Source organism: Euprymna scolopes, chromosome 26 (genome assembly GCF_053919585.1).
Source record: "Euprymna scolopes isolate OS-2025 chromosome 26, ASM5391958v1, whole genome shotgun sequence".
NCBI classification, from domain to species: Eukaryota; Metazoa; Mollusca; class Cephalopoda; order Sepiida; family Sepiolidae; genus Euprymna; species Euprymna scolopes.
The window spans coordinates 55,135,261-55,207,349 of NC_136507.1; the positions used below are offsets into that span (position 1 = coordinate 55,135,261).

General features: G+C 34.0%; 1 protein-coding gene across 1 annotated transcript; it reads right to left on the minus strand.

Annotated features, from left to right (window-relative positions):
• Positions 1 to 6,524: 6,524 nt before the first annotated feature.
• On the minus strand, positions 6,525 to 11,938 carry LOC145247827 (uncharacterized). The gene is made up of 2 exons (XM_080109455.1): positions 11,852 to 11,938; positions 6,525 to 8,978 (listed from the first exon to the last, which is right to left on the minus strand). Exons 1-2 carry the CDS (start codon positions 11,936 to 11,938, stop codon positions 6,525 to 6,527), a joined length of 2,541 nt encoding a protein of 846 aa, XP_079965581.1.
• Between the last annotated feature and the right edge of the window lie 60,151 nt (positions 11,939 to 72,089).

Below are 72,089 nucleotides of genomic sequence, written 5' to 3' on the forward strand. Positions count from 1 at the left end.
CTTTCACATTTTTTCGATCGAACACTTTATTCGGTTCTTTTTTTTCACGAACTACAAACGCGTATATATATATATATATATATATATATATATATATATATATATATATATATATATATATATATATATGTATATATAAAGTGAATGTGTCTGTGTGTGTCTGTGTGTATGTCTGTGTACATTTCCCTACGTAATAACTCTGTCAATTTTTAGTCTACAGACTCGAAATTTGATATACAGGGTGCTGAGATTTGGGAAAATCGATATGACGGGATTTTGGCCAGCAAATTGGCGATTAAGGTATCAAAGTTCAACGATTTGACATTTGAGAACTCTACCAAACTCCTCCGATAATTTTGGGTCTACACACTTTACATTTTAGATATATGTTCCTTGGACAAGGATCTAACTTAATAACTCGATTTGAGCCCCAACCAATAAATTTTAAGGGGTCATAATAGGGGTAAAAAAAAATGACCATTTTTTTGTCTGTTTTTTTGTTCAGCATACACTTCCAAACAGCCGGGCAACGCCGGGCTGAAATGCTAGTATATATATATATATATATATATATATATATATATATATATATATATATGGGGTGGAACTATAAAATTGTCGCCTTAGAAAGACATGATTCCATTTCCGTTTTATGAAAACCACTTATCTACTTGTTGGCCAGTTGTATACAAATCCCAAGAGCAAACAGAGCCGTCTATCATGTTTGAAAGTGATACAATGTTCAACGAGCAAGATCAGAGATACGCCGTTGTACAACACACACTCTCTACCAATCAAAGTTATGAAATAGACCCATTGCCAGGCCCTTCAAAATTCATCGCTGGATTGCCACGAATAACAGAGACGTGCCCAGGAAGATGAAAACAAAGTTTCTGGCTAAGGTTATTATATTTGGTTTGGCTTCACGTGAGGGCCACATCATGCCTCCTCACATCTTCAAAGTGCTTGAAAGTCAACACCAAAGTGCACCTGGATGTTCTGAAGAGTGTGGTGATCCTCTGATGCAATTAGGTGGTCGCTGGCAGATCTTGGGTGCGACAGCAGGACTTGGGGCCGGTTCAGGCTTGGCTTAAGAAGTGCTACGAATTTGTACCCTTCTCTCACTGTCCCCCTCCTTCCCGACCTGACCCATTGCATTACTTCGTTTGGTTATACGTCGAGAACATCGCCGATATGATCTCCCAGAACACCAAAGCCAGCCTGATTGCCGCCATTGTTCTTCAATAACGTTCATCCAGCCTTTAACTTTTCGGTAGACAAAGAAACGAATTCTACCCTCCGTTTTTGGATGTTCTTGTGTCCAAGACATCCTCATGTTTTCTTACTTCTGTTTATCGTAAACCAACCTTTACCGGCCTCTATAGTTGGGACTCTTTTTGTCCTACAAACCAAAAATACAATTTAATTAAGACTTTAGCACATAGGACCTTGATGATTTGTTCTGAAGTTAATCTGGATGACGAGCTTAAATTTATTACTAAGACCCTTTGTAATAATGGTTACTCCTTAGATATTGTTGAAACTACTATTAATAAGAAAGTTTCCAATTTTTACAAACCTAAAGAAAGCATAGTTAATAGATGTCCTGTTTACCTACGTCTACCTTGGCTAGAAAATATCAGTGACCGATTTGCTAAGCAAATCTCTTTGTCTGTGCATCGGTGTTATTTTGCAGCAAACCCACGCATTGTTTCTCCAACCAGACCTATGTTGTCGTCCATTTGCAAAAATGTTGCCCCTCCCCCATAATAATTCTATTATTTATTTATTTAAATTTTTCACCCTCGGATGTTCTGAATAATATGTATGGTTCTGCGATTTGCGAGCACCTTATAAATAACCATGCTAGTGCCACGAATTTCAGTGCCGACATGTTTACGATCTTGAGTAAGTCGCATTCGCCCTTTCATTTAAAAATTCTAGAAACTATTTTTATTAAGTCTTTGAGACCTTCTCTTGCGCAAAAAGAAAATCTTTTAGGACTTAATTTAGTTTCTATGTAATTCCCCCCTCCCCCGTTTATTTTTTGCTTTTTTTTCTCCCCCGCTATATTCGTGACTTTTTATTTTTTAAAATCGTATTTTCCTCGATTTAGCTCTGTTGAGCGAGGAACGAAACCTGGTTAGCTAACCTTTATTTTCATTTTTTTTACTTTTTAATCCTCATGTTGATTCGTCTGTGTTTAGCCATTATTTAATTCTGTACCCTCCCACAAAAAATTTCATATATATATGTATATATATATATATATATATATATATGCACACACACACACACACACAAACACACACACACAAACACACACACACATACACACACACATATATATATATGCCTCCGTTCAGTTTCGAAAGACGAAGGATACTTTCTGTAGAGGCAACTGTGCATGTAATTGTGAGGCAAGTTTTGCGCAATCCCAAACCACACCTCTCCTGAATTGGCACTGTTTGAGTCAAGTGGCTAGGAGAAGTCCAGGGCAACTAGAAACAATGCCGAGATAAACTGAGTGCACATACAGAAATTGGAAGTCCAAAAATGATCAGCCATTTAGTACTGACCAGGTTCAACGTTGCTTAACTTGGGTTATCCAGCGAGAACCGGTGTGTTAACGTTATTATATCGTATACTCGTACACACACACACACACACACACACACACACACACACACACACACACACTATATATATATATATATATATATATATATATATATATATATATATACGCTTTCAAATTAGTGACTATATCCAGTGTTAAAGATTAATAAAAATCAAGCAAGCAAATAAAACAATCTACAGAGTTTTAGCAGTGTGCCAAAACGGTTCATCTAGAAACATTGTTTCTGTTAAGCGTAAACAAATTCGACGAAAAAAAAACAATCCAATAGAGTTCCCGATTATTCCATAAGAGAATATTTATTTATGGATTAACAGAAGTATACATCTCATGGTACCAAAGTTTTCACGACTAAAACGAAGCACGGTCAAAATGAATAGGGTGTAACTGTTCTTTTACGCACTAGCCATTTCTGATCTATAAATCAAGAAAACACTTGGGGAAGGAGATTGGTAACTCTGTAAATTTCTTCTGTGTTACATATTAGTTGTTAGAAAAATCGTCATTTTATTTTATTCTTATTATATATATATTGTTTACATACCGAGTCTATATTTAACATATCTGTGATCTCTATATAATGTATGTGCATATATATTTCAAACCATATCTGTTATTGGCTTTAGTGTTTGTGATCGTCTACTGCGTGCGTGTATACACGTGCCAATATAAAGTTCGTTCTGTACATTTATAATTATATAGCAGAATAGGTGTATAACATTTAAAGCAGTTTCTGATGCAGTAATAACATGAAGATCATTTTTTAACGGGACGAATAACGTTATTTGTGGGGACACCAGTTGAACGGACACATACCTTGTTTTCTTTTCTCCCTTTTCTTGGTTCTTTCTCACGTTGCAACCATCTTTTTCCGAATTTGCCAAGACGCAAATTATAGATTTTTATGATCCTTTTATTCTCGTCTGAATCTCCTTAAGGAGATATGTAACGTTTGTCAGACTTTACATTTTTTTTTATCTTATGCCCAATAATTTTCCGAGAGTCCCAAGACTATCTTATTTTCTCCTTGGCTGTTAGCTAATTGCCCCTATTGACTGTCCAACTCGATTCCAACGCTATGACTGAAAACTCTAAACTGGTCTAAGTGTATATATCAAACTCTTTCTTTTGTTTTATTCTCTGACGTCATTACCCAGATCAGTAACCTTATTCTATGTCGTTGTTTTGATACTAAATTCTATTCGTATTGTTTCTAAAATTCCAGCTGTTGTTTATCTTCCTTAAACATTTGACCCGATAATAATCTATTGCGACTTTATTTTTCCAACATCCCAATATCTTTGTCGGAAATTTATGTTCAACTAGCAGGGGTTACCCGGCGTTGCCTGGGTGATCGACCCCCTTCCCACTCCGAGGGGTAACAAAAAAAGTCACCCCTCTGGATTTACATGCTTGGTGCCGGCCTCCCCCCTTCAGGGAGAGATAATCCCCAACCCCACCTTCAGGGAGGAGGATGCATGGAGGCTTCTCCCCTCCCAAGGAAAAAAGTCACCTGCTCCTGGCCTCTTCGCCCCCCCCACCCTTGGGGGGACACCGGCTCCCTCCTTTGGGGGGGGGGAGAAACTGCCAAGCTCCCCCCTTTCGGGTGAGAAAATGCCAGGCTTCCCCTTTTGGTGGGGGGATGGTGGCCAACTCCCCCTGCTTGCCCGTAGGTGGGTGGAGGATCGGATGCCATTCCGTTAGGAACCCACCCTTGGGGGGAGGTGAAAGGAAAGGGTATAGCCCCTCCCCGCTTCGGATAGGATTTAATAAACAAATAGAATGAAAAAAAAGTAGAATCGATCAGGATCGAACACGCAAACTAACGGTTAACAGTTTAGTATGCATACCCGAATTACTCTCTTACCTTTAATAAATAAAAAAATAGATAAAACATGTTATTTTTTTAAAAAAGTTAATGGTATACTGTGTGTCTAGTTGTGTCACTGTTGAATGTTTCAGTGGGGGGGGGGGAGAAAATGCTTGCTCCCCCGTTCGGGGGAAGGATGTCCAGAGGCCCCTCTGGGTCAAAGCCAATAAAAAAATTTTCATCACATCCGATTACCCTGTATCTCAAATTTTGAGTGTTTAGACTCCGAATTGACATAGTAATTTGGTAGAAAACGTATAAATGTAATATGTATCAATTTGACCGCAATTTTTGTCCCTTAGTAGTTATGTTTTTGCGCTCGAAGCAAATGAAAAAGTTTGACCCAGGTACTAGTAACCTACATGTAAAATCTCAAGTGTTTAGACCCAAAATTGGTAAAGGAGTGTGGTATAATTCAAAAAGGTAAAATATTTGAACTTGGACCACTCGGCTGCGAAATTTCCACCCAAAATCTATTTAGATTGCGAGACCAATGTCTGAATACACTGCAAGTTAGATTTCAATATTTTAGGCCCAACATTAGCAGAGTAGTTTAGTAGAGACCATAAAGGTCAAATATGTTAACTTTGACTCCATGGCAGCGAAATTTTCGGTCCAGAACGAATAAAAAAGATTAAACTCATTATGACTATGCTTTATGTCAAAGTTCAAGTGTTTACACCAAGTAGTTTGGTAGAGACCACAAAGGTAAAATCTTTTTGAACTTTGACTCTAATGTTGACCCCTTAAAATATATTTTTTCGAGCACAAACTAAAATATAAAGTTGCATCCAGGTTCAAGTAATCTTCATTTAAGATTTCAAGTGTTTGGACACAATATTCGCAGAGAAGTAGAGTAGAGATAGCAAAGGTATCAATTCTTTTGAAATGTGACCGCAATTTTGACCCTTTAGCTGTTATCTTTTTGGGGTCAAAACAAATGAAAAAGTGTGACCCCGATCCAAGTAATTTATATCTAAAACTTCAAGTATTTAGACCTAAAAGTGTCAAATTTCAAGTGATTAGACCCTGTAGTTTGGTAAAGATAGCAAAGGTCAAATATGTTAAACTTTGACCATAGATTTGACACCTTAGGATTAGTTTTTGTCGGGCTCAACGGAAATTAAAACGTTCGATTCAGGTCCAAGTGACCTACACATAAAATGTCAAGTTATTAGAGTCAAAATTGGTGGAGGAGTGTGGCAGAGTTCTAAAAAGGTAAAATCGTTAAACTTTGAGCCCTTGGGTGCAAAATTTCCGCACAAAATGTATTTAGATATGTAGCCCAATGTCTGAATATAGTTTGGTATATTTTGCAATGTTAATTTTATAATTTAAGCTGATCAATTTTCTTTTTTTTATTTCTGTTCGATTTTTTATCAGCATCTTTTATTTTAATGTTAATTTTGGTTTAAGGAAAAAAATAATTTTTTTAAGTTGGTATTACTTGAAATATTACCGTAAAATGTGTAATAAAAAAACAAAATTAATAATGAAAAAAAAAATGAATTTTTTCTCATTATTAATTCGATGAGGAAATTATATAACTTGCTAAATTCTAATTTACGATTTTGACTTTAACATTACAATTAATAAGAAAAAAATCTGTCTTAACTTAAATAAATAAAACATATTTGGCTGTTTTTTTTTGTAAAAGTTCAATTTTTTCTAGTTTTAGCTTGGCGGTTGCTTTGATGCTATTTAAATGCTCATTTGGATCAGTATTTTTGGTAATTCCAATATTTTGTTTCAAAGTAAACTTCATTAATTTTGTTGAGACTATAAATTATTATAGTAAACTGTGGTGTAAATTTACACCTAAATGAACGACGTAGCCACCACACAGTGGATGCTACAGACCAGCAACAACTAATATTCCAGTTATGTATTGAAAAATCACAAATTTTAAAAAATATACAGTCATACACGGTCCTGGTGTAGAGGATTTATAGAACTTCAGTGTATACAACGTTCTTTGTTTTGTTGTTCGGCATGAATCCATACAGACTATTTTTGCTACCCACTCGAGAACATCCAACATAAAGTTGTCCATGAGAGAAGCAAGATTCTTTCAAGTGCATTCCAGCCACGGACAATTATTGACATAGCAAATGCAACCCGAAGAGGAAACTGTATTCTTCTGAAAACGTAGGGCGATTCTCTTCCTGATGTAGTCAATGTCACCTTAGGTATCAAGACATCCTCTCCTTTTCCACATCCAGTAATTATTGTAGCATCAATGACGTTTTCGGACATTCTATTGATAACAAGTCTAGTACCATTGCACAATTTCGGTGGTGTTATATTTCTTAGGAGAATTATGGGACATCCCACCTTGAGGAGCAAAACAGGATCGGGAAGACCGGAAATATCAAGACTATTAAGAAATTCAATGGGGAATTTAAAATTGTCAAGTGGATCCATATTTGCATTGATTGATTTAAACATTTTAATCGTACCAGGAAGACTGTCTAGCATACGTCGATTAATTTCTCTTACAACTGAATTTGTGGGTACCAATATAGCTCTTTCACAGAGCCAATCGCGATTGCGAAAATTGTCAATCAGATTTGGGAAAACTGATGTTATAAGATCGTCGAGAGTATTGACATGGCTACATATATTGTTAATTTTGATGTGGCCAGTGGAATCTACTGGAACTTTTCCGTGGCAAATTTTCAGAAGGTCGTGGGAAAATTTTTCCATTGCTCCATCTCCATTAAGTTTAACACGCATGTTAGTTGTTAACGGAAGTGTTTTTACTTGTCTCCATAAATAGGATGATTTTAGGCAGGCACGTACCTGATCAGCTCTGGTTCCCTTTGGGACCACAGGTAGTGTTTGGCGAAAGTCACCTGAAAGTAGAAGGGTAACACCACCCATGGATCGTTGGTCATCTCTTATATCCCGAAGAGTTCTATCTAAAGCCTCAAAAGCCCCTTTATGAGCCATGGTGCACTCATCCCACACAATAATTTCTGTTTGTCGAAGTAGCTGTGCTCTGGGACTATCTTTGGTGATATCGCAAACTGTCGTTTGAGCTGAAATTAAGTCAAGTGGTATTTTAAGCATAGAGTGTGCTGTTTTGCCACCAGGAAGAAGAGTAGCAGCGATGCCAGAAGACGCGACGGCAATGGCAATGGTATTAGTTTGCCTAACTTTGGCCAAAATTAATTTGGTAACAAATGTTTTTCCGGTGCCTCCAGGTGCATCAAGGAAGAAAATTCCACCAGCACGTCTGAAAACGGTGGTGGTAACTGTGTTGAAAGCGAACAGCTGCTCAGGAAGTAGCTTAGGCATCATTTCATTGATGTAGCTTGTTAAAGAATCGACATCATAGGATGTTTCCTGAAGTATTAGAGTTGGAATTTGCTCATTGTTGGTACGTTCAGTTTGTGGCAGACCATATGATTGCAAATATTTTCCACCTATAAGAATAAGTCTGTCCTCTATATCTATTAATGCCCTATTGTAAAACTCATCACAATAATCAAGTTGAATTTCTGGAAGGCGCACTTGAGCCTGATGCAAAAAATCTTCGGAAAGGCTATTTCTGAATTTCAACCACAAGTTAAATGCGTTTCCAACACTGCAGAAATGTAATATCTTAACAAATATTTTTCGAAGTCGTCGAGCTGAATATGAGGCAGCAATTTCAGCTAAGGTGGCTTCCCAGCGAGTGTCATCCTCAAGTAAACCTCGAGCCATACAGGCTTCCCTGTAGGTAGGCCAAACTCGGTTACCGAATTTACGAAGATCTTCAAAGCTTGTTGGCCCTTGAACTTCATGAAGCAGAATTCGGAGATAGAAACATTCGTGTTGATTTGGAGGTACAGTATAGACACGTCCAAGGCAATCATTCCATCTAATACCTTCAGCACCTTCAACTCGTCTCCCGATAGTTCTGCGAATCCAACGCTTTTTATTCCATGTGTAGTATGAAGGAATTTCAGAATAGATTAAAGTTTTGGCGAAGTCATCACTTTCACACAGCCTGAAAAAAGCAGTCAAAGTTGTCTGTTTAGGTGCTTGTACTATATTTTGTGCGGTTGTCGGGGTGTAGTACACTCGCTGTCCATTTTCAAGGTGAATGTCCAGACGTTGAATTGGTGGATGTCTATCATGGATATGGAATCCAAATATTCGCCAAAATGCCTCACTACTGCTAATGTAACGCCCTACCTGATATTGTAGGACTTCATCTCTTGTATTGTCGTTATGGAGACCAAAGGAGGCGGCATCAGAACCCTTATTGATGTACTTACAAACATATTTGATACAATGAACAGAAGCACAAAATTCGACATTTATGTGGGCATCAAAGGTGCTGATAAGAATTGGGCAGTATGGTATGACCCATCTGTTGTCGATCTCGTAATTTCTTACGGTCGCAGTGAAGCCACCATCTTCGGGTCTTCGTCGTCTGTACAATGGATATCCATCAGTATCAGTCTGTGTCTTACTAATAAACTGGCGAGGATACCTTTTTGTGCATATCCTGTTGTCTTTAACACATTATAACTCTCTTCTAAAACCAGGGCTGCATGGTCCATGAATCATATGCACCTTTATCATGTTATATAAATCCCTGTCAACAGACGGATCTGGTAGTTCTGCAGAGATGATTTTATCAATGTCATTCGAACATATATTATCCACGAGCCAAATTAGAATATGAGCATGAGGAAGACCTTTTCTGCCATTCGATTGTATACATGTTTCCTCGGACAGGTCCAAAAATCTCACCTAGTTTTATCAAATCCATCAATTTTTTAAGTTTCAAGTGAAATACTCTTGCTAAGATATCATGACGGTTTGTTGTTGATTGGCCCTTGAAAAGTTCAACCTGGGCTTCCTTCCAATTTGGGTTACATGTGAAGGTTATAAACAAAGCAGGCCTACCGTAGTGCCTCACAATTGTCATCGCATCCTGAGTCCTTTCGTGCATATAGCGGGGTCCACCAGTAAATGTGGAGGGCAGAATACAAAGCTTGCCTAGATTGTTTGGATCTGCATCTCTGTTAAGACCATCCCTCAAATGTATGTAGCTGTCGCAACGCAATTTTGCCTAATTGTTTCTGATGTAGCATAGGCGTTCTGATTCCATTTTAGCACACATGTCAGTAGCATACTGATTGTAAAGGTCTTGAAACCGATGTAAATGATTGAAATAAATATTTCTATTGTTGTTATTATCATTATTATTAGTAGTAGTATTATAATCACCAGTATCATTATTCTGGTCACTGTGATCCTTTTGGTCCCGAATCATAAATCTGTAAGCATAGAAATCCTTACAAGAAACTGTTTTGGAAAAATTATATTCCAAAGTAGATGGGTCAAATTGAGGAATTCCAAAGTGGTAACCATCTTTTCCACGAACAAACATTAAAGGATATTGAAGCGCATCGTATGATCTGTGAGTTTCGTTTATGCGCTGGAGACCAGCATCCCGGTGTCTGATGACAATATCTCGAGAATGGTGTTGGTCACCACTAAGAAGTATTGCGATTTCATTAAAAGAAGGAGCATTAAACCGACCTGCATGTTCAGTGGATGGTCGGTTGTCTGCATCGATGACAATGCTAAAATTATCAGCAGGATTTTATTCTAGAGCATATTTGAAGTTCCGTACATAGTTGTTGTATTCATGAAGCATACTTTGAAGGTCCCAAATCAATTTTAGTCGATTGTTGGAAGTGATTGTGTCATTGTTGCAGGCAAATGTAAATGAATTCCTTCTTTGAGCTTGTTTCAGATAGTCTGACATGAAGTAAACTTGAAGAAATTGAGGTGCCTCATTTTCAGTTGGCTGAAGAGATCCAATCAGATGGTACACCTGACCCTGTACTTTGAATGTTGGCATAAACCCCCTTCATATTCGTAACTGGATCCGAAAGACGTCATTTGAAAGGCGCAATTGTATTGCCTTATTTCTTTCAAGAAGGTTCTTGATTCAGGATTTGAACCTGTGAGCAAGTGTAGTAGCGGTTGTGGAGGTTCTTCAAGAAGTGGGAGTTTCACCTTGCCATTTGAACAGCATATTCTCGTTGGCTCACTTGGTCATCTTTTCGCGAGACAATGGAAGCATTTCTTATACATAGAGCCTATTTTTATGTCAGCGTGTTCAGCATAATTAGAAGAGGGAATATAGTTGAATGCTTTTAAAGACCAGCGTGACTTTGTTGCTCTTGAATGTCCTTCCAAATTGGCTCTATATTGTATATGACCCTTTGTACGTCTGTCTCGTTGCTCTGCATTTTCTGAAGCGCGTGCAGTGGACAAGGCCGAAGCATTTATCCTTAAACGTCTGTCTCGTTGTTCGTCAGTTTCAGAAGCACGTACAGCAGCCTGACGTAATGCCTTTCTTTTAAGATGATTTTTTTGTTGCTCTTCAGCCGAGCTTGAAGAATTTTTGTCGAAATAAATTTCTCTTTGGTCTTCATCCATTGAAGCTTGAGAAATAACGTGAATGTTACTCCTTTCATTTAGGTAAATGGGGAGATTGGCGTGCAGTGAACCGTCTAATGTTGCGATTAAGAAAGTACTTGTCGAAGGGCCAGGCAAATTTAAATTATCATCAATTGCCGTCGAAGCTGCAAAGAAGGAAGAAGCACCCCCAGCCGAATGACCCAAACAACCATTTTCAACAAATACGTCCCTAGCATTCCCTGGGTGTTCGGCAATGTCCAGGGCACATTAACTGTTGATTGTTGCGCCATGCGACGTCTTTTCATTAGTTGATGCCTCGATGCACTTATCGATGACTTTCCCTTTTTTGGCATAATTGATAGTAATGTTCTCCAAATTAACAGCAGTAATATAAGTGTAATGAAAGTAATGCAAAATGGACTGACGAAAGTATTCAAATCAATCGTTTGGTTAAATTCGTTCAAAAATGTTTAAAAATATTAAATACAAGAGAATTTCAAAATCAAGATTAATATTTTTTTAAATCTCTAAATAATTTAAGCAAGCAGTCAGTAATAGAAAGTTGTAAATAGAAAATATTTTAACATAAAAATTAACAAAAGTATGGTCAGTAGTTTTTTTTAAAAACTGGTAATACCTTGCTTAATTTGCAAGATTGTGTTGAGTCTGTAAAATGAAAGAAAGAAAGGGAAAATTAATTTTATTTCGGGGGTTTAGGTACAATTCATGTGAACTCTAAAATAAGATTTGTCTGTTTTATTATTGCGACAATTGTTAAGGGTTGATAAATTTTTAGTTACAACGTCATACCAAATCGATCTCCCGTTTTGTAACCAATAAACATATTGTGGTTTTTATACAATGTTGTTTTTCTAAAAGGTGAGTTTTTTTTTGTTACTTATTAGAAATACCTTTTTTTGGCGAACATATACAAAAGAGGCCCCTGCATGCCACCTGCCGGCTATCATGTAGAATGCGCCCTGCTTATAGGGCCACATGTTGGCTAAAACTGATTTTTTTTGTGTTTTTTTTTGTGGATAAATAATATGACAACAAAATCAAATTAAATTTCGAATTGTTTTTAAATGTTTGGAACTTGTGGGTATTAACCCCCCCCCGCCGCAGCCGCTGAAATTTCGGTATTAGTTTACTGTAACGCCCGTATAGAAACGTATAGAAATATATATATAGTGTTGGTGGTAGATTTACAGTTTCCGTCGCGAAGAAATTGTATTCATGATATGAAGAAATCACTTTTTGAAAATTTAATTTGGTTTTGTTGTTATGTTATTTATCCAAAGCAAAAAAAAATATATATATATAATAACATCTAAAGCAGTCAACCGAGCAGAACAACGCAAAAAAAAAACCCAAAAGAGCACTTGCATTTGGTGTTGTCATATTGGTGATCCAGAAAAGAAAAATATATATATAACAACGAAAGCAGCCAACCAAACAGAACAACGCAAAAACAAAGACATAAAAAAAAGAACAGCAGTTGTAGCCAAAATTTGCAGGGCGCGTTCTACATGAAATAGTTAATTAGTACCCAATCAGTGGTTATCCAGGGAATTAATAGAAATAAGAAACCGTGAAAAAAAAGTAAAGGGGAGGGGAATGATGGTTTGGCAGGATTGGCAAATCATTTTGTACTGTACAAAAATAGTGGTAATGTTTTTGTTGTAAATAGCAAGCAGTCGAAAAGTATTAAAAATTAAAAAAAAAGAAGGAGTTTTGTTAGGAAAGATGATGTTATTGTTTGAAATTTAAAGATAATGTGCTAAGTGAAAAAGTAAATTTAAAAAAAGTATAATAAAAAAGGTGTATGTGATTGTAAAAGAACGTGTTGTTTAGTAGTGGTATTGGATGGACAGTCGGCAATTATATTGGTGTAATTTAAGCTGGTCAAGGTTTATTATTGTGGTTTCCAGTAGGGTTTGTCTAATAGTAAGTTGTGTTATAATGTATGTAATCAGGTGTAAGATAAGAAAAATAAAATAGGTTGTTATTGACTAAACGGTAATTGTAAAGTGTTTGATTAAATGCAGGTTAAACAGAAATAATGAATGAAAGTGTTAACGGAAATAAAAATATTATCAATATGTTATAATAAAAAAAAATGTGCAAACTATAAGATGTAAGTAAGTGATAGTTAAAATTTTTTTGATAGAAAGGCAGACTATAAGATGTAAATAAGTGCTAGTTAAAAAAATTTTTGAGGGAAAGAAAATATTGTGTAGATAATGGTAAAATAAAGTAAATGTGCAGACAATACGTTGTAAGTATGTGATATGTAAAAATAAATTGGCAGAAAGGAAATATTGTAAAAATAATGGTGAAAATAAATTTTTATAAAGTAGGCAATAATTGATATTTTTTGTAGATTAAAATTGAATGAAATAAGTTGTATGTAGATTAGAACGAAAAACAATGAATAGAAATGGCAGAAAGGAAAATGAAGAAAAATGTTGCAGACGATAATGGGTAGATGAATGATATATAAACACAAGAAAAATTAATTTAATACCGGTAGGTTTTATAACAGTCGAAAACTATAATTCACAAAAGTATTTGGGAGTCTTGTCATAAAATGTAGTAAAAGAAAGTATAAGCAAATGAATGGATAAACGGGAACATACCAAATAATAAAATGAGAAAATAAAGAAAATCAGATTTACTGTGTGTGTTTACTGTTTATCGTGTGTAAGTCATGGTTGCCATAACAACGTGGCGTAGACAAGGACGGTAGTGAACGTGTGTGTGTGTGCGTGTGTGCGCGTGTGCTGGGTAGTAGTACTAATACTTTTGGAGGACAGCGTTTGTTTTCGTGTTGTGTGTACGTGTGTGCGGCTAGCGCCAGAATGGCGGACGTGGTGTCGGAGGTTGGATTGTGATTGCTGGTGTAAGTTTCGTAATTTTGTAATTTGTAAATGGCAAGTTAGGAAAAAAATAGACCCTTCCAAGATGGACAATAAATAAGGCCATAATATTTTATGGTAACTTTAAGAACGTACGAACCATAGTTTTTTAGGAGATGTGATTATTGGATTAACCAATCAGAAATCGTCTGTGGCACACACATCTCTGTTTTTATAGATATATAGATAGATATAGATAACAAAATATAACACTCTTTGCTCGTAAACAAATGTATTCGCGCGTGCAACAAATATAAAGAGAGAGAAAGAGAATTTATATATAGAGGAAGAGGGGCATACATTAGACAGCACGTACGGGTAAAGACATGCGCCGTGAAGAAGAAGAAGAAGAAGAAGTAGAAGAAGAAGAAGAAGAAGAAGAAAAGAGGACTGCTAGAGGCAGTGGGCAGACGCCTAGAGTGGGCAGAGGACAGACCGAGAACGAATTATACGAATGAAGAAGAAATAAAGAAGAGAAATTAAGAAGAAATAAACGAAAATATTTTCCGAGCAGCGACAACAATACAGAGGGACAAATAACTCATTTCTGTTATATCCCGATACTGCGGCAGACAAGGAGAATACAAATGAAGATGTGTTTTTGAGGTTTGCTTGATATTCTATCCACACGACATTCATAGCAGAGATTTTTCATTACCATATTTTTATTTTGCTTTTTTAAAATTTTATTAAATGTTATATTTTTTAATAAAGTTTATTCCGAAATTTTAATAATCTTGTTTGCTTTTCACTGTGTTTTCGTCTGTCTACTTCACAATTCATGGATCTGGAAGACTTTCCACCCTCACCTTATTTTATGTAAAAAATCCCAACGGGGATTAAACTACGTTTCGACGATGTTAATCGTCTCCTCAGGGTTTCAAGAGTTTTGAACCTTTGAGAAGACGATTAACATTGTTTAAACGTAGGTTATTCCTTGTTCGTCTTTTCTTATATCTATAATAGCTCTACATATGAATCGAGCTCTTTTAGAAAAATGTTAATTTTAGTTCAATACATTTTCCCATTTCAATATATATATATATATATATATATATATATATATATATATATATATATATATATGATTGTTTATTTAATTTTTTTTATAAGCTATTTTGTGGTGTTTTTTTTTACTCGCTGGGTGCTTTAAAGGGAGAGATTATCTGCCCTTTGTTGATATTCTAGTCGTCCCCACATTTTTGGGACGTATTATTTGTAATTAATTTATTATTTAAATATTCATTTAAATAATTTCTACGTGCATAAAATGAATAGATATGACATGTTTCAAAGTTTCACTTCTCGCCAGTATAGCTACACTTATTGGGACTCGAACTCACCACCGTTCGATATGTAGCCTAATGTCTTAACAGCGGACCACTAGCTTTGGTGAGTTCGAGTCTCAATAAGTTTAGCTATACTGGCGAGAAGCAAAACTTCGTAACATGTCATGTCTATAGATAACTTAATTTTATGCACGTAGAAAATATTTAAATAAATATTTAAATAATAAATTATATATATACACACACACACACACACATATATATATATATATATATATATATATATATATATATATATATATATATATATATATATATACTAGCCGTACCCGGCCACGCGTTGCTGTGGCTAAGTTTGTTAAAATGGAACACATTCCTCATAAAAAATTGCATTTTGTATTGTTTATTTATTTTATTATTTTTGCATTTTTTTTTATCAATAAAAGTTGGGTTTTTTCCCCAAGAAAAGGTGAATTTTTTTCCATAAATTGTTAGGTCAAAGTTTTTTTTTCAGGATTTTTTTAAAAGAATGTTGGCAGTAAACATTTCTTTTTGAAAACAGAATTTTTATTATAAAAAAAATGAATGCTTTATATGAACACTGTAAATAGTTAGGTGAAAGTAGAGAAAAGTTAGATTTTTTTTCAAGAGAATGTCCAAATTTTTTTGTCAATAGATGGTAAGAAAATTAACGGAAAAAATACTTCCGTCATTAATTAATTCTGCAAAAAAATAAATAAAATGTTGGTTTAGTGTTTCAACATTTGAACAAATCTCGGCTGAATCCGGTGATTGCCGGTCGAACCCTAAACTAATTGGAATCCGATACAGGGAGGGGGGGTTTAAATTCTGCATGAGTACCATTCTTTTTAATTTTGTCTTTTGTTCAATTTCTTGTGTGGGCTTTTAGCGCTAGCAAACTAACAAATTTAACCAAAATGCAAAAAATTCAACAAATAAATAATTTTAATAAGTGCCCAACTCCTAATACAAATCCTAGTAAATTAATCCCCCTTATTGGAAACACTGAAAGGAAGTACGGAACCAAATTATTGCCAGTATGTTGGGAGAGGTTCTATAGGTGTATCAGAAAGTGGCCATTAAAAATGATGATCAGAACCTTAATAATTCAACTTACTATTTTTTAAGCTTAAAACTACTTGAAAATATAATTCAAACCCTAATTTTTTTTCAATTAGCAAAGACCAAAATTTTAAAACTAACTAATAATAGCAAATTATGCAATATTTATTTCTTTAAAGCGGTTTTCTTTTAAAAAAAATATAAAGAAAATCAATATATTTTGACTTGCTTATAAATATATGTATATATATGCCAAAAAATCACTTACCTAAAAAATATTATTAAATGGGTAGTTCCATTCTTATTGTTAAGAATTTATCGATATTTATATTTTAAAGTCAATGTATTTTTTAAATAAAAGGATTTTTTAATTAGAGGGTCCTAGAAAATCGCATTTTTGTAACATGTTTTGCGCGAAGCGTTAACTCGCTGCTGCTGCTAAAATGAAATTTATGAAGTATGGTTTCGTCCAAAGGCATAAATAATGTCTCTTTTTTATTGCGTGTGTTAACCAAAATTAGTATTTTTCATCCTCTGTAGTTAAAAAAGAAACGCACATTCACTTATAAGTTTTTCCCCTAGAATAAAAAATCCCCTTCATCGATTTAAAAAAATTCTTTTAATGAAATACACGAGTTTTTTATTGATATATTTTAATACTTCTTCATCAACTGATTTTATTTTATTTAATATCTAAAAAAGGAAAACATTCAATGAGATAGAAAAAGTTGCCGTCAGCGTCTGGTATTTACTTGACGATGTAAGCATAACATGAGCTTTCATTTAAAAAAAATCAACGTGTTTTAAAAAAAAATGTTTTACACTTTGGACTTTACAGGTAAATTTCCAAAAAGCTAATCTTTTTTTGTTTTAAATTGGAATATTTTCTTTATTGATCTTTTATCTTCAATTTGTGATATATAAAACTTTGACGCATAAATCAATTATTAAAATTTTAATAAACATTTCAAAATGGGGGTGTGAATTTGAAAAAAAAAACGTTTGTCTAAAATATTATATTTGGTTTATTGGAAAGAGCATAAAATTTCACATTGACCCTGAAAATATCGTAAAAATTGAATCAATTGAAAATTTTTGGTAGATTTTTAAAGTTTAAAAATTCAAAAATATTTAACTCGTAAAATTCTATTGATTTTATTACGTAAAAAAATGGCTGCATGAAGGCACGTCGGCATTTTGTAAACATTTTGTAAACACTGTTTTTTAAAAAATAGAAAATAATATTTCTATTATTTTTTAAACAACTTTAATAGTTTATTTTGAAAGTGTATTCCATATAGAAAATAAACAACTCACTTTAAAAAGAGAAATTACGAGTTTTTTTTTATATTTTATTCGCAGTTTTCTGTTGGGGCTGTCAAAAATTCCTCCAAATTTCTGGTACATCTAGAGTTTCTATTCTTTTTTTTCTTTCTTTCTTTTTTTTCAATATTTTAAGCAGATTTGTCACTCAGCAAGCAGATTTGGTGCTTGTACACTTTAGTGCCGAAATTGGAGACGCCATTTTTTTCATGCACTTGCTATCCAAATCTAGGGGAGACATCATTATAAGGCCGAACGATTGCTTCCGGAAAGGGAAAGAATAAATTTACCAAAATTAACATTTATTACTCCCTTAAACTAAAATTATCATTTATTACTTCCAGAAACCGATATTACTGGAGAAAATGAATCTTGACAATTCAAAAAAAAAATATTTAAAATTGTTCGAAAAGAAAACCAAAAAAACAAAACAAAACACACAAACGAAAAAATAAACAAACAAAAAAATACTAATAAATGTTTTGGGTTTGTTTTGGTTTTCAAATGGCACTCGCCCAGGTCAAACTATTATGAATATGTCATTTCAATTTTCTGTTTTTCTTTTTAAATGACGACTTTTTTTAAATAGCATTTACGGATGGGTATGCTGACATTTGTTTTTTTTTAAATTTCTTTTTAAATGACTTTTCTTTTAATAGCATTTGCGGATGGGTAAAAAACGAAAAAAAATAACTAAGCCATTTACTGACATTTTTTCGGTATCTTGACTTTGATAAAATTTATTTGTTAAAAATATTTGTAAAAGTGAGAATTATCAGTAAATGGTTTAGTTATTTTTTTTCGTTTTTTACAATTCGCAAATGCTATTAAAAAAAGAAAGTCGATAAAAAGTAATTTAAAAAGAAATTAAAACAAATGTCAGCATACTCATCCGCAAATGCTATTAAAAAAAAGTCGATAAAAGTCGTCATTTAAGAAATTTAAAAACAAATGTCAGTAAAAGTGAGGCATTATTAATAAATGTTTAGTAATTTTTCTTTTAATATTCATAAAGAGTAAAAATGGAATGGAAATTTAAATTTCGCTCCGTTTTAATTTATTTTTTTAATTGTTCTTCTCCCAAACAAATATAATCAAGAAAATAACATTCAACAATTGTACTTTATATATATATATATATATATATATATATATATATATATATATATATATATATATATATATATATATATATAAAACACGAAATATTAAATATATATATATATTAACGAAAGAGAAATAATTCCATTTTTAAACGAAAAAAGTCAATTTGGTATATAAAAGTTCCGTTTAGTGATGTCACGTGATGACACGCGGTGTGAAATAATTGTCCCCAAATAAAAAAAAAATGGCCTATCCGTACAAAGAAAACCAAATATTTATTATAGAAAAATTACGTATAATGTTATAATTACAAAGAGATATATAGAAACACGCATGCGTACCGTAAACATATAATACCAAAATGTGGAAGCCATCAGTCCAGTGGTTATTTAGACTATTAATTACGAACGAACCAAGAGTTACATTTTTATATACATAGATATTTATGTTGTCTACAGCTAGTACCTTTCTATAAAAGGAGAACTATAGAGGTTTAAGGTGGAGCAAGTTAGATAAGTGTACATTTTAGATTACATTAATAAATTGCTAAATAACGTAATTATATCTTCGCTATGAATTATCCTGAAATTTTAATACCTTATCTATTCTTATATATATATATATATATATATATATATATATATATATATATATATATATATATATATATATATATATATATATATATATAAGCATATCTATATTTGAGGATGAGTACACGCGACGAGTGAATGATAAAAATGCGAAAAGATTAAAGTCTTATTAGCAATGCAGAGATTGATTAAGAAAGTAAGTGGATATTTTTATAAATTGATACACAAACAGTGGAAATACGTTTTCTGTATAGTTAGACTATAAGGTAATTTATCACACACTCACAAATATAAACACAGACACACGAAAACACACGTACATATTTATATGTATACGACCCCTTTATAAACGGTTAGGTTTCGAATCTCAGATTGAAACACTTGTCATTCTTTACCACATTGAATAACTATTATAGGGCGAAATGTATGTATGTTGATTATAATAATAATAATACTAATAATATATATATATATATATACATATATATATATATATATATATATATATATATATATATACTAGACTAGACTACCTGTGACCAGTTGGGTCAGTATGTGTTAAAGCTAGTTATGGAATGATGAGTATACAGAATTAATGTATAAAAATGCAAGTGAGTACACAGAATTAATGTAAAAGCACGCAAAAATTGAATGCACGCGCGCACGAAAACAAACATGGCGACCAGCAAAATCCATACGGAATACATTGGATAATAAAGGTCTTAACATCATTGCACTTAGATTAAATGAAAAATCCTTTATATTAGAGAGGAGTAATCCGTTGAAAAAAAAAAAAAAAAAAAAAAAAAAAATCAAAAAACAAAAAAAAAAAAAAAAACGAAGAGAGTAAAATATAAGGAAAGAGTGTGAATTGTACAGGTCCACCTTAGCTTTTCCGTGTGTGTTAACAGCTTTAAAAATAAGTAATATTTAATGGTGAGACCATTTTAAAGGAAATCATAATAAAAATGAAATTTACCCCAACACACATTTTCTACGTATTTTAAAAATATTTGGAACTCATGCCCCCCCACTCCACCCCATTTCTTCTTTCTGTCCCCCACCTTGCTACAAAACTTGAAAAATGCTAACGATTACGTCTCTACTTCGCAAAGAAGTGGGGTCTCATTTTACGTTAAATTTATACAGCAATGTGATCCCCCACGCAAAAATGTTAAATTTAAATTATTACAAAAAAAAAAAAACTCCTTAAAAGGCTGTTGAAGCGTATTAGCCAAAATAGTAGATTTTTATTCTTTTTTAGGAGGTAAACTAAGCTGCGTTGAGTTGTAAAAAAACCCAAATAGTTTTTTAAATACGTAAATTGACCCAGTAATTTTTTTACATTAAAAAAACGTATTTGCTTTTTTTTTTTTTTTTTTTTTTTGAAAACAATTCTGACTTACAATGAAAAATAAAAATAAAATAATTGTAAAAAAATAAAAATTAAAACTTCGGGAGCCCCCAGAGCACAACTACAAGCACTAATTAAAATAAGGGAAGCACTACTAAAATCAAGTTTCTACCCCCTTCTTGAAGAGAAAATATATTTAAAGCCTGAAAAAAAAAATCTTCAGAATCCACAGGAGCGCTACTAAAAGCAGTAAATACGGTTATAAATATGATTACAGTTATATATTGCATATTTATATTGAAATCAGTTTTCTTTTTAACTCATTGAGGTTAAATCCAATTTATTTGTAAGGAAAACATGTTAAAAAAGTAAAGACAAAAATATTTGTGAACTTGTATATGCTTTGAATAGCAGCAGTAGTTCTTAATATAGGACATAAAGCAGGGCGGCCATGAAATAAGTAAAAAGACGATTTAAAAAAAAAAAAAACTGGAAGTCACAAACCAGACCGACGATGTAAACGCTAAAGCGAGCAAGACGATTAAAGTTTTATAATTATATAATATCTGCAGATAGATAGATTGTATATTTATATTTATATCAGTTTTGTTTTTAACTAAATAGGGTGAAATTACATTTGTTTGTAAGGAAAACACGTTAAATAAGTTCACACCAAAAATATTGTTGACCTTGTGTATGCTTTGAATAGTTACAGTGGCTTTTAATATCGGACGTAGGACAGGACGGCTATGAAATATGTAAGCAGATTAATTTTTTTTTAAACTGGAAGTCACAAACCCGGTGGACTGTTTAATCGCCCAAACAAACAAGACGATTTAAGTTATATATATATATATATATATATATATATATATATATATATATATATATATATATATATATATATATATATATATATATGTGTGTGTGTGTGTGTGTGTGTGTGTGTGTGTGTGTGTGTGTGTGTGTGTAATCTATGTGCTTAAATATTTGTGTTTTATTACTAACTAGCGGGAGTGCCCAGCGTTGCCCGCGTGTTTAGAGGTGTGTGTGTTGGGGGAGGGGGGTAAATCGAAATGGAAACTAAAGAATAAGCGAAGTAATAACCTTGTTTGAATATTATAAAATAAAAAAAAACGATGTTAAACTTTTAAAAAAATCGGAAAAACAAAATCCAAAAAAAAAAGCGAACATGATAAAAACACCTAACGTGTAAGCGAACGATGTTAAAACTTCTTAAGAAAGTCGTAAAAACAAAAACAACGACAACAAACAAAAAAAAAAAAAACAGCGAACGTGATGGATAAAAACGAACGAAAAAATGGCATAAATAACCCTGTTTCAATATTAAAACTTTAAAAAAATTGAAGAAAAAAAACAACAACGTGTAAGTGAATGATGTAAAACTTCTAAAATGAATCGGAAAAACAAAAACAAAAAGAACAGCGAACGTGATGAAAAAAAAAACGTTTCTATATTAAAACTTTAAAAATCGAAAAAAAAAACTTACATCTCGGCTCGAACGCCCAATCTTAAAATGACAATGCTGATTCTTAACCGACTGAGCTATAAGCGCTCCACCGAAATTGGGCCGAATTTTTATAAAGTTTAAACTAATTAAAGAAGGAAACTTTTTGCGCATGCGTATTTGACTAAAAAATCATTCAATTAGATTTTGATTAAACAAAAATAACAATAAATAGATACTATAACTAAATTTTTTGTTTTGTTGTACGATTTTATCAAATGTTGAGATTAATGAAAGTATTAGGATCAATGAGGAACGAATTTTTTTTGTATGTCGCATCCAATTGTTTACACAATTAATTAAGTTTGACTACCATCAATTAAAATTGTACTGTAGAAGAATGAATGAAAACAACACTGGTTACCGAGGTCACCGGTGGATTACTTCCCCTTAGGAAAGGGACCAAAGTAGCGGATGTGAAAGCACGTTTCCGTCTACGGTGGGTAAAACCCATGAGAGGGGAATAGCCCCTTATTCTACCTTATACGGTAGAGTCAATCCACGAAAGTGAGAAAACCATCTTACCTTACATACTAGTGAACACTTTTTCCCCACGTTGGGCCGATGCTCACTTGCATCAATGTCAGACTCGGCCATAGACTTTATTACATACCTCGTATCGTAGAGTTGCCACATTATCTCCTTGGCGACTCTACCATATGTTATGAAATGTTACTGTTTTCATGTAAATAAAGGTGTGTAATTTACTTGGGAGTACTTTACTTTTATTGACATACATGGTTTTCCTTTACAGAAAAATTTAGTAGGGAAATCGAATCTCCAACACTGGTGACCCCGACGTTATTTGAACACGCAGCCTACTGATGAGCACTTGAAAAATCTACGTTCTTCATGCCTGGTATTTACTTTAGGATGATATTTGATGATTATGAATGACGAAGCATATTAAAAAAATGTGTTTATTCCTCTTTTAGGATGGTCATGTTAAAGAGAATTAAACACAGGTGCTAATGTTGCGTCTCACCAGCTGTTTAAACGGAAACCACTTATTATTTACACTTTCTTTAACCATTACGTGATATTAACCGTTCCATTACTGGTGCGCCCAAAAAAACTTCTGTGCACATTACTAACTAACGGATATTTATTAATTAATTAATAAACAGGAAAGATCGTCTCAAAAGTGCTACATTCCCAGTAAGGGGGAAAAGATGCAAACAAATATTTAGCAATATATTAAACAGTTCTTTGCAATAATGAAAGAAATATAAACAAAACTACATTGCAATATTTTATTTGTAATTAATTTATTGACGTTTTATCAATGATTTCTACATTTCATTGTAAAATATATTTTGATATTTACCTAAACACACACACACACACACACACACACACACACACACACACACACACACACACACACACACACAACACGCAAGAACCAAAATTAATTGATCTTATTTTTTAAACGAATTCAAGACTTAACTCATGTACGCATGTCGAAAATCGGATGCATTTCTATCGAATTGCTCACTTTTTAGCTGCTTGGTCAAGAGGGAAGGTCTCACGAAAATGAACCCTCTCTAATAATAATAATAATAATAATAATAATAATAATAATAATGATAATAATAAAACAATATATTAAGCTGTTCCGCTCTACAGTGAACTAAAACGCTGAATTGGTTTAATAAACAAAGCATTGAGTTGCAGCCTGTTTTGTAATTAATTTTATTTTATTACCTTTAATACAGTCTAATAGTATGGACCATTTATTATCATATTTTATGCATGTGTATGTGCGTGTGTGTTACATTGGGCTGGGAACCCGACTTGAGAATCATCATTCGACAATTTCAGTCATCAAATAGATGGAAGAAAAGTGGGATATGCATACTCTTATAAGAATCTGACAACATTCTCAGCTTTTATGTAGGAATTTGTTAATGAGATTGGATTTCTATGACAAAATTGTCACTAACAAGAGACAACGATTGCGTTCACTTTTAACCAATATTTGTCACTCATGCGAAGGGTCGTATTGATTGAAATAACCGGTTTGAATTGTATTGAGTCACGATTCAAATTAAGATTGCTTGTAAAATTCAATGTTTTGTTGATCCTGTGGATTCTTGTTAATGTACGTCATTGTCATAGATGCCAGAATCCAACAGGCAGCTGGGGAAGTTGATCACAGCAGCAGGTAAAATGTCAAATTGTTATATGTCGTTAGTGTAGACAGTTTGATGAAGACACTGGACAGAGTAAAAATAATGGAACGTACTGGATTAAAAAAGACACTTCAGGGATCTATCTGTTCAAATATTTAAGAGAATTTCACTTCTATGATTTGTATTATATTTTGTGAGGTGGCGCATAGTACTGACACATCTTATTTACTTCATTGTCATGAGATTTAACACAAGGATAAGCAGAATTTTAACCTAAAATATTCAACCCCATCGGCATTTCTAGTGGCGCTTCAAATGATCAGCAATAAATTATCCCCTTTTCAGAGAGAAGTCAAAGTCTGAGAAATTGGAATTTCTAGGAAAGAACAGAATAATAACTCAGCCCGATAACACCCAATTCAATGTCAGTCCGATCTGCATCACAATTCTACGATACAATATATACACACATATAAAATATATATATACGCACACACACATATATATGTAGAAAGAGAGAGAGAGAGAGAGAGAGAGAGAGAAAGCGAAAAGAGAAAGAGAGAGAAAGCGAAAAGAGAAAGAGAGAAAAAGAGAAAGAAAGAGAGGGAGGGAGGGAGGGGCCATAGAGAAAGCGGGAGGGAGAAGAGTAAGAGGTATAAGTAGAAATTATTGTGGATACAACGAGAGAAACATGTAAGTTTGAAAACATCTTTAGTATTTATTTCCCATATTGCTTGCGACACATATTTCGGGTGTAGTTCACGCACGCACGCACGCACACACACACACACACACACACACACACACACACACACACACACACACACACACACACACACACACACACACACACATAACACACAGACGTATATAAATATATTGAGAAAAAAAAAGAGAGAGAGAACGAGAAAGAGAGAAAGAAACAGAAGAGTAAAAGAGAGAGAGAAAGAGAGAGGGAGAGTTGAGAGGTAATTAGAAATTGTTGTAGATCGAATATAAGAAATACGTATATTTGAAAACATCTTAAGTATAATATTATTTGGATATTGTTTATGACACGTACTTCGAGTGTCATACTAATCTCATGCTGTTTATTGTTGTTTTACCAAGTTATAACTCCTGTCTGCTTTTGTATTAATGGACCCCCAGGGGGTTGTAGATAGACCCCTCTAATCATTAATATTCTGGCACTACATTACCCGGGATTCTTGGATACGTGTATTTAATTTTGATTAAATACAGCACAACATTATCGTGCAGTCTATGTTTGCACTTTATATCCATAAAAAGAAAATACTTCTTTTTTTTAATTTTTATTTACTACTTGAAAATAAGAGAAATTAACAAATAATTATGGAAATGTTAATATGAGGTTCAGGACCTGGAGCAGAGTTGATTAGGAGTTCTTATTGATTCAACGGAATTTGCCGATGGGCTTAGAAATATTTAAGAACTATAGATTTACCAATATATATTTCAAGTATTAAAGATGTTTGTAAGGCAATGCGTTCAACCTTTCTCATTTTTTTCCTACCATCAACTTCTATTTGAAGAAGAAGAGATCCCATGCAAAATATGAAAAAAGAAGAAAAGATATAAACAATTAGGAGAAGAAATATCAAGTCTGTGCAAAAGATTTTACAGATAAAAAATCTTATCCTGAAAATGGAAAATCTGTGTTTTTGAAAATCTTTATGCGTAACAATAACGGCCTTTGCTCCTTATAAGTTGATTCGGTCTGTCAACGAGCTTATAAATGCCTCACTTGTAAAATTCTTTAGGTTTTAATGTGAAATATGACTCTAACTCATATCCAATCTCCTCCCGTGACGCCATCTAAATGGTTTTGTAATGCTTAAAATACGTGATGATCATAGGGAGCTAGGCTAGAGAATATACTGGATGGAGCTAGATTTTCCAACCCAAATTCTTCCAGTCAATCGTGCTATTTGAGGACAAACATTATCATGATGGAAGATCCCTTTCTATTTACTAAAGAAGGTCATTATCGAGTCAACATGAGTGAAAATATCGCAGAAAAATATTAATGATGCTTTTATTAATCTGAAAGAAAAAAGTTATAAATAAATTATGGTGATATGTTTAAGTAATAACAATATACATAACATAAATTATAATTGTTTAAAATGCATCTTTTATAAAACTTTTGCACCGAATTTAAAATATCCTAACCGTAAAATTGACCAGAATTTAAATCAACGCTCTCATAATCTGATAAGATTTTCAAAACTCTAGGTGCTTTTCATATTCATTTCAGGCCCGCAATTTTGTGTTCACCGGTCCGAGGAATTGCCGGGGAATGCAAAGTCATCCGGCCGATTATTATAGATTGATAATACACGTAATCAGTTTATTTTAGAGTTTGGGGAAAAGTCGGACAGGTTAACACGAAAGATATCGTCTCCGCGTTTTGGAAGCTGGAAGAAACTCGACACTAGCACAAAGTAGAAAATTAAAACGTTTTGTGGCTCCGATCGGAAATCCAAAATAAAGTTATATGAAATATATAACCTATTGTTGTTTGGTTTTCTTCGGAGAGCGACAAAATTGAATAATGAGAAGAGACGAATACACAACTGAGAGAGGTATCTTCTTTGCATGTGCGATACACATGAATGTTAATGAACTGTTTTACTATATGTGAGACAACCAAACATACATTCAACAATAGAGGAACATTTTAACCACTAGACGTCACACGTTATATATATCACAACGTTAAAGAGGCACCAATTATATAGACACTGTTTATAAAACAGAATCTGTTGATTGTGGTTGAAATAAACCATTCTTTTAAAATTTTCGAATTTATTTTAGTTCATATATTATTATACCATTATGGTATATGGTTGGAATAATTCATTCCTTTAAAATTTTCGAATTTATTTTAATTCATATACCATTATAATATTATGGTATATGAAACTGTACTTGCATCGAGCTCTCTACTTAGATCCACCCAGCACAATTTTGCGGGGATACAACTATATGTTGGCCCTGTCGGTGGGGCATTAGAATACGCCGACTGACCTCCCCCTGCAGAGGGTAAAAGTCCCTCAATGGGGGTCCTGGATATGACCTTAAACTATATCCAGTGGTAACGCCCCAGCTTGTGGGCTTTGGGGAGTGTGGCGCTATCCTTTAATTACCATTGCTCCCAGGTCCACTCTGACCCGGAGTGGTAGTACCTGTTAGGGTCCCAACTATGGGTTAAATAGAAACCGACGTTAAAACAACAAATATTAAAAAAAAATTCTTCAAAATCTTTGGATTCGGCATTAAATAACCCGAAAAGGATTGATATGCCGTAAAACAAAAACAACCAACCAACCAACTAACCAAATAACCAACCAAACAACCAACAACTATATGTCAAACTGGATATACAAATTCTCTCTCTAATTATTAGATCGTTATGAATTTTGTAACAGCATTCTGGGGTTAATAATCCAATGTCAGCTATATTTAGTTTCATTTGAAAAAAGTCTCATATTACAAATTTTGCTTTAAACCTTTTCTTAAAAATTGTAAACACAACTAATTTGAACTTATATTTTTACATAAAAACAAAACTTCCGACCAGAAACATATCTCCTAACGGACAACTCCGAGTGAATATTTTAAACCTGATCCTAGTGACCTTTCTTTTCAGTAACAGTTATCTATATATTAGTACGATAACGTGTGTGCTCTTTTGTCTGTCACGCTTACACCTGGGTCGTTTAAGTGTTATGTTCTTCTATTTCTTGTCATAAATAATTTTACCAAGAATTTATCATAAGTTTTGGTTTCGGTTCCGACTATAGCCGATGGCACTTAAATCATCTATTTTTTATAAATAATTTTATCAAGAACTTTTCATAAGTTTTGGTTCCGGTTTCGATTATGGCTGAAAGGAACTCAAGTTATATATATATATATATATATATATATATATATATATATATATATATATATATATATATATCTGTGTGTGTATGCGTGTATATATATATATATATATATATATATATATATATATATATATACACACACACACATATATATATATATGTATGTATTTCTTTTTCATAAGTTTTTATTTCAGTTTCGATTCAAGCTAATGCACCCAAGTTATATGGATATATATTTTTTTATTTTTTAAATCGCAACTTTATAATATATAAAAATCAATAGAATGTTAACTTTATAATAATATATACGCAATCTGCAGAATTAAAATATCATATTTAAACGTACTTTACGACCGGGCTGTGCCAGTTGTTCCTGCTAGCTTGGATAAGTACTTTTGAAGTTTTAACAAAAAAGCTGCAATAATATCAGATCGTCTCGATTTACACTGAACATCTACAGAATACAAACATCAATGTTTTACATATGAATGTGTCCCCTGTGGAATTTCCACAGATCCTGCTAGTTAATTTATCATATATCGATTTTGTTAAATGGTTCAAGTTCCGACATTAATTGCTTCCCACGGGTTTGCCATGCTTCCATCTTGTTAGCCACCTTCATAAAAGTTCATCTTTACAAATGACCATGGATTTCCGATGGCATTTCCATTGATGCTGGCCATTCAATTATCTCTTCTCGTATAAAATTTTTACACTTACAAAACATGAGTTACTTTATCTACACGTGACGGAGAATTGTCATACAAAAATGGCGACGTTATCACTTTCCCAATCAATGAAAATCTTGTCTATAAAATCGATAGTAATTTGCCCTGTTCATTCTCGCTTCTTCATTAGTTTTTAATTATCCAATAATTGTTTTGTGGATAATTTCATCCCATATCATTTAGTACGACGTTCCAGATGCGTCGTTTTACACACAGGCGAATTTCCATTTAATAAAAACGATTATTTGTCCCATTAAGCAAAGGCCGATTGAGTGACACCAGAGGTTCGTCTGTGAACACGACCTTAGAAAAGTGACTTTCAATGTATTTCTTGGTCCACGTCGACGTTAAATATTTGCTTTGATAACAGGAATGTGCCTAGAAGATTTCATGACCGATTTCAATATCTTTAAGAGCCGCTGCCAATAACGGGACCGACGACACACTCTAAATATGCAGCAACGTCAACGAGGATGGGGGTGGCTAAATGGTTAACGACACGGGCTCGCAACCTGGGGGCATCAACTTCGAATCTCATTCGTTCAACAGAAATACTTTCATCTGCGAAATCTTCACGTGTTCTATCCAGTAATTAAGCGATATCTTTCCAGAATTAATGCTAACTAGATAGATGCAGAGAAAACGAATGGCAACAATAACAGTCCGATTCGTACAAAATAAACGAATGACGCTCAGCAACAACAACAACAACAACAACAACAACGACAACAACAACAGAAGTGTCAGCAGAATCCCGCAAGCAATAAAAATACACCCGTCTTCTCGACAGATTTACATTGCAACCTATCACCATGGAGACGACTGAAGAGATGGGTCCCGTTACGCCGGACTTCCTCAGCTGCCTATTAATAACACACAATACCGGGAACCATCGTAAATTACGTTGGCTTCACGACCGCCATTATTCGAGAGAAGGCCTTGAGTCCTTCTTCAATCCTATAAATCCAATAAGGCATTCGATAAAACTTCTAATGTTCTGAAGCTACTTTGAAAAATATAATATTATAATATTACGGCAACAAAGTATATGTTCACAGGAACTTTAAAATTTAAATTCAATAAGAAAATCTTGGCAAATATTGAATTATGTATTTCTTGATTTTGAAATAGTTTTTTATGTTTCATCAACATTTAATCCGCCTTATACAAATCTATTTACGTTTACGCTTCACCGAAGCAACAAAGCGTTAAGTCGCTGTGACGTAATTACATATTCCAATCTGTCAACCGAATAACATGATTACAGAAAAATATATTTATGATGATCTATCTAGTATTGAGCAGTTTTGAAAATGTATTCGTTTTAATTTCATTTTATGAATACATTTCAACTTATTTTTATACATATTGTATGCATTTAGGCAGCGTTCTTTGATTTAACAAATTGTCATAAACAACGTAGAGCATCTTTTTTATTTTTCTGATGATGTGTAGATCGAAAGAATTAATATAAATTCCATGTGTAGTTCGAAGTTAGCCACGATGGTGCTTTTTGTCTTACAAAGAAGACATCATCAGGAGGGCTGTGTGAATATTATTGCAGAGAAGGTTGGAAGGTTTTTTTTTATATAGTAGCAGTGGTAAATGCATGCGAGCTGTGTATTCCCAGTGTGGGAGAGGTTCCCAGTTCTGTGGTCAGGGCTGGGTCAAGTAGGAGGTGGTGGAAGGTTACGACAGGCATTTGAGCATATTTCGTTAGATTGGAATATGATTTGATTAAGGGCAATTTTTGCGTTTTAATGCATATAGCTTCAAGTATTTTAAGCTTCTTGACGTTGATTTCGTGGTGTATTATTTGTGTGTTGCTGACAGGAATTTCTCTAACTTCGGATGATGGGTAATTATGTTTTTTAAATGTTGTAATAATGCACTTTATTCTGCATTATGCATGATAAGACGACGTGACAAGCTAGTTGTGTATAACCGATGTAACCAACGTAGCTATTTGATTTATTGTTGTAATGGGAGATACATCTCCCAAGGTTTGAACTGTGACGTTGGTTCGTTCTAGTGGCTTGAGAGCAGGAAAGGCATTGTTGATTTTTAATACTAGATTTTGGGTCTTAAATATTTTATATAATAAGTCTAATATTATTGTCAATGGCATGCCCGGAGCAGGCTGATACATTAAGACAGTTTTTTTCAGATTGATGGTCAGGCCCAATGCGCTGCAGGCAACCGCAAAAGCGTCCACAAGATGCTGCACATCAGTCATCATATGAGCCACAAGATCACAGTCATCCGCATAGAGCAAGTCACGAATCGTGTTGCTGAGTGCCTTTGTACTTGCATTGAAGCGCCTAATGTTGAACAACCCCCCCAGAAGTTCGGTAACAAATATAGACACCATAAGAGCAACGCCCCCAAATGCCACCCGAAAGACCATGGTGAAATACAACGCAAAGAGTGTGGGTGCTGGAATGTCTCCCTGCTTAACACCATTTTCTACTGAGATAGGATCAGCCAACTTTCCCCCAACGTTGATCACAGCCTTCATATCATCGTGGAAGAGCTTTAAGATGGTTACAAACTTTTCAGGACAGCCACGCCTTTTCAAAATCTCTCACAAAGCATCCCTATTGACTGTATCAAAGGCCTTAGTTAAATCGATGCACACCTGATACAGTCCCTTTTGCTGTTCTATACATTTCTCCTGCAGTTGCCTGGCTGTAAAAATCATATCCACCGTCCCTCGACATCTTCTGAAACTACACTGCGACTCAGGCAAAACATCATCAGCAATATGCTCCAGCATTCTGTCTAGCATGATCATACAGAGCACCTTACCGACTACTGACAGTAAAGAGATGCCTCGATAGTTTCCACATTCATCTCTGCTACCCTTCCCCTTGTATAGTACTACCATCAATGCATCTCGCCAATCCTGCGGAATACACTCATCCCGCCAAGCAGTCTGCAACAATTCCGCTAAGCGTTGCATCATCTTGGGTCCAGAACATTTAAAGATCTCCGCATGCAAACGATTCGGGTCAGGAGACTTTCCGTTGGTCAGCTCATGGACAGCTGTTTCAACTTCCTGGAGAGAAGGAACCTCTGCCAAGATATCCTTGACCGGATTGCTAGGAATCGACCTAACAAACTCCTGATCAACGTAAGAAGGTCTGTTCAGAAATGTTTGAAATGCTCCCTCCATCTATGAAGAATGTCGGTAGGGTCTCGAAGAAGATCCCCACTATCTTTCGAGCGCAGAGGAGTGATAGATGATCTGGATGGTCCGTAAACCGCGCGCAGTAGGCTGTATAAGGCCTTGGTGTTGTTCGAATCCGAGGCGAGCTGTATTTCCTCAGCTTTCTGCCTCCACCATTCATCCTGCATGTTACGCAACCTCCTCTGCACCTCGTGCTTGATTGCCTTAAACTTGTCCCTCAATCGATCTTGCTCACCATCCGTCAAACCACCCCCAAGATAAGCGTGCAATGCCCTGACTTTTGAATCAAGCAGAGCCTGAATTTCAGTATCATTCTCATTGAACCAATCCTGATGTTTACGCTCACAATAACCTAATACTCTCTCACATACCTCATAGACAGATTCCTTAAAAGTAGACCAAGTATTTTCACAATCAATCTCTTCCATCAATTAGTTTCTCCCTCACAATATTGTCCTTTAGACGGGAAACATTAAGTCGCTTTGGGATAGCCACACTAGCTCCCCTTATCTTGGGTTTCACAATACGCTTAATCTTTGCACGGACCAACCGATGGTCGGTCCAGCACTCTTCACCTCGCATGGCACGAACACTGCAGATATCCCTCATCTCACATTTTCTGACTAACACATAGTCTATCAAGTGCCATTTTTTGGAACCAGGATGCATCCAAATCGTCTTGTATTTGTCCTTCTGCTGGAACACGGTGTTACCGATTTTAAAACCCATCTCTGAACAAAACTGCAACAACATTAGACCATTGCTATTACACTTGCCCACTCCGTGTTTACCCAGCACGTCCTAGGGTTCAAAATCTCTTCCCACCCTAGCATTAAAATCTCCAAGAATGAAGATCTTACCAGCAGAGGGAATGCGTCTAACTACACTGCACAAAGCATCTTCATCTTCTGTTGCATCCATAGTGGGTGCATAGACACTCAAAAAAGTTGTATAACGACCATTTACCAGAGGTAACCTCATAGTTATGATCCGGTCACTCACACTACAGGGAAGTTCTTCCAGGCTAGAAAGAACTGATGCTTTTATAGCAAAAGCCACGCATGATTCCCTCTTACATCCATCCGCTCTACCACTCCAGAAAATGGAGTAGGCCGAGCCAACTCAGAAAACTGTACCTCATCAGGCAGCCTGGTCTCAGACAGAGCAACTATGTCCATGTCATAAATTTGAAGTTCCTTAGATACAAGAGCTCTGGACGCGTTATTGCTGACGGCAAGTCAAGCAGCGTCCGCACATTCCAACAGCCGATGGTCATTGTCATATATTTCCTCATGCACGATATATTTATATATATATATATATATATATATATATATATATATATATATATATATATATATATATATATAGCCAGTAGAGTTTAGTTTCCTAGAAGTACATCGAATGAAACAACATGTGTCTACCAAAATAGTGCTCAATGAGTGAACAGAGCAGGTATATTAATATATATATATATATATATATACATAAAATATCAAAACGTGTAAGCATATATTAAATCAATTGATATATTGATTCAATATTTGACTATATACATACATAATATATATATATATATATATATATATATATATATACATCAGAATAATGAAATGAAATATATCTACTGATATGTAAATCCAGTGATTTTCGGTCTTACAAAATATTATATGGTGTAATATTTTATATAAGACATTCCCAGCCAAATAAAATTGCTTAATATACAAGATAGAGTAAATGAATCAAAAGTTATGTATTTAAATTTCATTATTTGAAAAGTTAATCTTTAAATAGAGAATTGCTATTGTTTGAAAACTAATACGACTGAATAAATCTATTTTCTTAACCCATAAGTTTTCGATGCTTATATATCTCCTCAGAAGAAAAATATTAGCAAATGTTTTTATTAGTTTGCACCTTATTTACTAAAAGCAATAAACATAGAAAATTAAAGTTCTTAAACAATTTTAGATACATAGAATAAAGGAATGGGATATTGAGGCAGAAAAAGGATATTGCACTTTAAATCCAAAATGAATGTTAAATCTTGAAATGGAAATTCCTGGTAGTAAGGATGTAAAGAGATCCATCGCGTCTTGTAATCCTTCCAAGTTATCAGGTCGCAATTCCATGCAAACATATTTCCTTTCACGGCTGGTTATATAAAATATCCGGCAAAGATTTTTTTTAGTTCAGATTCAACAATTAAATCCAAGTGGTAAATCCAAGTAGGGAATATATAATTTGAATAAGAATATACCGGAGGCAAAATAAAAGAATGTTTTATCAGAGCATAATAGTCATTAAAAATCAGATGCAGCTTTGGTGAGCATATTTATAAAACCGCAAAAGTAAATATATTTATACTTAGTACGCCTTAAAAAATCCCAAATTTCATTTCTATTCTATATTCTGAATTAATTTCGACGATAAGAGACAATAGGGAGTAGGGGTGGAAGATAGTTTGAGGAGAGGAAGAAAGAAAGGAAAATTGGCACGTGTCAAAAGTCTAGACATGCAAATTCAAACTATATAGGTCAAGGTGTTAGTCGTATGTATATCAATATTAGGATAGAAATATGAGAAAGGGCTAAACAAAGAAAAGAAAAGATTAACTTTTTCAAATCATAAAATATAGATACATAAATTTATATATATATATATATATATATATATACACGCATATAAATACATGTATGTATGTATGCATTAATTATTTGAGGATCAACTGGACAGTTAGAACTTTTAATATTATCAAGTATTAATCTTCAAAGGAAGCGACATTCGAATACCAAGTCTTCTTTAGTCAGTCAAGCTGTTTGGTGGTCAGCTATCTTGTATGTAATTGTCTTCATGCGTTTCTTTTTGACATGTTACTCTCTTTTTGATTTTTGAACAAAGTTGTTATTGGAATCTGTTAAGGTAAAGACTCTTTCTGATATTTGCATTTCTACGTCTATTTCGCATATATACGCCAAGGAAAGTTATAAAAGAATCCTTTTAAAGACATTATTAAGTCTCCGCTTGGAATATACTGTGGGGTGTTCGTTAGTCCACACGGTTGACCCGTAGTCCACTTCGTCGATAGAACCAACCGTTCGTCTTTCTTAAATTGCAATGAAATCGCAATTTTAATATGGCAGACAAAGTTTCTGTCTTCCGTTCCGAATAACATAAAAGATAAACCAAGTGAGCTTGTAGCTCAATGGATCATTTAAAAAAAATATTTTTTCTCTTCAGACACTGAAGTGTTATGTGTCAGCTTTCTACCCCCCCTTCTCCGTAGAGTAAGGACGGAGGATTAAACAAAAGCGGAGCTTTTCGAAAAGCAACTAACCAAACCGGTTTATCTGCCAAATAAAAAAGACATTACTTATTTTCGCCCCACGTGTCACGGCAGACTTTCTTCCATGATGCAACCTCCTGTACACGTATGTTCTACCCATAACTTATAATTTTGCATCAATGTGGATAATGTCAGATTCTGAAATTATTTTAACACACGCGCATTTCGATACCGATAGGTTTGAAGTGAATTTAATTGTTAGTTGTAGATAATTTAGAAAAGAAAGGGTTTGCCATCATCTTTGACGCGACGGCTACAGATGTATTATTTATGACTAAAACTCCATTAAATGAGAGACCACGTGTGATTTATGGATATATGGTGGTTGCCTTTTCCGTCGGATGAGTTTGTACGTCATTTCTATTTTACGATAATTCTATTTTCCGGTGGCATATATTTCCCTTCCTTGGCACATAAATACTATTTCCTTAGTTTTCTTTGATTCCTTACTTGAATGAGAGTGTATGCAACACTTCAGTTTAAAATTATACATCAATCTATATTGACAAGATGTGCAGTCTTCTAGTCAAAGTATGCCTTTTCTAACAACTATTTTACCAATCTTCGTTCGATTCTTCTTTGAATTTCTCGAATACGATTAGTTATGCATACACTGAGCCTAGGATTGAAGTTCCTTTTCTTTGCTATATATTTTAAATTTATTTAAAATATATAGCAAAGATATACACACACACACACACACACACACACACACACACACACACACACACACACATATATATATATATATATATATATATATATATATAAAGAGATTTTCGTAAAGGTCGACGACTTTTCTGACTTCATGTTAACAACAAATAAATGACATGTTCTCTGTTGCGACGACAACAAAGACTAGACAACAATATTGTTATGTTTATAGCGTGTTTTTACTTCAGCAAAACTGAAAATAGATTAAATATAGACAAGAGTAAACGTTAATATATACGAATCCTAGTTTTCCATAGCAGACTTCATGCGGGCTGATCAGTTGGGAAAGAATCAGCTTATTACCTGAACGGTAAAACCCAATTGATTGTATAGCGAGAAAATACTTTTGTAGACGCTCTCCAAAAAACTACTTCAACAAACTGTGTCATACGTCAAACCATTCTATTTGTCGAAAGACCAATTAGCTTTTGCTTGTTTATTTACAACAAGAAAAAATGGTGCACAATTAATCATCACATATATGTGCAAAATATTCATTCAAGAGTGTATATGTCCGGTTTTGATCGTCTACATGCATTGTTTTAAGAGACAATAGATACCTCATGTCTGTTCGGTAAGTCTATATATGTACGACAAGTAAACGTGAGGTAAACAAACATTTAATGGAAGGTAATCTGTCCAATTAACACAGTCAACTTCTCTCTTTTTCTCTTCCTTTCTCACTCTATCTGTTTACCCACGCTCTCTCTCTCTCTCTCCGCTTCCCCTCTCTTCGAAAACCCGACACCCGTAGTGTTTCCACTTTGTAATCAGCCAAACACTAATGCAACATTGTCTGGGAACCAAAACGCTGTAGCCTCAGTTGCAACGTGGACAAAGAATAGAATAGAACTTCAACTCGCTCTTTTTTTGTACCACATTTATTTCTCCATTCTCTCCTTACCGCTGTGACGTCCTTCGCGTGATCGTCTTCTCGAGCGTCATCCACACCTCTAATGTGATCTCGAATGCTATTCTTAAATCTAACGTGATGTCATTTTTAAAGTATTTATTTTTCCTTGTCTGTGACGTAAGTTCGCATGCATTTGCACACGCACGCCCGCGTTTTGTTACACTTACACACTCTTACATTTGATAGCATATTTGCATCATTTGAATTATTCAGCTTGTTAGCATTACTTGGTTATTTTATTCACAATGATTCAACTAATATAATCTTCGATTCTCTACATCGGAGGAAGTACCGCTCACCGCGCTCATTCGTTGCCTTGACAGAATTCAAAATTTAATTCGCAATCTTGGGACGGTTGATCGTCTCTCTTCGCTAAAACCATTCATCACAGAAGATTCCTTGCTAGATTTTCTCTTTCGATATTTTCATAGTAGGTATTCACCTACAAAACATCCACAGCCAAAAACTCGTCTAGCTACAATCACAAGAAGGAACTCTTCTTTCTTTCTCCTGCACCTAAAACCAAATGAATCTTTCACGAGTAGAGCTTCTTTTCCAGGATATACTATCTGTAGAACACAATACAGAGCAGTTGCTTCTCGGATGACTACAACATGGTAGTTTCAATTCAAATATCAACAAATACATGTCAAATTGTCCTCTTAAGGAATCAATATTTGCCTCCCCTCCCACTCACTAATCTTCTCATAGCATTATTCATCACTCAACAGCAAAACCCTTTAACCCTATTCCTCGAATGGTTTCTGTCCTTGGTAAGTGGTGATTTGTTAGTATTAAGAACGTTAGGAACATTCTAGTAGAACTTGGGAATCTTTATGATGAACTCGTGAACCTGTATGAAAATTTCAAACTGAACCTTTTATTTAATCTACAAGAATAGATTTTTCTCATCCCGTCAGCCATTGTAAGGTAAAAGTGTTCATTTATGTTATTTTTTGTTATTATCGTAAGGATTGAACCTTTCATATTCAGAAAACTCTCACATAGAACCAATGCTATTTATTACCTATTGACCCAACATTGTGGTCATGTCTTGAATTTTGGGAACTATAAACCTAATCTTTTAAAAATGCGAAGTATCATTATTATTTATCCCAACAGAATTACTATTATTATGCATTAAAATTCGAACTAAGAATTTCCAAGTTAGAAAATATGTACCTGAAGTTGGTCACAGGAGCCTTACATCAGCCGGATCATTTTCAATATAAAAATCAATATTACATTAGTAGTTCGAATAAATCATCCAAATAATCAATTCACAACAAGAAAATTCCGGAACACAACGTAGCACATATTTGGTAATTCAATTGCACTACGAACTTCTCATTCAGTACATGTTCCTTATAGTGCAACATATACCATTCATTCTTTGTACTGTTCTCGTCACATCGTACCCTTTCTTCCTCCTGTGCACACTTCTGAAAGCGTACCGTCGAACACAGTTGCACATATTACAGAAAAGATCTCCTCACAGTTTCTGGAGATCATCGATATGCTGTGTAAAAGAGAAATATAATGAAACAAGAGTTGCGCAATTCCCAATTTCTCCTGAATCAGCATTGCTTGTGTCCAGTGGCAAAGACAACTGAATACAATACCGGAGTGTTATTTCAGAAATTTCCTTCTCCTAGACGAGTTGTATAACCATGGTTAAGGGTCTATCATTTATATGTTCATTCATCGCTTGCTTGATCATGCAATTGTTCTATGGGTTCGAAGATAGCTTGCTAGACCGATTCGAACTCTGAAGTATTTCCCGCGTGATAGACACCTGTAAGTTAATTCTGCATCAGAGATGTTGGCTGCTCTGTCTTTTCTAATGTCGCGTTTATTATTGCGCGCGGATTCAGCAATTGTAGCCCCTTTTGTGAGTTACGGCACACCAAGAACATTTGTATTAGGTTAGTTTTCCCATTAGTTAGAATACAAGCCGGACTGTTTGAGAGAGACCTTAAGATTGTCCTTGAACCGTTTCCGCTGCTCAGTCTTTTTCCTTTTGGCAGTTCATCGTAAAGGATCTGTTTTGGGAGCCTTAAATCAGGCATGTGGCATATATAACCTGCCCAACAAACCTGGCACTGCTGTAACATGGTGTGTACTGACGGAAGTTTTGACCGGGTTAGAACCTCTGTGTCTGGTATCTTGTCGTGCCACTTGATTTTTAACATTCTATGAAAGCAGATTATATCGAAATGGTTCAGTTTCTCGGTATGTCTGGCATATACAGTCCAAGTTAAACAAGCATACATGAGAATGGTCAAAACACAGTTCGGTATGCTTGGAGTTTGGTCTACAGCCAAATTCCTCTACGCTCATACAGTGCTTTTGAGACGTCTAGAAGCAGCACTAGCCTTGGCTAACTTGCAATCGAGTTTATCATCTATGTGTACTGCCCTTGACAGAATACTGCCCAAGTAAGTGAATTTGTCCACAACATTTAGGTTTGTTCCACGAAATGAGATCTGAGGGTCAACACAACCTTTTCCAGAAGCAGGCTGGTACATTACTTCGGTCTTCTTTAGATTAATAGTCAGACCAAAATTGTCGCATGCCTTAGAAAAACAATCGACAATATATTGAAATGGTTGGCACTGTGTTTGCATTGAGGGCACAATCATCAGCAAACAAAAGGTCTCATGATATAATGGTCTACTATTTAGTACATAGGTTGAAAATGGTATATAGATCCATTTTCTCTCAAGTGAGTAGCGCGAAAAATGTAACCCGACACATAGACCGTAAATCTAAGCACAACACCACATCGTATTACTACTATTGTGCATATCACTCATAAATATTTTGTAATATGCCGCAGACTACGTAGGCAACAGTGTGGCAAAAGTTTCAGATCAAAACAATGTCGGTCTTAAGTATCTGTATAATACAAGATGACCCCCCCACCTCACAAAAAATGAATCCATTCATGGAATCGTTAATAAAATATGCAGCGTATTTTGTAACCCAATCATATTCACCAAGTTTCAATTATAAATACCAAAACAGTCTTTGTTTTACGCCATTCAATAATTATTACACCTAGACGTGACATTGTCAATAACTCTGAAATATTCTTCTCATGACACTGTCTTCATTTTGGCTGTGATGACTCTCTTCGATTCAGGAATATTCTGAGCATAGACATTATCACTGAGATAATGAACATTTGGCGAGTAAAGGTCGCTGAATATAAAGCCTAATCAAGATCACACTCCGACTGATAAGAGAATCACTAAAGTGCCCACACATTTTATTGAATAACGATAAAAAAGACAGATATTTATGACTGAAAAAGTGGACAAGTTAGGCATAGACCGAAGTTTATTTGTACGAAACATTGCAGAAAAGATTGTGCATCTTGATGATTTCAATGATGTACCATGCAAACAATTGTAATAACTGACTTCAATATCTTATAATATCAATAGAACTATATAGATTCTCGACTTGAACTTAAAGTATTTGACACAAAACTAGGAAATTTCGGTGCTAATGCAGAGAGTAATCCGCGCTATTTTTACAATCGTATTTCCAAGTTTAATTAAAGTTTTATGAAATGTTTTTTATTCAATTGTAAGGTTAAATTACAGAATAGGTACAAAACACCCTCCCTTCCCCATGTTAAGAAAGGCTTTTTAAATAATAACGTTATTATTTCAGCACGGATCACTCTCTGCATGAGTACCGAAATTTCTGACAACACAGGGATGCACCTGCATGAGACAAATATAGAAAAGCTATATCTACAAAGAATGTATGAAGGGATTATTATTTATTACTCAGTTGGAAACTACGAATAAAATAGGCTGCCAATAACAATACAATTGGATGATATACCTCGCGAGAAAATATGAACAGCGGACGACATGACATATCATCTTGAAATGAAATAAAAACATAGAGAAGGGAATTGACTGCTGCAGATTAACATGATATTCAGGATGGTTCACCAACTAAATCAGCTAAGAAGATAATGTTTAAATCCAAACAAGAATCTATGACATCTGCTTAAACAACGGTAAAATGAAACTTATCCAAATGTACATTAACAAAAAAAAAAAAAAGATGTAGAAACACTAATAAGCTTAAACTCTTGATATAGGAATCGGATTTGGGAGAGATAAATGTGCACCTCTCAAAATTAATCCGAAATTACGAAAAGTGTGAAGCTACATAATCTATACATAATATGAGCATTTAATGAACGAGATAATTATAGATACCTTGACGTTCTGGATCCTAAGCCATGAAATCAGTAGACAATGACCAAGAAAAATAAGAACACTTTTATAGTTTCATTATTCAGGTTTAATCGCATATCAACAGTCGTTAGATCATTCTTTTGCCAAAAGCCTACGTATATGTTTGTCGGAATCAGTTTTTAGATTAATGTGTTCTTTTGTAAATAAATAGCTTGTAAAGTTAATTCATAAATGACACCCGGATAGGTACTACAACTTCTCTCTCTCTCTCTCTCTCTCTCTCTTTCTCTCTCTTATTCTCTGTTTATATTTCTCTTCCTCCCTCCCTTTATCACTCTGTCTGTCTGTCTGTCTGTCTGTCTCTTTCTCTCTCTCTCTGCATATATATATATATATATATATATATATATATATATATATATATAGTGAATGAATGACAAAAGCCTATATTCCAAAGTTAATGATGATGACGATCTTATAATTTATTCCTTTAATTTAGTTGCCATTTACAATTCTTCACAGTATCTGTTTCATAGCACAAAATCAATCTCTTAATTATTATATAAATTAGTGGATCTATTTTGCCCTTGACTCATCAGAAGAAATAGCAACAATCAATCCGTCAAAAGGAAATAAAGTGCATTTTGACATGATTAAAATCCGAAAATTGGAAGAGAAGCTGCAAATACCTTATATGTTTCCATTACGCCATTTTGAATTTAGATATATATGAACAATCTTGAAAAACTTATAATAAACAATGCGAGAAATTAGAATTCGAGGTAAAGCTTAGCATATACAGCTTGCGGTAATAATGAAAACCGCTCTTATCTTAAGAAACATCCTCGCATGCGGAAATCAAACTACATAAACTGCGAACACTAACCAGTCAGAAATTGCAAACAAGAACAAGAACAAGAACAAGAATGAACATGGCCACGGGAGACCAAGAGAACTGAAATCGCAAAATTTTTTAAACTATGTGCCTTCTCCCTTCCTAATGTGGTGGTGCCGGCTTCGGTTGGTGCCACGTCAAATCATCATGAGGAGTTGAGGAGGATGAAAAACTGAAAAGGATGATGACTAACAGTACTTCCACTGGAAGAGTGACACGAACACGAGGACATTGGGGTGGATTTTTGTCATCAAAGCCCCAAGGAATACGAATGGCTGTTGTCAGCGAGAAATCAATGATCACTGGCTGTTGCGACAATTCAAAGTCATTTGGAATGATTATAAAATATATGGCGAACACTGTATGTCCGAGAGGACTTGTTTTACCCCAGACTCCACGAAACACCACAGATTATTGTCAGTGAGCTACCGCTGGTGATGACCTGTGAGAACTCTTAGTAAATAATAATAATAATAATAATAATAATAATAATGATAATAATAATAATAATAATAATAATAATAATAATAATAATGATAATAATAATAATAATAAATTTTAGTATCCGCATAAAGAGGCGCCACGCCAAATAGTCGTAAAGGGTTAAAGAAGATGGAAACACTGAGGAGATAAAGCAGTAACCAGACCTCCACTGGATTAGTGCGAAGAGGACTAGGACCTTGAGGAGGCTTGTTGTCACCCAAATTAGAGTGGAAGTAAATGCTAGGGAGAAATCAAATGTAAACGGCTATTGCGATAACGTAGTATCATTTGCAAAGATTATTGAAAGATGGAGAGTATTATTAAAAACCTGGGGAGATGTGTTACCACCCAGACTACAGGGAATGCCACAAGTTGTTGACAGAGTAAAATCTATGATGATAGCCTGTGTGAAAACTCCTAGTGGCTATAAATATAATAATAATAATAATAATAATAATAATAATAATAATAATAATAATAATACGAAAATGAACTAGAGACACTAATAAACACTACAGCTAGGATACCAAATAGAATTTGGCATGGAAAAATTGTTACATGATAAAAGGGCTGTCCCCTTTTCATGTAAGTAAAAAAATAGGGAATTAGTTAAATGTAAATATGAAATAGGATAGTCAAGGATTCTTGAAAATAAAAGTTACAGAATTTTATAGGACATGGATATATAAACATATAAGCAAGAAGACCAGATGTCATAATAGTTAACAAGAAAGAAAAGTTCTGCCAGGTCGTAGATTTCACCGTTCCAGCAGACCACAGACTAAATCTCAAGGAAACAGGGAGCTAATACACAGAACTGACCTGAGGGCTGAAAGGGATATGGAAGAGGAAGAAAGTCAAGATAACATCAGTAATAGTAGGAGCACTAGGAAAACTTTGACAAAAGAATGAAAGAGAGAGATTGAAATTAGAGGAATAGCTGAGAAGATACAACGAATGACAATAATGAAAACTGCTGATATATTGAGGCAAGCACTTAAATGCGGAGATTAATACATATGAGCAGAAGGCGTAAGCTGGACATATAGAAAGTGCAACGGATGTAAAACACAAAGAAACACTACATAGAATCATAAAAACTGAAACTGTATAATTGTAAGTTAAAAAGAAAACAATTGCCATGGTTTCGATAGGACAAAGTGATCGAAAGATTCGATGAGTAATTGCAATCTGAGAAATGTTGTTATCCGGATTCCAGGGAACACCACATATTTTGCTTGTGTGTAATTACTGGTAATAGTTCTTCTGAGAATTTCTAGCGATTAATTAATAAAAAAAAAAGAGGATAGAAAAAAGAAGAAAAAAAAAAGATAAAAATCGAAAGAATGAGAAAGATCACAAAATTGAAGGTGTTCATTTGTAGACAGCCGAGAAGACATTGCCCGAAACAACATTTCACTGTTGTGCTTCCATTTTGAAACCCGCTGTCCATCGATGGAAACGTGCGAACAGGAAGTGTTTAAGTCCGAAAACAGGACACCTCGGTCTTGTTCGGAAGTCACCGAATATATGACTTTCGCATTCATTGAATTACGCCGATTGGTTGGTAGTAGATGGTACGCTTCTTGTTCATCACCGCTGATGTACGAATATCAAGTCCTCAAGAAGCGAAAAGAGAGGGGAAGGCTATGAGAAGATTTAAAGAATATAAGCGAATGAAGGAGAGTGGGAGAATATGGAATAGGAGGCGGACGTAGAAAGGAGGGGAGGAGCAAGAGGAAAAAAGTAGTGAAGAGAAAGACCTAAAAAAAAAGAAAATAAAAGAAAAAAGGAATCTGAACGACCCCGTATCGTTTTCGTAAAATTAAAGTTAAGAATTTGGTTGTTTCGGGGTAATTAGTAGGTAAAATTATCTATAATCAAATTTTAATATTTTTACAAATTTTCATTCGTCCCAAACAAGGCATATTGTCATAGAAATATTAGAAACTACTGTGATAAATGTCAGATTTTGAAAGATAGCGTTATTGGGGCGTATGGAAGGAAGACTATTGTTCACATTACATTTCAATTTCTGCATGTTTCTACGGCTGTGAAAGCAAAGAGCTATGATAGAATTCCAAAGACGTATGAAGAAAGAAATTGTCAGAGTAGAAAATATCCCGGCATCTAAAACCTTTACAGTGAAAGAGTGAAATGGTGCTACTAGTCGCATTGGTCGGGAGTATTTATGTTATAAGATTCGAAGCTTCTTTATACAATAACGCTGCCAGAAAGAAACGCATTATTTTTAAGTTTCTTTTTTATGTTCGTCTATAACCAGAAGAATAGAAATATTTCTTTCATACTGATATGGAAACTCTCCCTCTGTTGGCTCCGTAGAACAATAAGTCCAGTGGAGGTCGCACCACCTAAGAACGAAACAAGAGAGCTATTATGGTCAGATGCGGTTATAAAAATGACCCTTATGTCTACAAATATTGACAGGTGAACCGTACTATACAATACTCTTTTTTCTGCCGTCTACTGCTCAACTAGTTCAATGACATTTCTAAAGATTGCTTAAAGAAGTGGAGAACTGTTATATGACCAAATGTTTCAAAGAGGCACAAAGAAGGCGCCATATTTAATTTAATTCAATAAATGTAACAAAATATAAAACAAGCTTAAGCTGTCATCTTAGAAAATGATAGAAATATACACAGAATAGAATGCAGTAACTCATTAACTATCCAATTCATCATTAATTATGTCATCATTGTCGTATTCTAAAGTCAAGAGAAAATCGGCTCTCAGTTCAATCGAAATGGGCGTTGAAAAATTTCCTGATAACGCTCACTCAAATCTTTTTCTGATGTATAAGTGGATAATGGATGCTGATGGAGATCATAATGGCTATTAGAAATGTGAGAGTAAGTCAAAATAAGATAATCGTGTAAACGCCAGCGCTTAAGGGAAATTTAAACTTCAAATCGTTTGATTTTATAATCGATGTGCTACATGATAAAGGGCTGTCCCCTTTTCGTGTAAGTAAAAAAATAGGGAATTAGTTAAATGTAAATATGAAATAGGATAGTCAAGGATTCGAACTTGCGAAGCTAGATTTAGAATTGAAAATTCCAATCATGAGTTAAAATAAATACAGAATGTTATTGAAATAAGGAATTGCAATTGTTTAGCTTACATATTTGTATATGGAAAAGGAATGTAATAATGAAATTTGTTTCTGTTAAGGAATTTAATCGTCAATTGAAATTGTAAACATATTTTGTAAAAATGTTATTTGAAAAATAGGTTACTGAACTCGGGGTCATGTCAAGTTTGGCAACGTGATTCATGTCATCCAACGTGCTTTATGAGCACATGTTTAATCATGCGATTACATGACGAGTTCTCAATATATGTAGAGGTTTTCGATGCAGTCTGAGTCTGCGAGAAGAGTCGGAGAGAAGCAGAGAGGTCTAGACCGATTCTCCATTAGAATCAAGACATCCTCTAGAAGTGGGAGGGTTTTATAAATAACCATGTAAAGAAACTTTGAATTCCTCAAGCGAAATCATGGACCGGTCATGAAATAAAGGACGTCATAATCTTTGTGTATCTGCGTCTTCTGTGTTCATCATTACAACGAGGAAGGTAACGTGTTTATATTATATGCGCAACTGTGAAAACGTAAATGTCAAACGCACTATCTCTCGGTCTATCTATCAAGATATTCATAAATCTCCTCTCATTGAATTGGTTCTCTTGTAGTAACATGTACACTGTCTATTATATATATACAGAACTGTCTCTCTCTTTATATGTACTCTGTCTCTATATCTCACCAATGTCTCCATCTCTTACAACATGAACATCTTAAGACTCAAATCTCTCCCTAAGACTCTTCCTAAAACGAACAATAATAAATAGCATCAGTCCTCTTCTAATAACAAGAATTACATAACAGATGCTCAATTCAAGAAATCAGTTGTTGAACTTTCTCCAGATGCAGAATATCATGCATTATCTGTAGAACAGAAATTTAGACACACCATATTCTGACAATAGTCTTACAAAGCAAAAAATGTTGGCGAAATATTTCAGGAATGAATTTGCAGAAAAAGCGTCGAATGAGAACAAGTGATCTTTGTCTCGTTCACCTCATTGGGCAGAGTTATTTTTTCTTCGTTGTTATTTCAACGAACTTTAAAGTAAATATTTAAAAAAGTAAAAATTAAGCACCATTTAATAAACGAATATCTAATTGCAAAGAACATTGATGCGAGTGCAACAAATTGCGTGACTGTTGCTGTTGTTTTTGTACTTTCAATATTGTTTTTGTACTTTCAATATTGTTTTTTGAACTTTCAATATTGTTTTTTGAACTTTTAATATTGTTTTTTGAACTTTTAATATTGTTTTTTGTACTTTCAATATTCTTTTTTGAACTTTCAATATTGTTTTTTGTACTTTAAATATTTTTTTTTGAACTTTCAATATTGCTTTTTGTACTTTCAATATTGTTTTTTGAAATTTTAATATTGTTTTTGTACTTTCAATATTGTTTTTTGTACTTTCAATATTGTTTTTTGTACTTTTAATATTGTTTTTTGTACTTTCAATATTGTTTTTTGAACTTTCAATATTGTTTTTTGAACTTTTAATATTGTTTTTTGAACTTTCAATATTGTTTTTTGAACTTTCAATATTGTTTTTGTACTTTCAATATTGTTTTTTGTACTTTGAATATTGTTTTTTGAACTTTCAATATTGTTTTTTGAACTTTTAATATTGTTTTTGAACTTTTAATATTGTTTTTTGAACTTTCAATATTGTTTTTTGAACTTTCAATATTGTTTTTGTACTTTCAATATTGTTTTTTGTACTTTCAATATTGTTTTTTGAACTTTCAATATTGTTTTTTGAACTTTTAATATTGTTTTTTGTACTTTCAATATTCTTTTTTGAACTTTTAATATTGTTTTTTGAACTTTTAATATTGTTTTTTGAACTTTTAATATTGTTATTTGAACTTTCAATATTGTTTTTTGAACTTTCAATATTGTTTTTTGAACTTTTAATATTGTTTTTTGAACTTTCAATATTGTTTTTTGAACTTTTAATATTGTTTTTTGAACTTTTAATATTGTTTTTTGAACTTTTGAAATGAGGATTTATAATATGGGTTGTTTGAATCGTTTGAACCACTGTTCTCATCATTCCGAAACGTTGTGAGAGTAACATCCAATATGAGAACAGCATTCCGAACTATTCAACGTAATAGATATAATCAATCATCATCTAAGAAATTCAGAAACATTATATCAAAACAGTACAGACAGAATTAATACGAAAACAGAAACGACGCTTTCCGTTTTAATACATCACGCATTTCGAATTTTAACGACTATGGTTAGTTGGAAAAGAACCCCCCCCATTCACCAATGAGAGCCATTGCCAAGATACAACTGAAAAATCTCGGTGGTTACATCGGCCGAAACGTTGTGAGCATAATACGTGAGATGAGAACAGTAGTTTGAACAATCCAAATTGCTTTTGTCATAACTCAGATAGTGTTAATTTTAAATAAAGTTTAAAAATGATGTAAAAATTATTAAAAAGTAAATTCAATTGCGAACATAAGGTGTAACTTAAATACACCATCCAAAAGTCAATGCATGCATAAATTAACTAGTAATTTTCACTATAAAGAAAGGAATCGTCCGATGCGTATAATACCGAGCAAAAGTCATGTGTAATAACAATAATACATATCAAGACGAGATGGCCAATATCAACAAATCTCCACCAAAACGAATATCCAGAGAGCATGACAAAAATCTTGAAAAAACGCAAAAGGACATCACCTGAAAACTAACCACAGTTTGCACACCGTACACAAAAGGGTTATATGAAAAAAAAAATATGCAGTCCATATGATATCAGGACAGTATTTAGAGTCAGACCCCCCCGACCGAAAGACTCATGACAAAAAAACTACGTGTGTGAGATTTTTTGTGTGAATGTGGAAAACTCTACAAAGGTGAAACGTGTCAACCTCCAAAAGTGATACTAGAGAAACACCGAAAAGCCACAATACGTGGAGAAATTGAAAAATCAGGCATGGCAGACCACGTATGGAGAGAAAAAGGTATCCACCTCCCAATATGGGATGAAGTAAAAATCATAGACAGAAAAGATCTATGGAAATTAAGACGACTCAAAAAGACGGCTCATAGGCTGGGTTACAACAATCTTTGAAGTTGCCCCAGCGTTTAACTGACTAGTACCTGAGAACCGTTAATTACAAATTTACATTACCCATGCTTAAGTCCAATAAGAAAATTGACATTAACCATGCTTAAGTACAATAAGAAAATTTACATTAACCATGCTTAAGTACAATAAGAAAATACAATCTCATACGTTTAAAATCTACAATACATAGGAGTTTTTTTTAAATAAATGTAAGGCTAATCACAGTTGAGCTTAACGAGAAGAACACAACGTCATCACATATTTAGTGTTTTTCACCCCCCTCCCTTTAGAAATCATTTAAGTTTTCTTCTTCACCTCCCTTCTTATATTAGAAACACCTATTATTATCGAGGGAGATAATCCCAAATAGTCACCACATTATTTTCAGAGTTGCCCCCCTTTACCATGCCTGTTTTATTTCTCAGATATAAACAATCTCGATTTTTTCCTTCCCTTTCTTCCCCCTTTTTTCATCCTTCCTTTCCTACCCCTTTTTCTTACTTTTTTTTATTTCTTTTTACATGGGTGTCACCACTTATCAAGGCCCAGAGGCCACTCGAGGATAAGGGTTAATAGGTATACATTAGTCATTGTGATTTTAGCATAGTAAACAGTGGGAATTTTGTAACTTGGATTACTTAGGGAAACGATTCAATTAGAACTTGTTCACATTGGACTTTTTCTTTTTTTTTGTTTTTTCATAGGTATCAACACATTATCAAGGCCAAGAGGCCACTCAAGGATAAGGGTTAAAGAGTGTACAGTAGAAATTGGACAATATAATAATAATTAGTAATGAAAATTTGGTAAATTTGATAACTTATATGGAACGGCTCATCAAGAACTTATTTATGTTAGACTTGAAGACAACCATATTGTAGTCAGCCGGAAAGCAGGAAAACGGAAGTCAATTCCACAGGCGTGCAGTTCTAATAAAAAAAACTTTGTTCATGGAATCTACGTTTAGGTTTAGGCACAGATAAAGATAGTGTTTACAGCTAGACGAGTGTTTCTTGTGAAAGTTTTGCGAGGGGGGACCATAGATTGAAGCTCAGTCGAACACTTTCCATGAAAATAACGATACATCAGAGGCAAACTCGCAACATCTCTTCTGTGAGATAGAGGTTGCAAGGAAGAGAAAAGGACATCTCCTACGAGGCTACGAAGTCTATTTTGAACTCTATCAAGGCAGGCCAAGTCCTTTCTAGCAGCTCCTGCCCAGATGTGGCAACAGTATTCCATCCTTGGACGTACCTGGCTCTTATATAGATAGAGAATTGCATCAGCAGTGAGATATCTACTGGATCGATAGAAAGATCTCACCATTCTTCCAGCGGCCTTGGCAACAGATTTGATATATGTGTTCCATTTAAGATCAGGAGTAATGGTCAAGCCCAGAAGCTTGTCAAAACTTGAGGCCTCCTGAAGACGAGAGCCATTCATTTCAATTGATGCCAGATGGGGATCAGAATGTTGATGATGTAAAGAGAGAAGATTGGTTTTAGATGCATTAAAAGTAACCAGCCACTCCTTTTCCATTGTACTACATGCTCAAGATCAGAGGAGAGAGAATTGGAGAGAACTTGGTCGTTTACTGTCTTAGATGTGCTACCATAAATGGTAGTGTCGTCAGCATAAATGTCTACAAATGATGTAAGGATGTGATTTGGAAGATCATTAATGTAGATCAGGAAAAGAGTTGGGCCCAGGATGGACCCCTGAGGGACACCGGCATTAATACTGTGGGCTTCTGGTTTTTGCCCCTCAACTACTACTCTTATGAACCTATCAGAAAGAAATGATTTAATAATTGAGAAGACATTTCCAGCTATACCATAGCTAGATATCTTATGAAGTAAACCTTTATGCCATACCCTATCAAAGGCCTTAGATATGTACAGGACCAATTGCCCTAGAAAGGTTGCCTCCGTCGAGAGATTTGCTAATCCTATGAGATATAACTGTAAGCACATCTGCTGTAGATCTAGCAGAATGGAAACCATATTGAGTGTCACTAAGAAGGTTATTTTTGTTGAGATGGTTGATTACTTCTGTATTTAACACAGATTCCAGCAACTTACTCATGACGCACAGGAGACTTATTGGCCTGTACTGAGAGGGGGAAGAGCGATCACCTGAATTCTAAATACAGGCATACTGATGAAATTTTCCGGGGATATGAGAAACTATTCTCCTTAAGACAACGTTTAAATAGTTTTGTAAGTATGGGCGCAAGTTCAGGTTGAAGTTTTTTGAGTACTATAATTGGAATACCGTCCGGGCCAGTTGCTTTACTGGAATCAAGGTTTTTTTGGCAACATCACGTACAGATATACGTATATCACATAGTGTGTTTTCAGATACAGAAGGAAATATTGGGGGTTGGCGGCCTTGATCGCAAAAGGTAGAATTAGCTGCAAAGTTCTTGACAAAGAGTTTGGCTTTGTCTGATGCTGACGAGATTACCTCAGGTCCATTGATGGTAGTTGGGATGGAGCACACGCTTCTGTTCAGAATTCTGTTTGCTATTTGCCAAAACTGGTGGGAACCAAGCCGCTGCTCAGCTACTTTGGACTTAACAGATTGAGCATACAACCATCTTGCGCTCTTTATTACTTTCTTACAATGGTTGCTGGCAGTCCTGAAAGCGGCTTTAGTTTCCATACATCTATTACGTTGGAAACAGTGGAAAAAGTGATTTCTGTGGGCAATGGCAGCAGCACATTCTGGAGAGAACCATGGCTGGCTGTTAGGTTTTTGCTGAAACTTTTTCGAGGGTATGAAACGGTCAATACCTACAATTAACCATTCCGTCAGGTCTAATACTATAGAGGACACATCCTTTTTAAATATGGAATGCAGAGGTAGATCAGTTATAAATGTTCGGAAGCTATCCCAGTCAGCCTTAGTGTATCGATATACTGTACGATGGAGAGGTACGTATGGGGACTTATTACATTTCATTTTTATCTTAATTGATACAACAGAGTGGTCGGAAGATCCAAGAGGCGACAGAACAGAAACTGAACATAGTTCAGGGCAAGTTGTAAGAAAAAGGTCTAGAAGGCTCGCATACTGGCCGTCATTGTCGGGCACACGGGTGGGTTCCTGAACAATCTGAGTGAGGTCATAGGCAATGGAGAAATCATGACAGAACCTCCCCTCATCATCGGTCTTGTTAGAGTGGGTCAACCATTCGACGTCGTGAACATTGAAGTCTCCACATACGTGAATGTTAGCTGAAGGATAAGCAGATAGGACTTAATGATGATAGAAATATTAAAAGAAAAATAACTACATCTGGTTAAAAACGAATAACACACGATTAATCATACTGAAACTAGCAATCTCTTAGTTTCATAAATATTGTTTCTAAAAACTCACACTTAGTTGATGGATTTAATTAAAAATGTAATCATAATAAGTTAGAAATCATACCCCGAGGGCCCGTGATGATAATTAAATTATCTTTATAATTCGTCTAAACTTACTTCTAAATAGATCTAAAAATTCGAAACCTTATAGCGCAAAGCTATTCCCTCTTTTGTTGCCAAAACATGGCGACTTTTACACCTGACTAAAGTTGGAAGTTACATCAACCGAAACGTTGTGTAGATAACACTAAAGATGAACAATAGAAAAATGATGGTCGAGCGGTTTGTGCCTTGCTAATAGAGTCAGAGATGGCTTCGTAGCCGGGTTCGAAGCATATATAAACCTCATCTCAAACATTCAGAACTTTATTATGTGTTATTTTGACTTAAACAACAGGTTAAAATTATAGTAATTTGTTTTTAAAGCCGTTTATATTATATTATGTAAGCCTAAATATAAGATATATGATAAATTAACACAAAAAATCTATTGTTGAACTGAAAACACGAGTGTGCAACGCGGCTGTTATATTCTATTTTATTTCAGTATAAAATACATTTTATTTACCCTTTAACTAAATAATCTATAATATAAATCTCACTTGTCTGTTTGAATGTCTGTATGTATGTATGTATGTATGTATGTATGTATGTATGTATGTATGTATGTGTGTGTGTCTGCCGAAAACTTTCGACAGAAGCAACGGATTTTCACGAGATCGATATTTTTTTGAAGCGTGACCCTTCGGACGACAAATATTAAAAAATTAGTGAAAAATATTGATTCTTTCACCTTCATCTGGACACTTTTTACAAGGAGGTGTCGCTTTTTTCGCCGATATTTTCGAAAGTGATCCCCTCTTTTCGATTTACTAGCCTTAATTTTAACATTCGTCACTTCCCGTTTGGTGATGGCCGCAACAGCAAAGGCGTCACGTTTTTTTTCACGTTATTTTCCTCCTTCGCGGTACAGCTTCGAACCTGCCTACTTGCCTACTGCCACTTTTCTTCTTTTTTTTTTTGCTCAACACACACCTCCAAACATCTGGGAAACGCCGGGCATCCGGGCTAGTACCGTATATTATGAAATCAATAATGAATATGCCATACTTTTTATATTTCTAACTGTTGTGATCCTATAAAGGTTCGTGAGAAAAACACGACACAGTAATTAATTGGAAAACAAAATATATTAAACAGAAACATAAAAAAAGAACAAATAAAGCGTGTGGGTAAAGTGGTTTCTTTACTTGTGCAATGGTGTCACAAGAAAAGTAAAACTCGTGGGATCTGATTCAATGGTGATATTTCCATATATATATATATATATATATATATATATATATATATAATTATAAAGCTCAAATGACTCTGTAACGAGTGATGTAACCCACTTTCCGGTTTACGATATCCGGTTGCGCATGCGCGCATAAACATTAACCCATAACAACGTAAACAAATAAACACAAATCGCTTCTTTTGCAGATTTTGACCTGCACACTGAAATATTAACGCTATTATTTCGAAATTATTATTTAACATGGGAAGAATGGGTGTGTTTTGCAACTATTCTTTATTATAACTATACTGTCGTTATTTTCTTACAACCAAACAACTTTATTTATGTTAAGAGTGTAGATAAAAAAGGTTCTTAGTTTATTAAAAAATAGAGATGAAAAAAAATTGCGTTAAAATAACTTAAACGTAATACACAAATGAACGATGTAAAAAAAAAACAGACAGTATTAACAATTGTTTATTTGGATAATTTCAACGCGACCCCCCCCAAAAAAAAAACAATTGGTACGCTGAAAACGTATATGTGTGGCCAACCACTTATAATTACGTAACTGTAAAAGTTTGTTTGAAAAATAATCAATTATAATAAACAGAACGACTCATACGTGACAAATGTCACGCTCATACATGAATTCCAAAGCTAATATAACATACTGATCCAATGGGTCATGGGTGGCCTAGTATATATATATATATATATATATATATATATATATATATATATATATATATATATATATATATATATATACTGCTGATCAAAAATTTAAGACCACTTAAAAATCTTTAAAAAAACCAACTTTTTAAGGACAGGTTTTAAACTCTTCCGACTTAAGGTTGCAATACTACAATTTAAAAGGTTTTGAAAACAAAAAGCTACATTCCAAAGATTTATTTTTAAAATTTACATTTTTATTAAATTAGGCTTTTTACACGTGATCAAAATTACAAGACCAGAGACAAAAATTTTCTCCCACTCCTATTAAGATTTCTCCCTGCTTGTTTTCGGTTCCCCAGAAAACAGTGGTGGGAGGGGTCTAGCCATTTAGAATAGCACAGGGGAGGGGGTCCTTACTAACAACCCAGTAGGATTTACTTTTTATTTTTGAAATGAACTTTTTGATTAATTTTCCCCACTCCACGAACAGTTGTACTCTTAATTCAAAACCTTTTTATTTACCAATGAAATTGAACCTTTTTTACTTTTTATATCATACACATGCACATAAACACATTAAATTTTGTTTAAAAAAATGCGTACACAAACATACAGATACTGTTTTACAAATTATAAATAAGTTTTTTATTCTTAACGCTGGGGATTTATTAGTTAGATTAGGATCCACAGAGCGAATGAGGTATTGTGGTAAATGTCGCCAGTCAAGAGTAAGACTCCAAAGTCATCATTGTCTCATTTGTTAAATAGTCACAAAGACCCTGCACCCACCCCTCCCCAATTTCTTATAGGGCCTTGTACCTAATTTTGTTGTGGGTGACTTTGCTTTTTATTCAATTTTAGTATTGTTTAAGATGTAACTTTTCCAGCAATAATATATATATATAAGATCAAAGTGTAGTATCTGCTCTTCATAGATGCTGTACTTACGTTTGTAACTTTTCCTTGGCCACATGGCTAAGATCAAAGTGTAGTATATGTTCTTAACAGATGCTGCACTTACATTTGTAACTTTTCCTTGGCAATGGAAGGGGAAACCCTTCTTTGCTAAGGCATTTTTAGTCGCATGCAAGTCACTCCATCGGTCGGTCTGTAACATATTTACATTTTATTTTTTTTAAAGCAAGGGGTATGGAGTAACATTTTTGTCCCCCGATTTATCAGAGAGGGACCTATGTTTTTTCAATGGGTCCGTCTGTCCGTTAGTCCGGATGATTGACGGATAATCGTCCATTAGCTTTTCCTGAAATTTTTATTTATTTTATCCATTTCAGCCCATTTTTCGGTCATTTTAGTTTATCTTTAAGAATTTCATGTCAATCCTACATTCACGCATTCATTCATTACACGAGAGCACGCGACTAATGGCTATCGGCCGTGTTCTTTCGGAATTTTATGTCAATAGCTTCTCAGAAATCAAGAGATCTCTTTTTTGAGCTAACACTTACTTTCTTTTAAAGATACATGAATATCTGAGTGTTTGTTTAAGATTCTAAACTTTTATGGCTTGAGAAAGTATATTAACGTTAAAACTGTTATATGTTATCTTTCTTGTGACACTTTCTTTAGAAGAAAGATTTGACTGCTCTGGTGAAGTATCCAGGCTAGGAGAAGATACACCATGAACCAGTTCGTAGCCATGTCGAGGGGATCTTATTTGGGCTTCGAATATTATGAATATTTGATCAGGTTTTACTTGTAGATCGAATCCTCATATCAGGATATTCTTTACAGAGGAATCATTCAATGATAATGTCTAGTAAGACTTCAATCTCTTTCTTTCACAGAGTGGAGTGCGTGGTGCATAATCATTAGTTTCCTTGTACTTTTACCTATGTTCCATAGTTATTTTATTCATTTTATCACGTTTCCAAAGTATCTTACAAGGGGCACTGCCTGTTTTTTCGAGGTTTTTGCTATAAAACTTACTATTAAGTAGATTTCCTTTTTTATCAATGATTTTTATCTAATTATCTTTTATTTCTAAGAAAAACGGTATCTAAAACCGAGCTTCTAAAAGAAAAACACAGGACAATTATTAATAAACAAAGCAGTTATTTAGACTTTTCTGTAATTATGTTGTTTTGTTTTATCTATAATACTAGCCTGGGTGCCCGACGTTGATTAAAGCTAGACAATCAAAAAGAAGGGATGACTTTCGAAAATATCGGCGAAAAAAAGCAACCCTTCCCTGTAGAAAACTGCCCATTTGAGGGTGAAAGAAATTAATGTTTTTGTCCAATTTTTCGATTCAAAATGATACCGATCTCGTGAAAATCCGTCGCCTCTGTTGAAAATATTTGCGAGACACACACACATACATATATACATTTAAACATACAGGCGAGATTTATATTATAGAAAATCTCACATGTCTGTTTAAATGTATGTATGTATATATGAATTATAGGAATTTATACTCTCTAAAGATGTCATCACGACAAGATTACCTAACGAGCAATAAGTAATATAATTTTTTAGAATGTGAGAGAGAATATATAATTATTTCTACAGCCAGACAACTTCTAACTAGTGAGACATCGACTTGGGTTATAACTAGTCGCGATGATCACATTCATTGTTCGAAACGAAAATAGGTTTATTCCACTGTCGGATTTCGTTGCGGTTTAATTGATCTGTGAAAATTAATAAAGCTTCATTGTGTGTAGCGCATTTGCTCTGTTGGTAGAGTGCTTGCTTCGCATGCACGAGGCTCGGATGTGTATAGCTGATGAGCCCAAATGAGGGCGAAACTCGAGTCTTGGACTTCCGGTTTTTTGGCTTTCATGGCACTTGTAAACTGCGACTTTGTCTGGCTGGGGAAATAATCATATATTCTCTCTCACATTCTAAAAAATTATATATATATATGCATATATATATATTAAAGTTGCGTTAATCAACATTTATTTCCCTAAGATTTTTCCTTATAATATTATCCTGTAAAATTCATGTGAAAACATTCCTTGGTTTTGAGATGGAATTATATCTTAAAAAAAAAAAATATATATATTTTTGAAGGCTTACAATGCAGAAATGTACAGTCGTTATGGGCAGATAAATAAATAAATAATTCAATAATTTTTTTATATTATTTTTTATTGTTATTTTTTATTTATATTTATTTATTTATCTACCTGTCTATCTATAACCGTATTAAACAGAAATTTGAATTAAAAACTTACAAAAACATTTAAACAACAACGACCAGTTATAAGCATTTAAACAGAATATGAATTACTTCCCTTTGATCAGTAAACCTGTAGACAAGTAAAAAAATAGAATACTTTCCCTGAGCATGACTAAATTAATTAAGCTTTGAGCGTTTGGATTTACCCCCCCTCCCAATAAACACATAATTTTGTAAAAACATTTAAAAAACAACGGCCAGTTATTTGATCAATAAATCCATAGATAAGTAAAAAAAAAATAGAATTATTTCCCCTGAGCATGCAAGGGAATTAATTAATCTTTGAGCGTTTGGATTTAGAATCTAAACAAAACAGTCACTTTAAAATTTAAAGCTTAGAGAGAGGATTTATTTCTCCACTGATGATGGGCTATTACCCGAAAGGAACTTTGGAATAAGTACCATCCACTGTTTAAAAAATTTCAGGTAAATAACTAAATAATTATAACTAAAAAAATAATTAAAAAAAATATTTAATTATTTATCATTTATTTATTTATTTATCTACTCATAACGACTGTATATTCCTGCATTGTAAGCTTTAAAAATACCTTTTATTCTTTAACAATGCTTCAAGCAAACCACTCCATACTTCTAACAAAAAAACAACATTTAACTTGTTTTAATTTGCAATTAACTCACCAAATAATAAATATGTTAATAACTTTCTGCGTAGTTTCTTTATTTTTCGTTGTTTTACATTGAGCTTTTTTATGCAGTTTATATCACTTTCACTCTGCTAATCAATTTCTTGCTTTCCCCCTCTTTCTCGCTCTTTCTCTTTTAGAAACATTATATCAAATCGGCACGGACGCGAATTTATACAAAAATGGAAATGACTCTACGCTCTTTTCGTTTCATAAAAGTCATCACACCATTGGAATTCCAACGACTTTATTTCGTTGGAACAAAAAACAACAAAAGCATTCTTTTTCATCATTCACCAACAACAGCCATTATGAAGATACACATGATCAAGGTCGAAGGTTACATCGGCCGAAACATTGTAAGAATAACAACCAATAATAAGGACAGTAATGTTAACAATCCAAATAATACAAATTTTTAATCCTCATCTTAAAAATTCAGAAACATTATGTGGATATATTGTTTATAATTGCTTTTATATTAGGCACCGCCAAAAATGGCCGCAAAATCAAGTTGTTGTTGTTTTTTAAAACGAAATTACATTTATTAAAATCCATTATTTCTGAGTAACTTTTTGTTTTCCAGAAAGATAAAACCCTGAATTTTATCATATAGAAAACAGAATAATGTAAAACTTTTTCTACTATTTTTAATTCAATTTTAAATGTTAAATTTTCCCCAAAAGTTAACAATTGACATTTTTTGTCTTGCACAAAAAACGTACTTAAATATTTAAAAAAAAGGGTTTTTGAAATAATTAATTTATTTATTTATTGTCTAACTAAGATTTAGGATGATTTTCTAAGAGAATATGCAAAAATATTATAATATAAGTACCTGAATTTCAAATAATTCCACTTATTCATATAGGTAACCAGATATTTCGCGTTGACGTAGAGTTCAGATCGACTCTGTTTACGTTTTCGTTTGATAAAAAGCAAACTATGGAAGACCAAACAGGCCAAAAAAACCTTATTTTTCAGTGGCGAAAATTTCAATGTATTATTAAGCTGAGGCTGGCTAGTACTAGATGGTGACCATTTGTATGCGTTTGATTTTAATGTGTATGTGTGTGGGGGCCAGGCTCCCCAAAATGGGGGGGGCAATTTAAAGCAGAATAAAAAAAAATTATTTCAGCGCGTTTGGTCCACCGTAGTCGAAAGGCGGCAAACGTTTTCAAACGGGATCGAAAAAAATGATGCTATTTTTAACACAAAGGGCACAATATTTATCGAATTTTTTTTTTTGGTGTCGATTATTCAAAGCATGCCCTGTTTAATAATGGTCATGCATTATTCGGCTCGCTAAAAAAAAATTGTTAATTTATTCATCAAAAATTTTAAAATAGCTTTTTTCGTATAAATATTAAAAAAATTTTTTTTTTGTTTTGCTTAACTTAAATTAATTATTTTACTTAACATATTCACCGAATTTCACACTTCAAAACTCAAAAGCGGGATAATTAAACACAATCGAAGTTCTGATATTCAGACGTCAAAATAAGGTATGCAAACAATTTTTTTTTTAAATCTATAATTCTGTCCCTTACAACAACACAATATGTTGATTTCAGTTTCAGATGATTATTTTAAGCATATTTGTTCCCACTTCAAAACAAGGGGGGGTTTGTAAGCAAAAAAATATATATATATAAATATCGTTTATGAAAAATAAGTACATTGTTATAAAGTTCATTCTTCTCCTAATAATCGCTGAAAATTTCGTATTGATCGGATAATTACCTGATTTTTGGTAGATTTTTAAAAAGACGGTCCGTCAAAAAGTACTGACCTGCCCCCCCAGTTTTGGCGGTGCCTATTTTATATCCAAGTAATGTTTACTTTAGCTAACAATCAAGGCACATTCATTGGTTTTATTACCCCTTCTTGGGTTATTATTTCCATCTGTAAATGGTGTCAAACCATAGTGTTAGAAATGGGTTTTAGTGCTCTCCACTTTTACGTGAGTTGAATTCCCAAAAACTATGACATGTGGGAACAAATCTCGTTTACTCGTTCTGTTCTTTGTTATTTATCGGCATTTTAGATTTATATTTGAGCTACAAAGTTTAATTACTTTAATTTTATTATTAGTAAAGTTCATTCTGTGTTTATAGCTACTTGCTATGTTTTTTGACGATTAGTAAATTTTTGGCATTTGTAAACTTTGATTCTTTGTTTCTCACTGAAGCATAATCTCCACTAATCGTCCAAATGTCTGCATATTTCGACCCACTGTAATATTTTCTATTCGATTATAGGAACAATTCCGTTTTCTTTATAATCCCGGTAATGATTCTATAACGATATCCTAAATTGTATTTTTTGTTATTGAGTTTACTTGTCCGATTATAAAACCTAGTTTTAAATTTAAGGCAATTCCTCCTACATAGTTTCGTTATTCGGTTTTTCACATGTGAATATTATTGTCTGATGAAGGATGTCGTAACGGCTAAGCATTAAATTTATAAAGGACAACGTTAAATTTGCAGTTAGATTTTTCTTTATTTTATTATTAACTTTCTAGTTATGTTTGAATAATTACTGAGTTATTGCTATTTCTCGTGATGATATCATTGTTATCATTAATGTCATTTTTGTTACATTTATCACACTCCCTAATTATTTACACTGTTCTTACTACTGTCATTTAATATTTTGTTATTGTAAGTTTTGATTGTCATTTCGAAATATTTACAGCAACCATAGAGTAGTTTTAAATATTTTCATGGGATATTTTACGGAAGGAGTTAGTTACAAGAATCTTATTTTTACGATAAGATTTTGCAACTTTATCTCAACTTTAGCTTTAAGCAGATAGTTTTAAGGTGGTGTAAACCAAATGATGTTTTTACTTTTTGTCTATTATTCTTTATTCTTTCTTCTATATTATTATTATCATTATTATTATTATTATTATTATTATTATTATTATTGGTATGTGGTTTCTTATATTTAATCATACTCACTGTTTTTAGAATTGTGTTAATAATACTAAAATGCTTAAATACCCTTTCGATGGAACTAGGAATATGTTTTATAATTGACGGTCGTACATTGGGTTAACGTTTATAAAGTTAACATTATCATTTAAATAAGATTATTACGTATTCATAAGTTCAAAGTGACACCTAAGAAGTTAGTTATTCTTATTCTAGCGAATACTTCGACTCTTATGACCTAATATTTCCATTTCCATGTACGTCATATTTTGACGTTTTCACCCTTGATCTTGTTAACGGTATTAAAGAGTTGAATAGAAATCTACGATGTCGAATTGTTGGAAAGTATTTTACTTTTATTTTCGATTTGATTCAACAAAGCGATGGCCACTGCAGTTTTAATTCTGCAGTTAAATTCTGTATCCTTTTTAATCCGGTTTCATGAACCTTCTTACAATTTTCCCTATATTTTTATTACAGCTTTCTTTCACTATCAGGTTGTAATAAAAATTTTGTTATAAAAAATGTTATTTAAAATATTTAAATGTTAACATAAATAAACAATGAATGATTAACTTCAACTTCGAAAGTCATAATTTCACACAGAAATCAGAAAGAAGTACCATTTGTTTTTGTGTTTTAATTTGAAGTTAAGATCTACTTGAAGTGCTCGTCCGTCCTCGCCTCTCTATTAATATCTTTGTCCGTCAAATTGTGTTGAGCCAATTGAAATAGTATTTAACATTGTGCGTATAGGGTGATCCCCCTAAGATGCCAGAAATGAAATCCTTAATAAAATTTACAATCCTTTCCAATCCAACCATATTTGCTACAAAACAATCAATCTACATCTGACTTATTTATCAAGTTTCAGTCACGAAACCCGAACAGTCTTTATTGATTAATCGTTCAAAAATAAACACACATGAATTCAATGGACAAAATTGGTTTTATGCTGTTATAGCGCTATTAATTTCAGGAACAGTTTGTGGATTTATCTGTAGATCTTATCTTTGAGATAACTTTCGATATTATATCTATCTTTGTCTGTTTGTGTTTGTCTGTTCAACTTTTTTCTTAGAAACAAATGAGCTGATCTAGCTTAAATTTGGTATATACCTTTGTTATAATAAAGTATAGCGAAATAAGTATTAGGGTATCCATTAATAGAGGTTTGCATTTAATGCAAGCATTCACACAGATTTAACCATATTTACATATAAATTTGGCATAAAGCACTCATTCTAAGTAAACGGGCTATAACTTTTGACCGTTTTTAACGAGCAAAATGCCCATAAATGGATAAAAATCTGGAAGGTTTAGATCCGGTTAGCATTAAGCCAATTCATGTTCACATTTCCCACAGATGAGACGATCATTAATGTGTCTCTACATATTGAACGGTAATAAAAGAAAAACTGTTGGACACTCATTTCTAAAATTTGGTAGACATTTATAATATAAGTTACTATCAGTTGCTGTATTTGTATCAAATATGGTTGGATTGCTAAAAACGATTGCAAATTCAATGGGTAACATGTGTCGGGGGTGGGGCAGGCACTCTATATTATATGTTAGATGTATCGAAAGGATTTCTATAAAAGATTCTGTCCGTTGGTCTACCACAATTACACTTAAATACCATTTCCGTTGGTCTGTCGCACAGAAATTGAATGGATGCAACTTAGGATTAGATCTGTTCTGTATTTTTTTTACCCGCCAGTAACGCGACTGTATTTTAAACGTGAAACCGCGCCTTTAATCATAATTTAAATGTTACGGTTTTTTCTAATTCCTTGTCGGTGCCAATTAGTCTTTATTTACTCTCAAACAAAGAACCCCTGAAAGTTTTATTTTCATTCAGTAATAACTACGCCTTCTTTGGTTATGGCATCACATTTACGCGAAGCTGAATTAAAACAATAAATCGTGTTAAGCCAGCTAAATACTTCAACCATCGCTTTTTTAGAATAGATAATTAAATAATGGTTTACTTTTGTGGCACATATATAAATCAATAGCAGGGAGATCCGACATTGCCCGGAATTGAATGATGATCGATAAATGTTTCATACTGCGACATTTTTATTGCCATCGAAATCAGTGAAATCACCCATTTTGCAATCAAATCGATTACCTGCTTGCTCTAGTTGGGGAACCATCGAGGTGCACCAAGAGGAAGCTTCACATGCCTTCTCGCAATGACTTAGTCCACAATTCATTGCAGTCTACATTGCACTGCAGAGAACCTACTGTCGATTTTATCAATTCATTTCCTGTATATAATGGCTTGAATTAAAGTTTAAAATTCAAAAGTCAAGTATCATGTTTCAGTTGTAGTTTAAACAGAAATATTTATTTCGAACATGCCCCTGTTATATCAAAGAACCCACTGTTCATTTTATATGCTTGGCTATACTGCTTGTACGATGATAATGGCTTGAATTTAAGTTTAAAATGAAAAAGTCAAGTATCATGATGCAGTTTGCTTTAAACAGAAACATCTATTTCGAACGCACCCCTGTCATATCACAGAGCTTATTGTTGATTTTATATGTAGGGCCTCTCCTCTTGTGTTGTAATAAAACTTCTCAAATGCACTTGTGATGTTAGGCGGTGTAAGGTTTTAACTTTGATCAAAATCGCCTCTTCCTTCTTTCATCGGATTATTTCATTTATCTATTATCGATATTTATCGAAGACATTACGATACAGAACACGTCTAAGAACACTGTCAGGCACAAGATGTACCTTAGTGTGAAATTTCATGAAAATCAGCCCAGCCGTTTTCGAGTCCATAGGAAACGAACTCAGACACAAACAGGCACACACACAAATTAAATTTTATTCAATAGATAGATAGATTGATAAAACAGAAAGCGTTATACTGTGTGATCACAGAAAAGATTCCACTCGTTTGATAAAAGTTACAATAGTGTCTGCAATCCAAGCAGATTTGTTATAAATAATGTTTATGTCTGACTTATTCACCAAGTTTTACTCATGAATGTCCAATTTTTTTACTAGGATGTCACAACTTATCAATACTCAAAGAGGATAAGAGTTAATTTTTTCACTTTTTTAAATGTTACTTTTGTAAGTTTTAACAGATCAAGGGGCTCCCTCCTGGAGCAAACACTTGATTCTATTATGATTTAAATTTATATTCGAGAGCTCTTTTCAGAATAGATACTGTTCTCTTTATGGCTACTGTTTGTATTTCGTTACAGTTTGGTTTTCCAGGGATTGCTTCTAAGTATTTATGAAGATTCTTTTTTATTAAGCCAGTTGCTCCTATCATAACCGGTATAATGTTTTTTTTTCTTTCAGAGACCATGTCGTTTTTAGATCATTTTTCCCCGTTCAGCTCTGTTAAGGCCAAAATCATTTGGGACTGTGACATCAAAAATGAGCAGTTTTATCAGGGTTGTTCCATATTACAATATCTGGTTTAGTTGCCCTTGTCTTTTATGTATTTGTCCGCCTGTATGGCTTTGTCATAGAACATGGTCACGTTTCCGTTTGATGTTATCGGTGGTGGTGTATGTTCCCAGGTGTGTGATGATCTGTCAAGATACATATCTCCACAGATCTTCCAATGGAAGTACTTACATATTTTGTTGTGACGATCAGTGTAAAGGCCATCTGCCAATAAGATTGGGCAGGCAGATATTAGATGGCTTCGGCTTTCAATTACTGAGAGGCACACTGGCTATTTGTTTGTAGGCCAGACATTTTTTAAAATCCATTTGTGAGTAAGCCCTGATCTTGCCCGGCTCAATACGTCTTTCCTCATCAAATGGAAGTCTTCCATTCTTGAGCCATTGGAGTGAAGCATCCTTGTCTATGTACTCCTGGTTCAGCTCCTCTAGGAACTTCCCTGCTCGCTTATTTTGTTTCCATCCTTGTTTTCTTGTTTCTATCTTCATTTCAGTGTATTTTTTCCATTCTTGCAATCTGTGTCGCTAGTTCATCGTATACATCGACAGTTTTCTCCGGTATGACTCCTCTAAAGTTTTCAGCAAGCTTTGTGATTGAGGTTTGTTGAGATGAGATTTTAAATGGGATTTCATGGAAAATGTTGAACGACAAACTTCACATCACTGAGGCTTTTCACAAGTGTGTGTTAAATGTGATTTTAAAGAAATATTTTGGAAAAATGCTCTTCCATACACTTGACATGAATAAGGCTTTTCACTTTTTTGTTTTATTTTACTTCAGTCGAAGTTCTCAGAAATCAAGGGGCCCACAACCTGAGGCTAACAATTGAACTCAATATGAGATACATAGATATTCGAATGTTCCATTGAAGTTCTTTATCTCTCAAACACTGAGTTAGTAAAGAAATTGAGAACATAATTTTCCTCTCCCCAATTAACCATTTTCATACGTTGTAGTATATCTTTCATTTTGGTCTATTGGTCTTACTGGATTCCAGGACAAGAATTTATCTAATCTGGTGGAGTATCCAGCCTTGTGTTATTACTTTAGGTAACATCACTTGGAGAAGGTGCACCATTCCTCGTAAATGCTATGGGTTAGCCATAGCGAGGAGATCTTATTTGGGCAGCGAATCCTATGTGATTTTGAATATTTGGTCAGGGTTTACTTCTATGGAAAAATTATCCTCATGCCAGATTTTTCTGACAAACCTCTGTACAGATACCTTAGACACACGAGGACAGTGTCTAGTAGGCATTCAAGTTCTCTGCAGTAGGCATTCAATTTCTCTCCAGTAGGCATTCAAGTTCTCTCACCAGTATGCCTTTTTAAAGATCTGTCATGGGAAAATGCTGTACCACACAATTCACATGAATAAGGCTTTTCATTTAAAAATTTAGTTTGTTAGTTTGAAGAGATTAGGGGGCTCCTTCCTGGGGCTAACACTTGATTCTATTATAGTTTTAATTTATATCCGAGAGCTATTTTAAGAATAGACATTGTTCCCTTTATGGCTGCTATCTGTATTTCCTTATAGCTTGGTTTTCCAGGGATTGCTTCTAATTATTTATGAAGGGTCATTTTTATTAGGCCAGTTGCTCCTGTCACAACTGGTATAATGTTGATTTCTTTCAGAAACCATGTTGTTTTTAGATCATTTTTTAGGTCCTGATATTTTGTTATCTTCTCCCGTTCTGCTCTATTAAGGCCAAAGTCGTTTGGAACTGTGACGTCGATAATGAGTGCAGTCCTTTCAGGCTTGTTCCATATTACTATATCTGGCTTGATGGCCTTGTCTTTTATGTATGCCCGCCTGTATGCCTTTGTTGTAGAACATTGTCACTTTTCCATTTGATGTTATTGGTGATGGTTCATGTTCCCAGATGTTCGACGACCTATCTAGTTGCATCTCTCCACAGATCTTCCAATGTAAGTATCTGCATACTTTGTTGTGGCGGACAGTGTAATGACCATAGGCTAGAAGGATCTTGCATCCAGACATTAGGTGGCTTGGGCTTTCAACAGCTGAGTGAAAATCTGCATTGGTCTGTTTTTTGTAGACCAGCCATTTTTTAAAATCCATTTGTAAGTAAGCCTTGGTCTTGTGCAGCTATAATTAATCGTTCTTCATCAAGTGGAAATTTGTCACTTTTAAGCCATTGTAGTGAGGCCTCCTTGTCAATGTAGCTCTGGTTCAGTTCTTCCATGAACCTGCCTGCTCTCTTATGTTGTTGCCATCCTTCTAGTCTTGTGTTCAGTTCCCTTTTAGTATACTCCTTTCTCTTCTTTCGGGCGATTAGGGTTGCTGGGTTGTCAAATTCTTCTATTGTGTTGTCCAGTGTGTTACCACTGAAATTTTCACCGAGCTTTGTAGTTGACGTCTGCTGGGGCAAACATTTGGTGTGATGTTCATTCACCATTTTTATTTTTGCGTCAGAAGAGCATTTGATATATTGGCCTATTCTTACCATTGGAGCTCGGTATGCGTGGTTAATTTCATCGAGGCCTAAACCACCTTCTTTCTGTGGTAAGTACAGCCTGTCCATGCACTGATGTTTGTAAATGACTTTATGAAGGGCCAGCATTTTCCGAGTTATTACGACAAGGTTATTGATGCAGTTTTGTGGCCAATTAATTATGTCAAATCCATAAGAGACAACGGGTATTGCCAATTGATTAATGGCATTAATTTTGTTTTTCGGTGATAGTTATGATGAGAGAATTTTTTAAGTCGCTTGAAGTATTCTCCCTGTACTTTTTCTCTCATCTTTCCATGTTCAAGTTAATGAGTGTTGGGTGGCCGGTGAGACAACACCGTAATGATCGGTAGGGGTGGAAATAGTATAGAAATTGGGTATTTAAGAGAACGGCCCAACAAGAACTTGTTTACATTGAACTTGAAAGCGACAATGTTTGTGTCAGCCAGGAAGCAACTCGGCGGTATTGTGTTCCATAGGTTGGCAGATTTAAGAAAGAAACTTTGCTCATGGAATTTTCGATTAATTTTGGGCGAAACTATTGATAGTGATTATAGCTACGTGAGTGTTTGTCGTTAATCTTTTACAGGGAGAGCATAGATTGAAGGTAAGTTGATTACCCACCATGAAAATAACGTTTGTTTTATCACTCTTCCGTGATATGAGGAGACACTTTGATGGTCGTCTTATCAGTATGTGTGATCCGAAATCGGCTTAAAACCCAATAAACTATAACGCCAGCCGCAGATTTTTATTGGTGAAGTTATCTCAAAGCTAATGTCTATAAAAACAATTCTCAAACTGTTCGTGAACTGTAGATGACTAACAAAGCCAACACCACGACAAAGCCAAGAGAGGAGTTCGTTAGGATAATCATGCTATTTAAAATAAGCGTGGCAAAGCAAACATAGTATTTCAAAGAAATAATCAGCAAAATCCTACCCCTTCATTGTAAAGGTCCCTAGATGCAGGAAAGCTTTCTACTTTACTATGTTCTTCTCTCCTGCAGCTAGACATTGGAATACTTTCCCTGTTCCCAGCTTCTCTGACTATACTAACATGAAGAAATTGAAATATAATATGAACAGGCACATCGTTGCTCAACTCTTTACCAAGTGACCATGTAGGCATGATCCGAAATAGTAGCCCTTAAATTCAGGTGGCAATATGCTTGGTTTGAAGTGAATAAGGGTTAAAAAAAAAAGGTTTAACCTACACAAACACACACCCACAATCGCATTCCAATGAATATGTACATACAGAGACAGAGAGAGAGACACACACATAAACACGCACATATACACAGGTACACAAGGAATCACGCGGTTAGGAAGGCGTTATTGCGTTAGTTAAGAAGTTGCATATATTTTTTAAATTCCTAAATTATTGTCCAGCAGCAGAACGAAATCTATTTCGGTGAAACAGAAAAAAAATCTATTTAGGATAATGAAATAAGAATGACTGTAGAACGAAAACTACCAATTAGTGATTAAGTAAAAAAAAAAAAAAAAAGAAAAAAGAAAAAAGAAAAAAAGAAACTCGATTTTTGTTTGCGACACACATTGTCGACGAAATAAATTTTTCTATCACACCTCTATTTTTCTATATATATATATATATATATATATATATATATATATATATATATATATATATATATATATATATATATATATGAACAAATGATTAATAAAACATGTTAAAAAATATCTTGAAAAAGAGTTAAAAACATATTTAATTTTAAAAAGGAAGCACAAGATAAGTGGATAGTCCTTAATCCGCGGAGTTTCTCATCAGAGGGCAGGAATTAGCAAAATGCGGGATTATTTCTTATATATATATATATATATATATATATATATATATATATATATATATGAGCGTGCCATCCAGAAGCTAATTTCACACTCATATATATATGAATGTGAAATTATCTACACGATGTCACACGGCGTTTACTAAACCCATTTTGAAAGCTTACAATATTCTTTCAGAGCTGCAATGCTTATTCAAAAATGATAAAACTTAAATAATGTCTGAAGAGATACTAACATGAAACCCACGTAATATATATAACATAAATCTCACCTGTCTGTTTAAATGTATGCATGTATGTATGTTTGTATATCTGCGTAAAACTTTCAACAGAGGCGACGTATTTTCACGAGATCGGTATCCTTTTTAAACTCGACCCTTCGGACAACAAATATTGAAAAACTGGCCCAAAACATTAATTCATTCACCCGCAACTGGGCAATTTTCTACAGAGTGGGGTCGATTTTTTCGCCGATATCTTCGAAATTCTACGCCTCTTTTCGATTGTCTAGCCTTAATTTAAACCTACGTTACTTCCGATTGGGCGATGGGCGCAACAGCTAACGCGTTACCTTTTTTTACGTTCTTTTCCTCCTTCGCGGTACCTACCACCACTTTTTTTTGACGATCGCAATTCCCCTCCTTTTTTTTGCTCAACCAACACCCTTACACACAACTCCATTTTCTTTTCCGCCTTTGCGTCACGGGTTCGAGTCTGCCTGCCAACTACCACTTTTGTTTTTGCTCAACACACACCTACAAACACCCGGGCAACGCTGGGCACTCAGGCGAGTCTATAATATAAACCTCACCTGTTTGTTTGAATATATGTATGTATGTTTGTATGTATGTATGTATGTATGTCTGCCTAAAACTTTCGATAAAGGCGACGGATTTTCACGAGATCGATATCATTTTGAAGGTCCCCTCTTCATACGATAAATATTGAAAAATTGACTAAAAACATTAATTCCTTCACCCTCAGATGGCCACTTTTCTACAGAGAGAGGTCGTCGAACTCATCCTCTATTTTCTATTAGCTAGCCCTAATTTTAACCTTCGGCACTTCCGGTGTGGTGATGGACGCAACAGCAAAGACGTCACGCTTTTTAACGTTATTTTCGTCTTTTGCAGTATGAGTTCGAGCCTGCCGGCCTATTACCACATTTTTTTTTTTGCTCAACACACACCTCCAAAAACCCGGGCAACACCGGGAACCCAGGCTAGTATAAATATAAGAATTAAAAGATACTCAAATGAAAATGAAGAAAAAACACAAAAACAGAAGATGTCGGAAAGTGCCGAACGAAAGTACCGTGTTTTTCTTTTTTTCGCACAAATGTTGGCAAACGTTTTAAATAATAAATAAATAAATAAATACGCTACTTTTGTTATTACGAGGCAATTCACTGAAAAAGATTAATAAAAATAAAATAGTATTTTTTATTGGGTAATCTTTACGAAACTTTAATAAAATAAATTTCAAATTAAAAAAAAAACTAATTGTAAAGTAAATTTCATGAATTAATATTTATTTTTTAAATAACAAACAACTGATAGCAAACAAAAATAGTTTTTGTTTTTCAATACTTTTTTAAAATCATGATAAATATTTGTATATTTTTTGTTCTAAGTAAATAAATGTTTCTTAAAAGACGTTGCCTGATGAGATTTTATTGGCTCAGCGTTTCGGCACCTTCTAGCCATTTACATAAACAGCTCAGAAAAATCCGACAATAGCACGGTTTTGATTCCGCATAAGTACCAATTTTTATTTTTATTTTAAACTGCCTTATAATTATCATTAATGAATGTTGATGTACAAAAAAAGTAAATAAATTAATAAATAAATGAATAAAATAAATAAATAAAATAAATTTTTTTTTAGGTGACCGAAATAGGAAATGTTTTATTAGTTTTAGAATACCCGGAAAGGAAGCTATCGGCTATGCTCTTTCAGTATAACGTAAAAACTAATTGTTGGCGGATTTTTTTTTAATCCTAAGACAATCTAAAATGTGATAAACATGTAATGGGCATAAATTATTAGAATAGTCAATAAAACGACAAAAACTGTACTCTTTTGCGTGTTCGAATGATCATTTTAAATGTTTTAACTCATGTTCAAGTATTTCTCTTTTACTTAAAATACAGCCCGTGCAAATCCTCTCCATACCAATGTTTCTTGAATAGTCGTGATTGTATGTATTACAATATGCAATTAAATATAGTGTAATAAGTACTAAAGTAAAAATTTAGGTGACTAAAATAAGAAATGTTGATGTATTTTTCAAGTATCCATAATTGTATGCAGTAAAGAAAACGTTTTAATATTAAAAAAAAAACGAAAAATATAGATGACCTAAGGATAAATTTATACTTAAGAAGTGTTAGAAGGCTATCGCAATGCAAGGGATGGAATGTATACAGGTCTTATTATTATCATTAATGAATAATAATATACCAAAGTAAAACATTTAGGTGACTGAAATAAGAAATGTTTTATCAGATAAAGAGTAGAGTGTATGGAAGTCAGCATTTATGTCTCCTCACTATAAAGTAGTAATAATTGTTATCGCTTAAATCTATTCAAACATGGTTTCTTAAAACCCTACGTAAAATATAATGGTGTTACGGACCGGTATGAAGCTGAGTCGAGGTGGATGTCCCCTGGTAAGAATCTTATGACTCTAGGTCAGCGCTTCACCCTACGTTGTCCGTAACACAATATAAAAATAAAAATAAAATAATGACAAGTAAAGTGTCGGCCACGATTTGTGACCTATTTGACACGTTGTCTGAGGTTCTCATTAGCACATTTTGTTCTGAACGATTCAATCTCAAAGCAAGAATGGCACAACGCTAGAATCTTAAAACGCAAATTTTATTCAACATCCTTAAATTTAATATCACACCGCAGTAGGTTGGGGGGGATCGGATGATAAAAAAAGAAACATCATAAAAGAAAGAAAAGAAAACAAGGTGACAAACAAAAAATAATAACATAAGAGAAAATGTGTATACCATTTCCATTATGGTATGACAGTTCGGTCAAGGACAAGTAGCGGGGATATCGGGATGGGGAAATCATAATAGTCACTTAACTTTATCCAATTGGACTTTCGTGTTTCATAATGTCTCCGCAAAATTCATCATTCACGAGATTTTTCCTATTTGGTTGCTTCTTGGATGAGGACGCCCGTCGACATCACGATATTTTTGTTCGTTGCAACCCTCTTCTTCTTCATCTTTAATATCTTCGCTATGAGCTTTCCATGATGTCCATTCTCGGCCGAAAGAATTCAACTCCCGTTTATTTCAGGGAAATCTGCTTACGCTGCGCTTTGGGCATTC

Excerpts from the sequence above, each read along its gene's own strand:
- LOC145247827 (XM_080109455.1), bottom strand. The coding sequence starts at position 11,938 with ATGTGGCCCTATAAGCAGGGCGCATTCTACATGATAGCCGGCAGGTGG. Across the intron at positions 8,979-11,851 it reads TATATGTTCGCCAAAAAAAG|TTTATTAGTAAGACACAGAC; the intron begins GTATTTCTAATA and ends TATCCTCGCCAG.